This window comes from Lactuca serriola, chromosome 2, assembly GCF_051521515.1.
Source record: "Lactuca serriola cultivar US96UC23 chromosome 2, Lser_US96UC23_V15, whole genome shotgun sequence".
Lineage (NCBI taxonomy): Eukaryota > Viridiplantae > Streptophyta > Magnoliopsida > Asterales > Asteraceae > Lactuca > Lactuca serriola.
In genome coordinates this window covers 73,477,136-73,549,224 of record NC_136409.1, presented here as the reverse complement: position 1 = coordinate 73,549,224, position 72,089 = coordinate 73,477,136, and the positions used below count along the sequence as shown (strand labels likewise).

The window sequence follows — 72,089 nt, the reverse complement described above, 5'->3', positions numbered from 1 at the left end:
AATGGTGAAGGATGTGAATACATCCTTGCCAGTATGCAGAAAAGCCACAATTTTATATGAGCATTGTCCGAAACGCTTGAAACATCCTCTACTGAAAACATTGTGCATTTTATTCGTTGGCTATGGAACATGAATGTGAAAGGGTAGCTTTGTGACAATTCGTGAGAATAAACACAACTCATTTACCTCAAGACTGGCCTTTGTTGCCATTGGGTTAAAAGACGTAGTCTTGTTATTGCCACTATTATCATTTACTTGATAGTTTGTCTAGTACCGGGGTAATAGTTAGCAACTCCATTAGGGTTGGATAGCTAAATAATTACAACATTCATGATTGCATCCTTGATAAGGACATGTATAGATAGAGTTCCAATGGAAACATCCAAGTCGGGAGGAGATGTTAACTGAACAATGGGAAAAACATCTCATGTTGGAACCTAACGATGAACAGAGCTTCTGTTGTAAGAGTACGAAAGAGATGAATGTTGCAAACAATTCTCATGATGATGCTCTTGTTTATTGTAGTAATGACTCAATAGAGTTCTAACTAATAGGACATGGGGTGTCGCTTCCTTCTAGTCATTATGTTAGTTTCATAAAGAATCCAAAGAACTACAATGGGATAGTTTGAGTAGCACACAATATGAGCTAAGGTATCATTCTCATTGGGGATGTTGTCCCTAAAGCAACCTTTGGTACAAATTTAGAACTTGCAGGAAGTCAAGTTCCTTCCATTCCTTAAGAGAATGTCGATAAAGGTATATAAACTCGACGGTGAGGATCACCAAGCTATTTATGGTGGTTAGCCATGTAAAGCAACATAAATAAATTTAGTGGTTTCTAGAGATCATAAAAGGGTATGCTCTATATGGACGAAGCTTCTAGTTCTGAAGTACGTGCCAATGACAAAGTTGATCTTAATGGATGGAGTAAGAATACTTTACTACATAGAGAGAATGAGTCATAAAGGGTTAATAAGGATGCAAGAACATCAATGGAAGTAAACACTTATAGTTTGACGAGAACAATGCTAGAAATTTCATAAGGAAACTAATTAAGTTATTCTTAAATCGGAAAGTGAATATCTTGAAAATGAACCAAAGTTTGATACTTTGTTTTGCTTGTTACAACGAAAATTGCATCAAGGGAAAGAAACAACAGGCTCGTGTCATGAATTTAAATGTATAATGTCAAAAAAAAAAAATCGTGTTCATCATTCAAAATTTAAGCTTGACTTATAAAGATACTTAGAAAAAGAGATAATATACACTTCATGTGTCAATGAAAAATAGTTAAGAGCATAATGGTAGTAAATCTATGAAAGAAAAGAAAAAAAAATATCAAAGTTTTAATTTTTTTTAGTTTTGGAAATTTTTATGATTTATAATACGAGAAGTGGCATAAATGACTGAAATAAGAGATGTTTTGAAATCGATGTCCTGGTAATGTAATATAAACATATTATGACCGAAAGGTTCTGAAATGACATGCTCAAACTCGAGAAATAATATTTAGGAAAAGTGGAAAACCTAAATGAGAAAATTGTTAAAATGGAAAAGATGATTATTATGCCCTTATTGAGCATATGTGAATATTGAATTGGAAATCCAATGCTAATGGAATGAGCAGGAATGAAGCCAAGGATACGGTTTCGAATAGTGAGTACCTATTAGCAATGCTTGAAGTCTCATTTGTATCAATAGGAGGAGTCAAGTGATTCACTCGAGTCTGAAATCTTCCAATGAGCTATACCGCCTTTGCAATCTACTCATTTCATTTTCCTCATGTTTGAGCATCCTCTTTCTAGGATATGTTGAAGGCCTTTGTGGCCAGTATAGATAGTGCATTTGGTTTCATATAAGTATTGTCTCTAGATTTTAAGGGAAAATACTAACATTCCTAACTCTAGGTCATGTGTGGTATACTTCTACTCGTGTTCCATTGATTTCCTCAAAGTGTACGCAATAACCTCTTCCTTTTGCATCAATGCACAATCGTAGGATTGGTGCGATGTGTCACAATATTTTGTGGCGTTGTAAACGTACTTTGATAAAATCAGGGCCGACGTGTTGTATTACTTGTGTTCTACCAATTTGGATACATCTTCTTATTGTTTTCATCCAAAAGAGCTTCCTAACTTTTGTGTCATTGCATTTAGGGGTTGGGTGATCCTAGAGAAGTACGAGCATTTTCTAATTAGTCAAACAGATCGTTGATTTGGGGAGGAGATTATCATTGTTTGATCGTTAACTTATTCTGTTCTTTATAACCAATGTACAATCGATCGATCCATCTTTCTCTTTAACGGATAACGTCATTGCATCCCATGAAGAATTTAGACGAATGAAACCTTTTTCGAGGGGTTTCTGGAGTTGACCAGACAACTTTTATTTTGGAAGGGTGCTAAGTGGTATGACGCTTTAGTTATAGGTGTGTCTCCATAAATTAGGTCAATTCTGAATTCAACCTGTCTAGGCACGGAAAGTCTAGATAAATCCTCTGGAATTATTTTTGGGTCAAAGGCAAGATATCTAACATGTTGCTTTTTGGGTCTACATGTTGGGAATTAACAGGTTGGAAAAAAAAGTTCTCTAGATTGGTTAAGGAGAAAGACCTAAGGATTTCTATGAAAATATTAGGAACGGGCATAGAGAGAAATATAGTTGATGTTATTCTAAATGTCGCTCGAAAGAAGTATGTCTGAAAATTCCTAAGAAGTTCTTATGGATAGGAGCGCCCAGACATATACGTTTAAGAAGTCACTTATGACTTTTAAAGAATCAATATCTAAATAGAGAGAACGACCTAGGAGGAGTGACCAAGGCCTTTTTCAAATTATTAGTTGGCAACAGAATGTATACGACAATATGTACTAGGCCAAACATTCCCCTTACATTGGGAGTAGCGGGTCACTTTATGTATAATCCAAGGAGACAACATTGGGATGGTGTTGATTAGCTGCCATGGTACATGAAGGCTATTTCTAAGGTTGTTTAGAATAACAAATCATACTGGTCATACATGTTCCAAATGTGGTTGTATAGGTGTCAAGCGAATTTCAGATATGTCCCTAAAATGGGATAAGAAGACTATGCCATGGTGGTACCTTCCAACGTAACGTAGTTCTCATTAATGACGTTCGAGAGGTAAAATATCTTCCAGATCTCAAATGATGTCGTATTGGGTCGATTTCCCTCCACATTACACCCTTTGAACTGGAACACTGTTGGAAGGGATCCGACCTTAGGGGTTGAGGTAAAAGCTCGTGGAAATAAGAGATGTTCTTGTATGTCAATTTAAATATATATATATATATATATATATATATATATATATATATATATCGTATTTAGCTCCGGAAGCTCACAAGGCGTTTTCATGGTATGCATTACGTTATATTCCACGTATCTCGAGGGGTTTCTAAATTTAGGAGATACTTATTCTTATGCTAGCAGCGCACTACAAGACAACTGGAGCTACGTCCTTATAGCATCCTAGGGAGACTTATGATTTTACCTAGCTCGTCGGTCAGGTATGCGGTATAGGACGATGAAGATGTCGACCTAAGAAGTAGATGACATAGCTGACTAGTGCACAGGTCTCCTACGTAGGTTACTGACTACTAACCTCCTCTCAGGACTCCGATCCCATAGAGGGTTCCTTTTACGGCTCAATACTGGATGGGTTACTAATGGGCATCCGGTAATGTATCCTCATGCGTCGCCCGATCCGTGAGCACGAGACATAGAGTTCAACCTAACTAAACTTCACGTAAGGAATCCTTCTGTTTAGAAGCATCTCAGTAGCCTAATGTAACTTGATGGATACGTATACTAAGGGTTTTTATTTTTGTTAAGTGTCTAAGAAGATCTTAGATTATTCATACCACTCACTGTAACCACTTCCGGTTTGTACTTGCTCTTCCTTAACTATACATAGGTAATCAGTCTATGTGTAATTAGGGTCCAGTAGTACACTGCCCGATTTAGTTATAGTAGATGATATGATTATTAACTCGTTGGTTATAGTTTAGGCTTTTCCAAGGGAAGGGAAAACCAGTATTCTCTATAACCTTTGGCTCTGAGACCAAACCTGTCACACCCCGTTAACGCGGAAACACGAAAGGTGACAGGCTAAGGTCTCATAAGTAAAGGTACATAGGATTACCGACCATAATTATTAAGAATTTTAAGTTTACATCATGTTCGAAGCAAAATTACATTTTAGTTCCCTAGTACAAAGTTAATATACATAACAAAAGAAACATCAGGTGCAAATTCTTGTTGATGTCTAATTTAGATCACTGACCGTTCCCTGAAAAGCATGCAAAAACGAGGGTCAACTATAAAATAGTTTGTGAGTTCACAGGTTTATATATGTACATCATTTCAGTAAGAAAATATAGATTTGTTCACAAAAGTTCAAACCTTAAATGAGTGTTGAATGCCAAATCACTCTGTTCACAACCAATCCTAACGACTGTTCTTGCCCCCATTCCATCATGTCCATGGTTGCCATGATGTCAGTTCACGGAAATATGCACTCACGGTTCTTGGTGAGTGGGGGTTGTCTACCCCAAATAGCGCTATCCATAGGACCATCGGCTCGAAATACGAGTTAATAGGTTGTAGTTCGGTTCTCGGGGACTTAACATACAAAGTTCATAACAAATTCATATCACAAAGTTCATATCAAGAGTTCATCATATAAAGTTCATAGCACAAGTTCCAAACAGAAAGTTCATAAAACAATATCATTCCAAGTTCATCAAGTTCATATAACAATATCGTTCCAAATTCATTAAGTTCATAAAACCATACCGTTCCAAGTTCATTAAGTTCATAAGACAAGATCATTTCAAGTTCATTAAGTTCATAAAACAAGATCATTCCAAGTTCATTAAGTTCATAAAACAAGATCATTCCAAGTTCATTAATATAGTACAGATAGCTCATAAAATAGTAGCATGTTTTCCACCCCAAAACATGAAAACAGTAAAAAGGGGGCTGGAATACTCACTGGGGAGAGTTTGCGGTTCGAGCTTTGCAGTTCGGTGTTGTAGAGATTGATTTCTACTAGTTCCTTATGGAACAAATAGTTTCTGATAAGATACAATTCACTAATCCATTATCAAATTACTACCTATCCAACTAGTGGTGCCGTAAAAGTGCCCAAAGTGTGTACGATTCATTATCGGTATTATCGAATTCATGGTGCCTTGTGTTCAAAAATCTATAAAGGCATGAAAATGAACTCCAAAAATTGTAACAAATTATTTCTAGTTCTAACAGAGGTTATGAGCGTCTTGAAAATTTATAGGAAATTTTGAAGCCCATTTGTTATTTATTTGCAATTTAGGTCTAAATAATAGGAAAAATTTTAAATAAATAGAAAACAGTTGCAAAAATTCGCAATTTAATTTTCACAGGTTCATACAATGTTTCCCAAGCAGAGAAAAATATTGGTTTTAGCTCTTGAGCCCTAAGATCCGGTTTCGTAAATTTATGCCCTAATTAAAAGAAAAATATGAATAAAATACCAAACAGTGACCAAACTGTATGAAAATTTATGTGGCATCAAAATTTTGTACTTGAATAAGTTCTGTAATTTTTCAGATTTTTGTCTCATCTGTAAGTATTTATTTTGAATTTTTGGCTATTGAATTTTTCAGAACAAACTTTTTCTAGAAGATCTTTTATCTGCGTTGAAAATGGTGGTTTGGACAGAAACAATCATTTCTCCAATAATTCCTTCTTGGGTTATATTGGTACCCGAAATTTGTTTTTCTTTAGAACCCTTTTTATGGGTTTCAAGAAAACATGGTTTTCCTTTACTAAAAGCTTCAATAACCTTTTTTACAATTACCATATAGTTGTTAAGATGAAAGGCAATTCTATCTATCCATTGCATGAATGGTCCATAGACTTAATAGAAGTTGTTGCCAATTACAACATAAATTCCCGAGTCTTGTTGATAAATAGTGGGAACGTTGAAATGTTCACCTGCAAGTTCGAGATTAATGTTTCTGCAAACTTTATTAATTTTTATGGTGTCACCATTTGCAATAGTAGCGATAATTTCTTTGGGAGCATTTTCCCATAGTGAGTTGGAATGATGAACTTGCTTGCACGACATAAGGATGCACCTGTGTCTACAAAGCAGTGTACACTAAATTTATTATATCTTTTGAAGTTAAGGAAAGCATAAACATAAATAGAGTTTGGATTAGTGAGATTCATGAGAGAATCATTATTTTTCTAGAGGTTTGCAAAAAAAATGGTTAACCTCTCCCTTGTTAACTGGTATCAGAGCCTTGTTAAAAATGGCATTACATTATAATAAAACACTTTACAGTGAAGTTTTTGAAGGAATTCGTAATATCAAGGTTGAAATTTCTCATCATAAAGAAATAATCTTCAATAATAAGAAAAATTTAATGCATATAAATTTCAGAATTCTACAAGCACAAAATAAACATACTCACGAATATATACCAACCATGGTTACTATACGTAAGTATCTCCTTCACACCTTGATAGAGCTTTAAACTCAGTTTCAGAACTCAGAAAAAGGATTTTAACTTGTTAACAATTCTTAAAATGAATAAAGAAATTTTCAACAATTCTGAAGAAAATAATTCAGAAGAAAAACAAATCTTAACTTATGTTGAAGATGAAGATGACTTTCATGCAAACCTTTTAATAAAACAATACCTTCTCTCTCGAGTTAAGAAAACAGATTTAAAAATAAAGAAAGAAAACATTTTCAAAAATGTTCCTTCTAAACTTAGTATTTTAAACCCTCTTAAGAGGAAAAATGAAATTTTCTACTTTGTTAGTACTAAAGAAATGTCTTTAGACATAAAAGACACAATAGGAGCTGTTTTTCTACCCCTTTTGACTAAGGAGCAAATAAACAATAACTTGAAAAGTATTTCATTTGAGATTAGATCAAAAATTAGAATGGTCCATATCGAAGCTGTAAACATTTTGATAAAATCCCAATTCCAAGCAGGAATAAATTCTCACATAAAAATGGCCTTAATTGACAACAGAATCACTGACCGACAGGACTACATCTTAGGTACTGCTAAAGGAAACCTTGCTTATCAAAAGTTTATGTTTTGCAGTCTATCCAAAGTTTGCTCTGGATTTGAAATATGCAAATATAGATAAAACCTTATCTTTTATACATCACTTTGAGAGAAGTGACCTTATGAGTCTAGGTGATAAACCATTTACTATAACCTATCTCATAGGATATGCCCTGACCAATAGTCACCATAACATAGACTACAAGAAAGACGAGTACGTCGAACTTGACGACGTCTTCTCAGAAATAGGCCATGTTAAAGATAAGCAATGTTGCGACATAAATTCTCAAGAAAACTCTTAGGTTTTAAACATAGCTAGAAATAAAAAGCTCTAGGAGAAACTCTCAGACCAAGAATTTCTATGGATTCACTCCACGTAGGAGAAAGCTCAGAAAGAAAAGATAGTAACTTAATAAGAAACATGTCTTTAAAAATTGATAGTCTACGTCAGAATATCAAACAAATCACTGTGCTCATAAATGAGTAATAAAATAGATTTTCCTCATGTTTATAAAAAAAGGCAAAGCAGTCAAAATTAAAACTCTTGACGACAATACTGCAAAGAAAGAATACGTTTTCTCTACTTCTGGAAAAGCTGGTATTCAAACAATTGTAAATCATTACAATAATCTCAACCAGATCATTGCAAGATGTCTTTTAAAGACTTCAAAAATAAGCCATTACCTTGGTGTTTCAAAAGATATTTCTACAGATATTTCAAAAAATAAAAAACCTTTTAATCAATTTAAAAGTGATTTAGCTTCCCTTAAAAATGATTTTGCCAAAAAAGATTTTGAAAAATTATCCGAAACAATCGAAAAACAAAATAGGTTAATTATTAAATTAACCCAATCTATTGATAAACATTCTATCCTCCTAGAAAACTTTTTAAAAAATAATCAGTTTGTGGAAGAAGTTGCCAAAAGGGCAAATATTGAAGGCACTCTTAAGGAAACCAACCTTAAGATCACTAATATACAATACCAGTTAAAACAACTGATAGGATGACCTCTCTAGCCGAGCTCAATAGATCGATCAACCTCCTTGAAGAAAAAATAGTTGGGTTGATCATAAACTTTGACTTAACAGACAATAAATACGTAACCACTACCCAGTTAGAAGTTGCATTCGCAAAAATTATTGCAGACATTACTGAAGAGTTATCTGAAAAGATTGATTCTTGCCCTTGTAATAAAGACATTCTTGAACACATCAAGAATATTTCCATCATAGAGCAAAAAACCAAACCTAGAAAATATTCAGGTCTTAAGAAATACTCACCTCCCAATCCTAGTCTTGGAAATCCAGACTTAGGTAGCTCAAAAGACTCCCAGAAGATTGATATCTTTAGGAAGGAGAAAAAATGAAAGAAAAAGTCTCCGAGAAAATCGAGAAATATTTCTTTAATCTTCAGTATGAAGACTATGATAAACCTAACCAAAAACTCATTCAGCTTTTATCCTTGGAACTGAAGAATGCGAAGAACTATATCAAAAAGAGCCACAACTTTTTTTATCAATACTTTAAAATAGCCAAAGTAAATGAACCTGATACCGAATCAGAACAGGAAGATAATCCTAACATAAACGCTGTCAAGTTCGAATACTCAGATAGCAACGAAGAAATGGAAGCAAAATCTTCATATATGGCTACAAACAGAGGCGAGAGAAAGAAGAAAAAGAAGTATGAGTTCAAAATGCCTGTCCACAATGGTATTCCAAATAGTGGTAAAGGACCTAATATGATGAATGTACTCAATATTGATTGTATCCAAGACTTAAAACTCAGAGAAAGAGTTATAGAAAAATGGGTTACTGAGATTTCACTAATCTTACAAACAAACCCAGATGAATTTGGAAATGAAAAAAATGTTCTCCTACTTTTAGAACATAAGACTGATGGAATTGTGCAAAAATTCCTTAGAAATAATAATTTAAGTGAGGAATTACATGGATTAGACCTTTTTGCTAGTCTTATAAATGTCATTTACACTACCTTATTAGGACTAGATTATGTATCCAATAAAGACTTCACTATAAATAAGAAAGTCGACATAGCAAGAGTCTCAATGACAAAACTCCAGTTACATGATATTTGTCTCCTTGACAAATACACATGTAGATATGAATCATATCTTTATGATATTCCACAGAGAAGTGAATATTCACAATGGATATCTGCTTATCTTATGAAAATACCAATCATTGGATAAATCTGTACTGAAAGATGGAAAAAAGAAACCATTGGAGAAATTTAGCAAACCAGTTTTTCTTATGCAACAAAAATTGCAAAAGAAGAAATTGACAGAATATGTCAAGATAGATATAAACAACAAAAACTTAAAACTATAAGCAAAAATTGTTGTAACATTCTGTCTGATTTCAAAAATTTTGATATCGGAAGGAAAACGTATACTAAGAAGAAGTATAAAGATAAAAAGAAATACAAATCTTTTTCGAAGAAGAAAAAGAGAAGATTTTCTCCAGGAAAATACTTCAAAAAATCTTCGAAAGAAACACCTAAAAAGAATACTTCCTGTCCACAAGGAAAGAAAAAAAATGCAAATGTTGGATCTGCAACGAAGGACATTACGCTAATGAATGTCCAAATAGAAAAAAGTACCCTGACAAGGTCAAGGTATTACAAACTGCTAATAACGGAGGCTATGAAGCTCCTGAAGAAGAATACGATGGTATACAACATGTTTTCATTTTACATGTTGATACTAATTCCTCGTCATCCTCAGAAGAAGATGAATCAACTATTGATGACTCAAAATAGCCTTAAACAGACTCCACCTTTTAAGAAGGGAGAGGTTAACCATTTTTTTGCAAACCTCCAGAAAAATAATGATTCTCTCATGAATCTCACTAATCCAAACTCTATTTATGTTTCCGCTTTCCTTAACTTCAAAGGATATAAGAAATTTAGGGTACACTGCTTTGTAGACACAGGTGCATCCTTATGTCGTGCAAGCAAGTTCATCATTCTAGACAAACTATGGGAAAATGCTCCCAAAGAAATTATCGCTACTATTACAAATAGTGACACCATAAAAATTAATAAAGTTTCCAGAAACATTAATCTCGAACTTGCAGGTGAACATTTCAACGTTCCCATTATTTATCAACAAGACTCAGGAACTGATGTTGTAATTGTCAACAACTTCTGTCAAGTCTATGGACCATTCATACAATGGATAAATAGAATTGTATATTAACAACGATATGGTAATTGTAAAAAAGGTTACTGAAGCTTTTTGTAAAGGAAAACAAGGTTTTCTTGAAACCCAGAAAAAGGGTTCTAAATAAAAACAAATTACGGGTACCAATATAACCTAAGAAGGAATTATTGGAGAAAGGATTGTTTCTGTTCAAACCACCATTTTCAAACAGATAGAAGATCTTATTGAAATGTTTGTTCTGAAAATCCTATTGATCCAAAAAAAACCAAAGGATGGATGAAGGCTTCAATCAAGCTCATTAATCCTAAAACAATTGTCAGAGAAAAACCTATGGTTTATTCTATTCAAGATAGAGAAGAACTCTCCAAACAAATCAAAGAATTACTTGATATGAGATTAATCAAAGAATCAAAATCTCCTCATATGTCCCCTGCTTTTCTTGTTAACAAAGGCGCAGAGAAAAGAAGAGGAAAGAAACACATGGTTGTCAACTACAAGTCAATCAATGATGCAACCATTGGAGATTCCCATAATCTCCCTAATATGCATGAAATCTGAACTCTACTATGGGGAAAAATATTTATTCAAGTTTTGACTGCAAATCTGGGTTCTGGAGAGTCCTACTTGATGAAGAATAGCAGCTACTCACTGATTTTACATGTCCTGATGGGCTCTTTCAATGGAAGGTACTACCCTTTGGGCTTAAACAAGCTCCTAGTATTTTTCAAAGACACATGCAGTACACCCTTCGAGGTCTTGAAAGTTTATGTACTGTATACGTTGATGATATCATGGTCTTCAGCAAAAATGAACAAGAACACTATGCTCATGTTACCCGGGTTCTCAGAACCATTTTAAAATACTGAATAATACTTTCACAAAAGAAAGCTCATCTTTTCAAAACAAAAATCAATTTTTTGGGTTTAGAAATAAATGAAGGCACTCATTGTCCTTAAAAACATATTCTTGCACATTTACATGATTTTCCAAATGTTTTAGAAGATAAAAAACAATTGCAAAGATTTCTTGGTGTCTTAACTTATGTTGAAACATATATTGAAAAACTTACAGCCTTGAGAAAGCCCTAACAGGTAAAATTAAAAAAAAAAATGTCATTTGGAATTGGTCAAACACTAATACAGATTGCATCAAAAAGATAAAGAAAATTTTAACAATTTTCCAAAGCTTTATCTTCCGAACATTGAAGATAGTTTAATTATTGAAACTGATGCTTCTGATGAATTTTGAGGAGGAGTTTTAAAAGCCAAAAATTCCAAAAACGAAGAACAAATTTGCAGGTACACCTCTAGCAGTTTTAAAGCTGCCGAGAAAAACTATCATAGCAATGAAAAAGAATTACTCGCTGTAAAAAGAGTTATTACAAAATTCTCTGTATATTTAACACCGGTAAAATTCCTAGTCTGTACAAATAATAAAAATTTTACTTATTTTCTCCTAACTAAGATTGTAGGAGTCAACAAATTAGGCCGACTAATACGTTGGCAAGAGTGGTTCTCTCGATATACTTTTACTGTAGAATATCTTGCAGGAGATAAAAATGTGCTGGTAGACTGTCTCACCCGTGACTTCAGGTATGTCTTACATCATCCATGATCTTACTTTCTTCTCTCGAGCCCTATAAAAAGGATATGATCCCCACGACATATTCCTTACAAACTTCACTCACAAAAAAAAGAGGGGGAGGATAAAAGAGTTTAAAATTTTACAAAATGGAAGACCTCAAATCCTTGAGGATGAAGAAACAAATGCTCCTCATAGAGCTATCAACAATCGAACAAAAAATCAACTTGTATGAACAAGTAACAACGGTCACCGATGTACCGGAAAGCGAAAGCTTTGAAACAATGGATATTTCAGTGCAAACAGCACCTGGTAAAGAAACAACAAATCCGTTGAAAGATGATGCTTTGCTAAAAAGCATAATAAAGGAGACAGCTACTCCTCTTTCACATGGAAAAACTAGCTTGTTGGTTAATTCCAACCCTTGTACTGAAGGAATCAGTAAATTGACTATTTTGTCACCTACTAACAAATCTGTGCAAGAGCTCAAACCAGATTACAAAAAGGCTCATAACAAAGACGCTGAAAGATTCTATGTAATCTACAAAGGACCACACGCCGGAATACATATAGACTGGGGAATTACAGAGACCTTCTGCAAAGTCGATAAAGTAACATGCAAGAAGTTTAGAAATGAAACAAGTGCACGACTTAGTTTTGCCACCTTAAATGACGAAGCCAATCAAACTGAAAAACCTCTTCTAAAGCCAAAAGTCCATAAGATCAAAGAAGAGCACATAGATCAAAGATTTGACATCCCAAATGACGTTGAATATGAAGTCAACAACCCTGCAATCTCCTTTGAAGATTTCAGAACAATATGGAGTAAAGCTAGAGCGGCATGCCCAGAAGATCTTATCCACGAAATATTTTTCACAACAGATAAGAAAACCAAAAGTTTGTACAACTTCCTAGAAGGAGAAGATCCAAGATTAATCCAACAAGCCTTTTCGGCAGGATTAATAGACAATATCTATCCAAGCTGCAATTTGCAAGAACTAAAATTCTTCCCAACCAGTATGATAGAAACCATTAAGAATTTTCGAAAGAAAGTTCTCGAAGCAAAAGATGATCCAATTTACATCAGAGTCATCTCCTCTCTTCCAGAATGGATTCAAGAAGCAACACTTGCCCCTTATCACTATCTAGAAATTGGCTTAGCAAAAGCTAAAAAACACATCGAACAATCTTGACCCACAGAAAACAAAGATCTCCCGTTCGAAGAAATCCTTCATCAAAATCGTATCAACGGCCTTAGAAGAATTTCTGAAAAGATCATTGAGATAATCTCAGGATCAAAGAAAAAAGTTAATTATACAAATTCACACTGTATAATCACCAGCTGGAGCTATGGCAACACCAGTAACGAAGACCTTGAATGAGCATCCAAATTCGGAGAACAGTTCATGAACAACAACTTTTAATGCATCTACCACTACAAGACAAATCTTTTGTAGGCATGCGGAACAGTTGTTTGAAGACCATCATTGCAACTACAGCAAAAGCAGTGATTCCACGAAAAAGGAGGGTCCATCCTCTGAAGATGACAAATCTTCATCATCTTAAAGAAAGATGCTTCACGCAGCCCCAACCACTCAAGAAAATAATGCCTCCTACATTATTAAAACAGATGCTCTGACATCAAAACGAAATCTTCGATCTAAAAGCAGCTAGCTTTTCCAGCTATCCACAATAATGTAATCGTAAGTGGATAGAAACATCCTGCCTGGCGTAATAAGCAATTATCAGACCCTCTCAATGTGTTTATAAATTAAGGGTTATGTTTTCATTAGGGGACATCACAACTACGAGTGCAAAAAAAACACTCCCTAGAAGGGAGAAGATGTAAAATATTGTAAGAGTACTCCCTTATTGGGAACTCTTTTATCAATAAATCGTTGTTTTGTTATACTTCAGTGTTCATACAAAAATAGAGTCATGAAACCTGTAAGTTACAGAGTGTCAGGTCGACAATGGTCAACAGTACCGCAAGCATGAAACCAACAGGGAAAGCAACCACACACACCAAAGGTTGCTTTCCCTATTGGTTTCATGCTTGCGGTACTGTTGACCATCGTCGACCTGACACTCTGTCACTTACAGCTTTCATGACTCTATTTTTGTATGAACACTCAAGTATAACAAAACATCGATTTATTGATAAAAGATTTCCCAAAAAGGGAGTACTCTTACAATATTTTACATCTTCTCCCTTCTTAGGGAGATTTTACTCACAAGACATTAATCTGAAAATTTACAGGATAGAGAGTGTTATTCTTGCACTCGTAGTTGTGATGTCCCCTAATGAAAACATAACTCTTAATTTATAAACACATTGAGAGGGTCTGATAATTGCTTATTACGCCAGGCATGACGTTTCTATCCACTTACGATTACATTATTGTGGACAGCTGGAAAAGCTAGCTGCTTTTAGATCGAAGATTTTATCATCGTTTTGATGTAGAGCATCTTTTTTAATAATGTAGGAGGCATTATTTTCTTGAGTGGTTAGAGCCGCGTGAAGCATCTTTCTTTAAGATGATGAAAATTTGTCATCTTCAGAGGATGGACCCTCCTTTGTCGTGGAATCACTGCTTTTGCAGTAGTTGCAATGATGGTCTTCAAACAACTGCTCCGCATGCCTACAAAAGATTTGTCTTGTAGTGGTAGATGCATCAAAGTTGTTGTTTATGAACTGTTCTCCGAATTTGGATTCTCATTCAAGGTCTTCGTTACTGGTGTTGACATAGCTCCAGCTGGTGATTATACAGTGTGAATTTGTATAATTAACTTTCTTCTTTGATCCTGAGATTATCTCAATGATCTTTTCAGAAATTCTTCTAAGGCCGTTGATACGATTTTGATGAAGGATTTCTTCGAACGGGAGATCTTTGTTTTCCGTGGGTCGAGATTGTTCGATGTATTTTTTAGCTTTTGCTAAGCCAATTTCTAGATAGTGATAAGGGGAAAGTGTTGCTTCTTGAATCCATTCTGGAAGAGAGGAGATGACTCTGATGTAAATTGGATCATCTTTTGCTTCGAGAACTTTCTTTTGGAAATTCTTAATGGTTTCTATCATACTGGTTGGGAAGAATTTTAGTTCTTGTAAATTGCAGCTTGGATAGATATTGTCTATTAATCCTGCTGAAAAGGCTTGTTGGATTAATCTTGGATCTGCTCCTTCTAGGAAGTTGTACAAACTTTTGGGTTTCTTATCTATTGTGAAAAATCTTTCGTGGATAAGATCTTCTGGGCATGCCGCTCTAGCTTTACTCCATATTGTTCTGAAATCTTCAAAGGAGATTGCAGGGTTGTTGACTTCATATTCGACGTCATTTGGGATGCCAAATCTTTGATCTCTATGCTCTTCTTTGATCTTGTGGACTTTCGGCTTTAGAAGAGGTTTTTTAGTTTGGTTGGCTTCGTAATTGAAGGTGGCAAAACTAAGTTGTGCACTTGTTTCATTTCTGAACTTCTTGCATGTTACTTTATCGACTTTGCAGAAGGTCTCTGTAATTCCCCAGTCTATATGTATTCTGGCATGTGGCCCTTTGTAGATTACATACAATCTTTCAGCTTCTTTGTTATGAGCCTTTTTGTAATCTGGTTTGAGCTCTTGCACAGATTTGTTAGTAGGTGACAAAATTGTCATTTTACTGATTTCTTCAATACAAGGGTTGGAATTAACCAACAAGCTAGTTTTTCCACGTGGAAGAGGAGTAGTTGTCTCCTTTGTTATGCTTTTTAGCAAAGCATCAGCTTTCAACGGATTTGTTGTTTCTTTACCAGGTGTCGTTTGCACTGGAATAGCCTTTGTTTCAAAGCTTTCGCTTTCCGGTACATCGGTGACCGTTGTTACTTGTTCATACAAGTTGATTTTTTGTTCGATTGTTGATAGCTCTATGAGGAGCATTTGTTTCTTCATCCTCAAGGATTTGAGGTCTTCCATTTTGTAAAATTTTAAACTCTTTTATCCTCCCTTCTATTTTTGTGAGTGAAGTTTGTAAGGAATATGTCGTGGGGATCATATCCTTTTTATAGGGATCGAGAGAAGAAAGTAAGATCATGGATGATGTAAGACATACCTGAAGTCACGGGTGAGACAGTCTACCATCAGATTTTTATCTCCTGCAAGATATTGTACAGTAAAAGTATATCGAGAGAACCACCTTTGCTAACGTATTAGTCGGCCTAATTTGTTGTCTCCTGCAATCTTAGTTCAGAGAAAATAAGTAAAATTTTTATTATCTGTATGGACCAGGAATTTTACCGGTGTTAAATGTACAGAGAATTTTGTAATAACTCTTTTTACAGCGAGTAATTCTTTTTCATTGCTATGATAGTTTTTCTCGGCTGCTTTGAAACTGCTAGAGGTGTACCTGCAAATTCGTTCTTCGTTTTTGGAATTTTTGGCTTTTAAAACTCCTCCCCAAAATTCATCAGAAACATCAGTTTCAATAATTAAACTATCTTCAATGTTCGGAAGATAAAGCTTTGGAAAATTGATTAAAATTTTCTTATCTTTTTGATGTAATCTGTATCAGTGTTTGACCAATTCCAAATAACATTTTTTTTTTAATTTTGCCTGTAAGGGCTTTCTCAAGGCTGCAAGTTTTTCAATATATGTTTCAGCATAAGTTAAGACACCAAGAAATCTTTGCAATTGTTTTTTATCTTCTAAAACATTTGGAAAATCATGTAAATGTTCAAGAATATGTTTTTGAGGACAATAAGTGCCTTCATTTATTTCTAAACCCAAAAAAATTGATTTTTGTTTTGAAAAGATGAGCTTTCTTTTGTGAAAGTATTATTCAGTATTTTAAAATGGTTCTGAGAACCCGGGTAACATGAGCATAGTGTTATTGTTCATTTTTGCTGAAGACCATGATGTCATCAACGTATACAGTATAGAAACCTTCAAGACCTCGAAGGATGTTCTGCATGTGTCTTTGAAAAATACTAGGAGCTTGTTTAAGCCCGAAGGGTAGTACCTTCCATTGAAAGAGCCCATCAGGACATGTAAAAGCAGTGAGTAGCTGCGATTCTTCATCAAGTAGGACTTGACAGAACCCAGATTTGCAGTCGAAACTTGAATAAATATGTTTTAGTAAGGTTAGAACTAGAATCGTATGGGCTTCTAATCAAGCCACTAGAGAAATTACAACACCATCAGAAAAAATTTATCATATTGGCTCTTATATAGAGGCATTCAAGAATATTCCACACACCCAGAATTATGATTGTAACAAAATGCATGTGTCAAACCTAAAGAGTTGTTGTCATCTTAAAGTTAGTCACCCATGGTCAAAACCAACATCGGTTGAACAACGTTAATGCTAGGGAAACTGAAGGATCTCTCCTCGTTGTATATGTAACTAATATTATAACGGTTAACTAGGGTATTTATTTAATTGTAACACATTCAGAAATAACCGAATCATGAGTTTTCGACTAATTAGGCTTTGTGAGTTCAGTTCCCAAATCAAAACAAAGGCACCAACAAGTAAGTTTCACAAATGCCCCATTGTGAGATCATAATCAAGTTTTATATGTAGTGTCAAAATGTTTGGTTGATGATTAAAACTCGCCACATAATCCTTTGGTCGGTTTTGTTTACAACCCGCAAGTAATCATAATCTCCGAAAGTTTCACTAACTTTTGACATGTTGCCGCCTCTTTCAATTCTTATATTGGTAAGGTACATGAATAATCTCCTCGTTGCAGTCATGATTAACTCTCCTATATAGACGTGCAGGGAGAGGGCATGGTCACCAAAGGTCGAAATAATGGGTGTTTTGGATTCACTACCCATATCTTTCTAGATTACACGTCTTTCAATGTACTAAATTCCTACATATTTGCTACTTTCACAATAAGAAAACCCCAATGTTAAATGTTAAATAGAAAAGGGGGGAAATTACTTTAGTTGATTTCGCTAAATTGAATAGTGGATAAAGCCATGGCAAATTGTTATTGTATAGTTGGATAGTATACGACACATAAAATGCTCGTCAATCTTGGTGTAGTAATTTCTCGAACATGCCGATTCGAACACATATTTTAATTGGCATGAAGAGTTTGAAATCAGTGTGCAAAAGTTTTTACATCCTTCTCCCAACTCAAAGTAAGCTTTAACGGACAACACTGAATCATCACTGCAACCCGTCTTTGGACAACTATGTGGGCTAGAACCTATCGTCGTCTCCATAAGCATTGGATAGTTCAAGCCCATAGAGAGGTCGACATAATAGTATTGCTAGCCCCTTAGTGATTATATTGATATTTGAGAACAATATTCGTAGCGGGTTGTTTATAGGATTTGTCATGGCACTCCATTTCACCACTGATGTAATCACATGTGTCACCACCAATTATCGTACCCATTGAAACCACAACCACCTTTATCCTATAAAAGACCCTCAACTCTAGTTGGTAATACAAGAGAACGTGAAATGCCTTTTGTAAAGGCGAAACCGGGGATGTTCTTAAAAGCATAATTGTCTGCAATTGTCAGCCAAACAATGTCTAGACAATTGTCTGCAAAAGTAATTATTACCCAAACAAATATGTCATTCGAATAAAAGAAGAAAGAAATAATGCTTAAGGTTTAAAGAAAGGTTAGCATTTTTTAATCTAATAAGTAATTTGTGAGGGTTTACTAACTCTCTTTTAATTTAGACTTAGTGAGTGGTTACTGAGTAGGTGCGAGACACATATATGACTTACAATTTTGCTCTCTAATTTTGACTTTCTTTATTTTTCTCCCTATAGAAATCAGGTTGTAACTTTAATCCCTATATCGAATTTTTTCATGTTTTGGTCCCTTCATCGTCTAATAGCATACACAATATGAGATTTTGTAAGATCTTATTATGTCAAATAAGATCTTGAAAGTCAAGAAAGCTATGTTGTCACCGCTACTATTATCCAACAATTTAAAATAGCAATTCAAATTCTTTTAAGAGTCTATAGTTTTGGCTTTTCCCTATGAATCTTCACCATTACAGTTTGGAACATTGAATCTGTTTTTCTATGGCTGTAAACAACCGGAACATTTAATTTCACAATTCGTGAACGGTTCGGCGGGAAGTTCGTTTATATTTGTTTTTTTAATAAACGAACAAACATGAACAAGATATCTCATTCATTTAGTTAAACGAACGACACAAACAATGCTCTCGTTCGTTTGTTTATGTACATGAACGTTTGTTCTTTTATGTTCATTTATGTTCATTCGTTTGTTTCTATTTGTTCATTTATTTTATTATACATATATTATACTACACGTGTTTGTATGTGTTAGTTCGTTTAAGTTTATTTGTGCTGGTTTTAGTTTGTTTGTTTATGGTCGTTTAAGTTTGTTTGTTTATTTGTTTATGTTCTTTAATATTCAATTGTGTTCTTCTAAGTTCATTCATTTTTGTGTTTGTTTATGTTCATTTATGATCGTTTATCAACTAAACAAACATAAACAAACACAAACCCACTACTCATTCGATTTGTTTACAACCCTATTTTTTTCCATTCATTTTTCTTGATATGCTTGTGAAGCCTACGCGCCTGAAAACCAATCATTATTATTGTATTTAAATTCATTTTCTAGAATTGTTAATGAACTTCACTTCACACATTTTTCATCAAGGATTCCCCATCAGTGAAGGAAAATTGTATGCATGTCAATCTCTAGACCTTTTGCAACCATATCTCCATGTCAGTGATTGTTAATAAGACAACTACAATTTTATGTCCGGAAAGGGGTGGTACCTGTCTCTGGAAAAGACGTGGATGCCCTCCTCATCCTAATTATCAAAAAAACCAATTTATGCAAGGTGATGCTTAATATGTTTTATTTTGCAAGGATTAGAGATTACATTTAATTTATGTGGAAGTTTGGTCACCGCGTGGCATTTTAGAAGTTATATATAGGCGGCAAGTCAATCTGCAGGTATGTTGCATGTAGCTTCAAGAAAGCCCATGTTTGTACCAAATTATAGAAAACCCCCTGTTATTTTGCTTCTCAGACACCATATAATTGTTTTATCTTTAATCCCCCAAAAAAACAAATAAATATGAAAACAAAATAGACTTTCTGTGTTAGATGTTTCGAAAATAACATGAGATACAAGTTTTTTATGCTGATTACTATGGTGTAAAACAAAAGAGCAAATGTTACATGGGACTTTGATTTAGGTCTCCCTTTGTTCTTTCTTCAACTTATAAGATGATAGGAGAAAGTGAATTTATCCTTTATTAGTTTTAACTTTTAACATGCAATACGAAATCCTTTTTCTATGCTTTTGTATTCTATTAATCACCATCTTCCTTTTTATTTCTACATAATAGGTCTCAAGGCCACAACCATGGGTCATGCCTTTAAAATGGTTTTGGTCATATAAATAAAAGATTTACTATATTGTAAATTGTAGGGCTCTTTAGAGGTAAGTAAAATGGGAATAAGTACAGAAACTGAGAATAAACATAATGTAAATGATGCATCTTAAAAGACTCACCTGTCAACAGCCTTATCAGCATCATGTTCTTGATCAAAATGAAATAGGATTCTTCATTGATTGAAATGCTAAAAACATAAAAGAGAGGGCAAAACACCATTAAAGAGTGAGAATGCTTACCCTTTCAAGCTGCTAAAGAAGGGCAGTTTTGAAGTCGGATCCAAATTATGAGCTTTCTCAAATGCATAAGTCGAACTGTAGAAAAAGTGAAAAACCATGATTATGGCATCATTTGTCTAAAAGACTATAATGGTTGAAAAAAATATTACAACTTTTGGCAAAATAATAAACTGTTTTTCATCTCATTTCCACTACAGTTAACCCACATTGATCAAACACCCATCAGATTATGCATAAACCTATCAAGAGCTAGCAATATTTGGTGATTCATCCTAAGAGGCTAAATCGAACAAGTTTTCATATAAAAAAGGGTTGTGTTATTAAAACTCAAAAAATACATTCCAACGTTGCATTGAAATGCACTATATAATAAGATCTGTGAACAGTTTCAGTAGGTGCCAAAGTTTACGAGTGAAACTTACAAATAACAAACAACCAACAATCAAACCAAAAACGGGGAAGATGAACTTGTTTTCCTAGATTCGATCAAAATACAATCAAAATTACTTGTGTGCGAGTGTAACGATAGATTGATAAATTCAAAACAAACATCATTCAATAGGATATGTAGAACTTAAGTTTAGATCAAGAGAATAAAGAGTAGCGAACCCGATACTTACCTGATGGAAAACCGAGAAGATGAAGGGAGATGAGATACGATCATAGAAGCGAAGAATAAAGAAAGGTTTAAGGTTGAAGGAGGACTGATGGTGGAATGGGAGTTGGATTTTTTCCTCATTTCTTTATTCTGATGAGTAGAAAGAGTCGCTAATTAGCAGCCGGAAATAGCCTCTACAGTGTTGCAACAAACGTCGGAGATAGGTGGTGATGCTTGAAAGGAGGTATCGAAGGGTAACGTGGTTAAAGACATCGATTAAATTGACAAAGAAAACTTATATAGCAGATTCGGATCTCCTGCGTGTGGGTTAATAATGGAGGTGGACATGGATATGATGAGTGGAAAGAAATGATGGAAACACATGGGGATGTCTTGAATTCTTTGTTTTTGTTCGCTTTAGTATATTTATTTATATATGTAATAAAAATATACATCTAAATTATGTTTTAACTTTTTCATATACAAATATACATTATAATTATTAATATTTTATATGTGATGTCTATTTATTTACAATTATTTTATGATAACAAAAAATTAATGCAAACTTCAAGGGTAATTTGATAATTTTAACATTTTGTTCAATCGTTATTCTAATCGTATTAAACATCAGTTCAGTTTTGTTTAATCTAGTTATTCCAAACAAACACTATCTAAGCTACTTAGAAATGAGAGTGCCTAGGAGTCTTTGTATCTCTCACACACCAAACGTGAAAAATATAAGTGAGAGTTTAGAGAAAGGGAACAATTACGAGAAAGTAATGGATATATGTTTTACCCTGTTATTGGCTTATTTTAATTAAAAAAAAAAAACAAACAAAACAATGCATGATTTAGTTATGAAAATATTAGGATAATGGTTAATTATTTAGAAACGAAATGAAGTTTGCCCATTTTATTGATCATAAGCAGTGTTGTAAAAATCTTAATTAGGTCCCAATTAATTTCCAATTAATCTTTAGGCGCTACTTGACCGATTAGAGAGCACCTAACGATTAATTTATACATACAAAATGATTGAAATAGTAGAACCCGATAAAAATTTAACACTTTGAAGAGTTATATCTCAATAAAAACTATTTGATGTATGATTAGTGTTGTATTTATCATATTAACCTATTTTGTTATGATATTAGTGGTATTTATGAACTTTTATATGATATTAGTCATATTTAATTTTTAAAAATCTAACAAATTAGCAATTAATGGTCCCCGATTAATCACCGCCTAGCCGATTAATCCTTTAACGTCAATACACCGACTAGCTAACGTCAAACGATTTTTACAATTTTGATCATAAACAATAAATATAAATAAAAGATTGTATTATATCTGATTTTATCATTTTTCACCTTCTAAATACGCCATATAAGACCATAAGTTATTGCTACATTATTCTTGTGTTAATTTGGGAAATTGCCCAAGATAGTACAATCTCATACTATTGTGGTGTAAACTCGTTGCTGTACACTTGGTGCAAGGATAGGGGAAAGTATCATGTACGTGGAGTGATTTGTGTTGTTCTCATTTCCTTATTTTGTAAAATTCTTTTGGTAAACCTTGTTGTTTGCCTCATCTAGCTCCTTGCTACATGTGGCTCTTTTTATATATTATATTATTCATCCTTTCCAAAAAAAATTAATTTTAAGTTTTTTATTACAAAAGAGCATGTCAACATCCTTTGCAGACAAGATGGGCGACTTTGAGTATTTCTGTGGTAGTTTTTTTAAGCTTTTTACTATTTTAAAAAGTTTTTGAAAATATTTTTACCATTAGAGAATTAGTTTTTTTTCTTCCTAAAATCGCTCCAAACATTTATTATCTATTAACTGTTTGATACTTTTCATTTGTTTGTCACATTTGATCCACTATATTAAAAAACATTAAATTTTATATCTCAATGATGTTTAGATATTATTTATTATTTATTAACCAATTTATTTAATAAAAAATAATAAATATACTTTATAAAAAAAAGTTATATAATTTAAAAATAGTTGTCAAAACTGTGAAAATTAAAAAATATCAAATATTATAAAACATTGTGGTTACATAATATTTTATCGTTTTTATAACTTTATAAACTTTTTATAGTTTCGGAAAAACAACAATGATAAATTATAAGCTATACAAACGGAAAAACAACAATGATAAAATGGGAAAAAAAAAACTTTTTAAGATGTCAAAGACAATGTATTTACTAAAACTTTTTTATTAAATAAAAGTTACTGAAAAAAATTTATGGTAAATAATGAGATTAATCATTAAAATATGTTCTTAAATGATGTGGAGATATGTCTTCAAAATGTCAAAGTAACAATAGTTAAGAGACTGAAGTTGTAAATGTGTTAGTGGATTATGAATTGACATTATTTGATGGGACAGGTACGATCATTATCACACAAAACATTCAATCATAACTGTCGACAACTTTAATGAGATGAATTGATCGTAAACTACTTTTTGTTAAGATGTTTGGTAAATGCTTTTCAATCAATACAAAGAGAAAAATGATTCGATTTGAAGAAATAATTGTGATATCAAATTGACGAAAGTCGATGATTCGATTTGAAAAGATAATTGTTATAGGGTCCTCCTATATGCACGAATTGTTTCGTGTATTACATCCAAAATAGTAAACTAATATTAAAATACAATCATATGATTATGGTGCGCATTTGCATCAAATTCTATATTTTACATTTTTGCCTTATATATTTGGATTGATTTTCAAAATATACATACCTAATGTTTTTATTTTATATTAAGTCTCTTTTTATTTTAGTAATTTTGAAATAATAACAAATAAAAGTTGTATGCTAACCTAAAAAATCACGATCTATTACATACGTTAAAAAAATATATTATTGATTAAATTATTGGCTGAAAATGATTCTTACTTTCAAAATATTTTTTGTTTCAATAGAACATATATATTTCTCTCTCTCTCTCTCTCTCTCTCTCTCTCTCTCTCTCTCTCTATATATATATATATATATATATATATATATATATATATATATATATATATATATATATATATACACTAAAATTTTAAAAAGAATAAAGTTAGATTTGAAAATTGATAAAAATATAAGGGCGTTTAATGTAAATTGACAATTAATATCTTCAAATTTTAGATAAAAACAAATTTATTTTAGTAGATTAAAAATAGTCAAATTTGTTAACTGACATATATCAAACTCAATCAATTGTTTGTGTATTTGGAAGCAAAATAACAATTTTAAAATATTAAATTTGTCAATATAAGTTAATTTATATTTCTTAAAGTAGATGTCGATAATAATTAATTTACATCAAATGTATAAAAATACAATATAAATATAAATTCTAAACATAAATATTTTAATTAAAAGTGGTAATTTTTCTTATTACATAATAAATGAATATCCTTCCTATTCTAATAAATGATTAAGTTTATTTTCCTATTGACAATATTAAAAATTCTCATTAATATTATATATCATCTATCATGCCACATGTCAACCTATTAATTCTCTATTTTAAATTTTAAATTTCACACTTTAATTAAATTTAATTAATAATTGATTTTTCATTTCAAAATTGAATTTTAAATTTCATACTCTAATTACATTAAATAAATAATATTCGAATAAAAAATAAAATAAAATTAATATATATTATAAGGTGATATAATTTTATATATTTATTTATATCAACGATTACAATTTTATATAACTGAATAAATATATCTTAATTAATAATTTATTTCAAATAATTGATTAATAATTTTGAGTTTTTTTTATGAAAGTTTAATAAATTTTATAACTGTAGTTTTCACGAATTATATATATATATATATATATATATATATATATATATATATATATATATATATATATATATATATGGGTAAAGTGAATATACCTAACAACCTTATATAAGCTTAGGTACCTAACCACATTATACTACATTGTTTTGCATTATATTTCCATTGCAATCGTCTAAGATTCTTAAACTTCAATCCTTAACTTGATTTTACTTCCAAGATTTTCAGATATTCACCATTATATTCTTCCTACACCATTTGATTTGTAACGGTAGTATATGAAGCCCACCAGGGGGTCTTCGATAGAAAGACGTCATTTGAAGGAAGATAATGGTGAAAGTCCAAAGATTTTGAAAGCAATCAAGTTATGAGATTGAATTTTAATCACTTTGGGTGATTACAATGCAAATATGATACAAAATTACATAGTATGATGTGGTTAGGTACCTAAGCTTATATAAGGTTGTTAGGTATATTCACTTTACCCTATATATATATATATATATATATATATATATATATATATATATATAATAAGTATAAGGTTTGATTTGAAAATTTAATATAAATGTAAGGGCAGTAAATTAAAAAGTAGCCGTTGTGAATTGGAACCGCAAGAGAAATTTAATACAGTATAATATATTTAAAATGGTCAAATTTAGTAACAGAGTATGTCAATCAATCAATTCATTCGTGTATTTGGAAATTGATTCGTGTATTTAGAAAGACCCTTGTTATATCAAATTGACGAAAAAAGAAAAAATATGAGTTGACATCTATATAACATAAGACGGAGTGCAGTGGCACCCCTCCAGCCTAATAAAGTCTTTCTAGGTGTTATTTTTTTTATTTTAGGGTATAGATCATTTTTGGTCATTTAACTTTTGGTTTTGTGGTTATTTGGTCACTTAATTATTTTTAAGTTTTAAAAGGTCATCAAATTTTTGACTTTGTGCTAATTTAGTCACTTAACTTTTGGTTTGGTCACATTTAGTCACTTAACTTTTAGATTTGTGCTCATTTGGTCACCTAACTTTTAAAATTTTTGCTCATTTAGTCACCAAACTTTTAAAGAAATTTAAAAGTTTAATGATTAAATAAGCACAATTTTAAAAGTTAGGTGACTAAATGTGACCAAACTAAAAGTTAAGTGGCTAATTGAGCACAAAGGCAAAAGTTTGATGACCTTTCAAAACTTAAAAAGAGTTAAGTGACCAAATGAGCACAAAACCAAAAGTTAAGTGACCAAAAATGACCTAAACTCTTTATTTTACCTTTTCTGAAAGTAATTAAAATATTTTTATTATATTTTTTATTAATAACTATAAAGTTTATACAATAAATACGTTATTTAGAATAATAATTTATTTAAGTAATTTAGATTCCAATTCTTAATTTATTGGAATTATTATTCCTTCTAAAATCCTTTTAGATTCCAATTCTTAATTTCTAAAATTTAACATAAACTACTAAAAGGATGAAATCAACATTTTAAAAAATATAAGACTACAATTGTAATTAGGGGTGAGCATAATAACCGAAAAACCGAACCAAAACCATATTAACCGATATAACCGAACCATTTTAAAAACCGTAGGTTCGGTTTCTAATTTTTGTTAACCGATAACTAACGGTTCGGTGATGGTTTTATAAGTTAACCGAACCATTAACTTTATATTTTAATATATAAAAATTATAGATTATATATAAAATAATATAGTCAAACTTATTTAAGACCCATTAAAATTTCAAAATATAATTCTTTAACTCTCATTTATCAGGAGTCGAACGAGCAATTAAACCATCAAAAGTTGATCACGCAACACACAAAATCTTCCAATCATGCATTGAATTAGATTATTGATTAATGTTGTAATTCATAATCGGCTGATTCTACAATTTGTAAACATTATTCACAATTAGTTTAATCTTCACACTCATAATCTTAATTGAAGGCTTCCAACAATATTAATCCTAATCAAAGATTGTTTTCACTTTATAGTCTTATTCGAAGGATCTTTTGACTTTATAATCAAGACTTCTAAGTAAGTCAAGTTTTTTGTTCTTCTCTACTCTGTGATATATTAAGAATGTATTTTTTTTTTTTTTTGAATTTTTCAGTTTTTTTATTTATTGTTTTTGATTTAATCACATTGACTGTATATGAGTGACTAGCTTTTTTATCCAAATAACACATATTATGAATGTTTGTCTCTTTTATTTTATAGTTTTTGATTTAATCGCATTAAATGTGTATGAATGTTTGACTTTATTTTAATATTAATATAAATTATCAATATATGAAATTATTAATGTCAATTTTGTTAATGTTTTATATTTTTATTGAATGTTTTTTATTTTGAATGTGACTATATGTTATCTCACTCTAAGTATTAAAGGTATACATTTTATTCTATTACTATAAGCTAGGTTACAAACAATGGCGTCGATGACTTTTTGGTATTCTATTTTCATTTTCTATGCCGACATACTTTCACTATTTATATTATTTTGAACATTATGGTTAACCAATAGTAACCATCAACCAAAATCGTTAACCGATAAAAACCATTAACCAGAACCAATATTAACCATACTCAATGGCTATTAAAATGCATTAACCAATCATAATGGTTATGGTTCGGTTTTAACCAATAACCGAACCAAACCGTCTCATACACTCCCCTAATTGTAATAGACCAAACTTGCAAGAAATTAAAAAAAAATAGAAAAAATAAAATTTGTGAACATATCAATACAGCTGGACCATTTTGTATTTTGTAATTTACTTTTTAAATAGATTAAAGGAATATGAATCATCTTAACGTTTTTGTAGGTTGAAGAAGAAATCTTCATGCGTGCCTTTTATGATCTCATGTAGGGGAGAGAATGGTACAGTTTTTCACCAAAATCAAAATTGAACCAAAAAGTTGGGTTTTTTATTTTGGAAAACCCAAATCTCCGGTTTCTTTCGGTTTTGGTTTTTTCAATTTTTTGGTTTTATTATTGGTTTTTTGGTTTTTTTTATGTTTTGCGTTAATTCTTGTTTTTAGGTTTTTTCATGAACAAATTATTAAACTCGGTTCATTAGACATTAAAAGTTCATACTTATTAATATATATTCCAATACAAATATGCAAAATTTCTTGTCCATTTAAACAAAATGGCACTTACTGTAAATAAATAAATAACTGGTGCCTATTTTTTATATGTATTTCATTTATAAAATAAGCATCATGGGATTGTAGAGTTAACTATTTTCCTTAGTTTTATAGTATCAAAAATATATTTACTTTTGACTCTCACTATCAATATAAGATGTATATGATTTGAACCTTTTTAGACATTTAACCTTCTAATCTCTCCTATCATATATTATCATATATGAGCTTCACATACACCATAAAATATTAAATTATTATTATTATTATTATTATTATTATTTTATAGATTACTTTAATAATGGTGTGATATATATATATATATATATATATATATATATATATATATATATATATATATATATATTGGTTCAGGTTCATTTGAAATCATACTAATTTTGTGAGACCGTGAGACCAAATCTAAAAATAATTTTAAAATGCAAAATAAAAGGAAAAATCTAAAAATTCTTTTTTTAATTATTATTTTTGGAACTTTAATTACCTAAAAAAATAAAAAATAAAAATTACTGTTTTTTTTAAAACACGTGAAATATTCTAATAGAATATTACACTGTAAATATTTTAATGTGATTTTTAGAATGTTAGAATATTGTATTAGATTTGTCAGATATGTAGAATATTTTAATATTCTACTAGAATATGTAAAAAAATGTATTTATTATTATTTTTTTTTATTTATTTTTTTTTGGAAAATATAAATTCCGAAAATAATATTTGAAAAAAAAATCAAAAATTTTTAATTATTTTGCATTTTAAAAATGTTTTTTTATCTACTAAATGAGTGGCTAGGATTGCGTCTCACGGTCTCACAAAATTAGGCCGTCTCACATGAACCATACCCTATATATATATATATATATATATATATATATATATATATATATATATATATATATATATATATAAACCTTATTTTTATCATCCCGCCAACATCACATTTTGAGAGTTCCTAAGGCGCCACGTCACTTATCCTCTAAACGACGCCAAAAGTCGATTCCCACCGCCTCATGTTCTCTTACAACGGTTATTGTGTTTAATTTCACCCAAAACACCATATAACCACTCCCTTTTCTGTGTTTCCGTGTCGCTTCTCCATTGTCGAGACCTCTACTTTCTCACCCCAAAGTTGGAACGCGTCTTCTTCCAATCATTGAAATGGATGTGGCTTTTAGTTTGGAACCTATATATAGACATCAAGATATCTCGTAGTGTAGTTTGATATCGTGGTGTTTATATGATTTTCAAGAAGCCTGAGATCTGAAAAGGAACCCTATAATCAGTGAATTTTAGATTTGATTTTTGATAGTCATCTTCCCAATTTCCGGCCGCAAAACTTGCCAGGCCAAACAAAGGTCAGTAAGAACATTTCATTTCTTTTCAACAATGATCGGTAGGGGTGAGCAAAAACCGAACCCATAAAATATAAACCGCCTCCGAAAAACCGAAACCGACGCAAAAGCCGATGGTGCGGATTTTATTTTTTTGATAAACCGAATTTATTGGTGCGATGTGGTTTTTATCTAGAAACCGGACCACCAAAACCGAACCGCACCACATGCTTATTAACAATAAAATAAATCACTAATATATATTATACAATTATAAATATTATTTAGAAAACTAATAAATTATAATGTATACATATATTATATATTGAACTTGAAGGTAATTAATAATTAGGTATTAGGTTTCATATATGAGTTTGTCACTTTGTGTTTGTGACTTAATGATTATGTGTAAAGTGTAAACACTATAAAAACTGCAACTTGCAAGCTTGAAACTTCTAAGCACAATTGAATAAAAAATGAGCTTGTGAATATGGGTTGCAAATGAAGTGATCAGGTAAACAACATAAAAAAACTCAAAATTACAGCTTCTAAATGTGAGGAAACGAAATGACACCATGTCATACAATCATAAATTTTCACATGAACACCACGGTTAAAAAAATCATACCAGTGAACATAAAAAACCGCACCATATGTTTGACTCGGTTTCAAACCGACACCGAACCGGTACAAACTGAAACCGCACTCAAAAACCGCAAAACCGAACCATTGAAAAACCTCACCCAACGGTTTCTAGAATTCAAAAACCGCACCTTGCGGTTTGCGGTTTGGTTTGGCCCTAAAACCGAACCAAATGCTCACCCCTAATGATCGGTGGTTGTACTGTCTCTTCTTTTTCAACCTTTTTATACTATTAAAATCATGTTATTTAATTTTTACGTTTTTCTTTTGATTTTTAGTTGCAGGTTTTGAAAAAACTAGGGTTTTGGTGGTTAATGTTCTCTGGAATACTTGATATCGGTCAAAGTGGGTTCAAAATGATGTTGGAATAGTGTCTAAGGCTACAACTATATTAGGCAAGTATTTGACCCGGTTGTGCATGGTCCTTTTGGGTTGCCTTCACCATAGCAACTTGACAGGATGATTTATAATGAGAGAATGAATATTATTAATATATTATAAGAATAATATAAGGAATAATAATATTGTTATTTGATTAATATAAGTCATAAATTAATTAGGAATTAATTTGGTGACTTAAGGAGATTAATTGAATAAAGGGGCATAAACTGTCAAATGTGTGATAGTTATACTTTGGTCTATAAATCCCTTATGGATAAAGGGTGGCCGGTTTCAAGGACTTTGGATAGGCCTTGAAATCGTCCAAAGGCTTATCATGAAGGGATTAGGATTGCTTAGGGCCTAAGTTATCCAATTAGGGTTTAAAGGTGAAACCCTAGCAGCCTAACTAGTATAAATAGACCCTAGGGGTCAAGAGAAATCGGTACTTGTGCTTTAGAAAGAAACCCTGGCCGATTTGATCCCCTCTCCTCTCTCCTAAATCATCTTCTTGCTAGTTGGTGTTTGTAAGCCATTAGAGGAGTGACAATTGTGACTCTAAAGCCTCAAGGACAAGAAAATCAAGCAAGTGATTCAAGGTAAACTTCTAATCTCTGATTTCATATTGTTATTATACTTTATTAGCCATTAGAAGTCTTGGATTCAATGTATGTTCAATTAGAGAAACCTAGATCCAAGCATTAGGGTTTTGTATGTGCACATAGGAATGTTCATATGGCTAAAACCCATCAAATGAATCCCTACTTCTTTCATTGTCAATAGAGCATGTATTTTTTCCCTCCATTTGGTCTTCCCCTCCCCTTTTTTAGCTATTTGCCCATACAACAACACGTATCTATTCTTTTCCTCTTTCTCCACAATCGCCGCTAGCAAATTTCCTTCGAATGATCTCCCTTACGAACTGTTCCATCTTCCCTCCCGTTAGTGGTAGACCATGAACAAATGAGGCTTTCAGTACTCTCATTGCACATCTTTCCCCATGTTTCATAGCACCCCCGTTTGGGAAGAAAAAGATTGATTTCAAGATCTTGAGAAAGATACACAGGTACTATAATCCTCTTATATTAGCTAACATGCGTTTTGATATATTATATTTTCATTAATGGTGCTTCATCGTACCCTTTCATAATGGGTTTGATCTACATGTTTATAGTTTTGGATATAGGTTGGGAGTTGGGACAATCTATTGAAAGTATGATGATTTTTTCGTGTTCCCTAAAGGTAGTCGACGAAATGCGGTTACATGATAGTAGTTGTCTGAGTCAAATTTATGTCAATTAATGTTGTCATATCTACCTGAAAAACATGAGTTGTTTGCACCTAGCAATTCCAATTAAGCACCAAGTTCATGATTATTTTGTATACATGTGTTTGCATATGGTTTGGAAATTATCCTGGCTTGCATTCAAGATGTTACAACTTCATGTTTTCTTGGTGATGTTTGTCAACATAGTAACATGCAGTTCTGTATTGTATTGGAATCAAATATGATTGTGTTTGGTTTGGGGAAGATGTATATATCTGTGTTTATAAGATTGGAAAAAATCTATCTGTTAAAATCTTTGTTGGGTATGAGAAGGGAAGAAATATACAAGAAGTTTAAGAAAATATATGGTTTAGAAATGGAACTAATTGATGGTTTTTGTTTGGAATATGTCTTATTGTTAATTTAGAAATATCATCATATAATTATTTGTGAGAATTTGTAATTTCGGTGGATTATGGGTAAGTTTTTATATTAATCCATCACATTCATAAGTTTTTTTTAAAAAGATGATATATAAAACTTGATTGTTTATATTTATTGGATAATTTGTAATCATAGCATAAAATATGTGGATAATAATAATAATAATAATAATAATAATAATAATAATAATAATAATAATAATAATCTCATATGTATAAATTGAGATTTGAATTGTAAAAGTTAATTTCATTTATGGTAAAATGTGATAACTCATAACCACATACACATGATTATATTTTTGAGTTTATAAAGAGATTTTCAAGAAATATATAAGATTTGCAAAGGCATAAATGTGTTTTTCAACTAAATAAACTTAAAATATGTTTATATTATTTTATCTTTATGGATTTACCGTTTGTGCTAATTATTTCATTTTGTTTTATATGAAATTTTAAGATATTAAATAAGTTTATACTTTATGTAGTATGCTAACAGGAAGCGTGCTCAATAACAGTGCAACGAAAATGGTGACATAACTTGTGAGATACGTTATTAGGTATGCTTTTGTTAAGGGAACAAGTATATATAAGATCCTCATTGTTTTATAAGTTTTTATAATGACTGAAATATGCATTATTTCAAATACCAATGACTTTAAAAATTTAAGTTTTTTACTTTATGATGCGTTACAAACTTGGCTAATGGCTATGCTGCCCCTCCTCAACAACCTTACTTGGAAGAGACAATTATAGATGTTGAGTAATCTGTTCTTCCGTATTTTTCTGTATTTTTAAATTTTTTTTCATTAGTATAAAGTATAAATATTTTGTGGTTGACTTTGAATGGGCATAATGCAACAAAGTAGAAACAAACTTTTATTTATATTTTTATTATAGAAACTTATTTTAATTTCTTTCTATTACCACATTCTACTTCTTTTCTTATTAATAAATCGCACTTTGAGAACCCAATTACATTATACTTATCATTTATTTACTTAGGAAATTGTATTATGAAATTCTAATAAGATATAGCAGTGCATGTATTGATTTTTTTTTAAATACAATGTTTTTATAGGAAAAAATAAAAAATATGATGCTATAATAAGTAATGAAATGCAAGCATTTTGCTATTTCCTACATTTAACCCTTAGCAAAATCAAGTGCATCTTATCTTGTGGGACTGATGTTACGAGTAGTTTTTTCCAACGCAGTGTCATTTCATTAAAAATGAAGACATACCTATATACCAGAGATAATCTATTTTAAACCTGTTTTAGAAAGGGTATTTCACATATAATCCAATGGCCATTAGGTGAACATTTATGTGTTCCACTTTATATGCGATTTTCATATCAAAGGAATGCCACTAAAGAATTTTACTTTGTTTCATTTTCTTGAGTGTTAAATTTAATATTTTATTTGTTGAAGTAACATGTTGGTCCATTATTTTTTTTTACTATATTAGGCATCCAGGAGCACATCTCCCCTTTTGTACTTCATCAAGAGAGCTTCCAATAATATCATTGTTTCCTTATTTTTTTTTATCAAAATAATAAGTATGAAAAACTATCAATGGAAGTTCATTGCTATTTGTTGCATTTAACATTGCAATGTTTTTGTCCGAGTATGGTTTATCAGTGTAATCTTATGTTTTTTCTAGGAAATACTGAAAATTCCATTCATGGGTCGTGCTTAGCATGAGCCTCAAACTTTTCTAGTATATATATATAGGTTGATGCGAAAATATAAATGATATGCAAAAATGAAAAGAACTTATAGGAGCACACCACCTAATATTATTTAATTTTATTAATTAATACTATTATTTTGCAATGCATTCAAACAGTTATGGGCTTTTCAGTAATTTTAGTTTTCCATACAGTTGTAACCTTGATTCGATTAAACTGATTGTTTTTTTTTTCAGGCACTCTATCAAATGGAGTTTTTTAAAACAGGAGAATAAGCTACCGTTTGCACCACATCCTTCGCTAACATCACAACCATTAACACTCGAGCCGCCACAACGTTTCCATCACCGCCTCCGATGATCGTTTTCTCCTCCCAGCACTGTTGGCACCCCTATCCACGGACACTAACACCGCCACCATTAAGAACCAGACAACCACAGACTCATCACAACTGCAACTAGACCTCATGACCATCGAAGAACAACATTAGTAACGCCGATCATCCATTATTCCCGGTCTAGTTTCTCTATCTAAAACCCTCATCAATGATCATTTTGTGTCTTTTTCTCTCTTTGTTCTCTACACCATCATCGATTGCCACCATTGTCTAAGCCACCGTCGTGCATGCCTCCACAGGTTCTCTTTACAGGTTTGATTCATTCCTTCCAGATGTTCTCTCGATTACTGATTAAAAGAATTACTTCCATATAAAAACTGCTCCCTTCTTGACTATATTGTTCAAGGTTATCACAGTTTTAATCCGAAATAATCATTATTGGAAGTTCTAATCGTGGTGAAGTTAAAGTTTATTTGATGTTCCTTATAGCAATTTCATATAACTACAAGTGATACCGTCCAATTTGAATTTTTTCCTTCCTGCACACCTTGTGTTCGATAATATGCCAAGTAGAACATATTAGTTTGTTTCCATTGGTGACATTTGTGTTTATGGCAGAATTTGGAAAAAAAAATGCAATTTTAATTGTAATATTATTAATTTGTTTCCACTAGTGAAATTTCTATGAGTTTTTGGAGACAGTGGATGTGATTTAAAGTACCAGTAGCATGAATAGTTTAATTTATTTACAAAATTCAAAATACCAGCTGTCAATTTCCTGAAATATGTTAGAATCAATTTATTGAAATCTGAAATTTTAGTTCAGAGGTGTCTTAATATGTTATAATAGTTTATAAAATTTTACAATCTTTATGGTGCTAACAGTTTTTGTTGTTGCTTTTGACTTTGAGCAGGATCATGCTCATTTCAACTTTGGACCATTGTATGCATATCTATCAATCAACTACTTGGATATATTTCTTGTTATCTATGAATTCACTGTAAGCTTATTGCTTACTATTTATTTTATCATGGTTTATAGCTTAATACTAAGTTATTTAATTAACAAAAAGACAAAGCTTGAATGATGCAATTGTAGATTTGCAGGTCCGACTTGTTTTCATGATAAAGATGTTGACTTCTTTTTTGTGGTGTCATTTTAAAATGGATTTTGATGTTGAGTATTTGAATGAATTTATAGGTGTGTGAATCCAGATTTGTATTTGAAGAAAAAACCATTAAAAAAATGGAGCTTCTTATGTTGATTGAATTGAAATGTGCTACGCAAATTGCAAACAATGACTCCATTTTCTTTCATTGGGAAACTTAAGTATGATCAACCTATTTCAATATATTTAATGTTGAGATCAACCCAACTCATATTATGCTTAACTAATGGTAATCATAAGTTGCATTTTGTCTAATATGTTATGTCGTGTGTTGTGACATGATTAAGTATTTGAGTTGATGAAAAATGGGGCTAAAATGGTAATTTATCATGTAGGGATTGACTTGTAACATTTCTCATTTTTCTTTCTCTTATAACATATGTGAGAGAGAGCCCCTTGGGAGTTTTGATGAGAGTGATATCTCCGATATAGAAAGTTTTTGATGTATATTCATAAAAAGAGTTTTTGATGTATAAATCGATATGGTCAACACTAGGTACCTTATCATCTTCAGTTTTGAATCTATTTATTGTTAGATATTCGATACATAACCAAGAAAACATGCATTTTTTGTAAACTAGAAGCTACTTTATGGCATTTAATTAATCATGATTTATTTCCAAATATCAACATCAACTACCAGTGTTGTTAAAGATTTTGCATGTTGGCGTTGATGCTGTTTTTCATTATATTTGAATGGAAATTACATATTTAATAGCTAATCAGTTATTTTAATTGAATTCTATGACATTGGTATTTAAATGTATTATATTAGGAAAAGATATCGATTAGAAATTGATTCAGTTATTTGTTGAATTCATGAAGATGTCGTTCAAAAGTTATTGATTGTTGTTTATGAAGAAGTTATTCTTGTACAGTTAGTTAATATATGAAAACCAATTAAAGATGGGATACCAGTTTTCTTGTAAATTACATATATAACTTTTTTACATAATTAATATGATTTATAATTAAAAGAAATGAGCAATGATGTGTAATCTCCTCATTGGTTCTTTTCATTTTTCTATATTCTTTGTATTTTCGCATGAGTCTTCCCCTATATATATATATATATATATATATATATATATATATATATATATATATATATATATATATATATATAGAGAGAGAGAGAGAGAGAGAGAGAGAATGACGTCATTTTGTATACTTCGGTTCAGTTCTGTTTTTAGATATAGAAAAACTAAACCGAACCTAAAAAAATAGGTTTTTCTAAACCAAAAACCAAACCATCGGTTTTTCAAATGGTTGGGTTTTTTGGTTTTTTTGGTTTTTGGTTTGGTTTCGGTTTTTTGCACACCCCTAATCTCATGGCTGCTCAAGGGCCTACAAAGGTAATGTTAAATTTGTAATTAAAAACGTTTAATTTAGATATATCCTTCTTGGAATTATTTAATAGTCAAAAGTTAATTTGTTTATTAGAGATAAATTGGTACAAGTGTTTTGGAAGATATTGAGTCACCACATTTAAAAGGTTGGTCAATGTGAATAAATAAGTCGAACCTTATTATAGCCTTTTTGAGGTTTAAATTTTGGGTACAAACTAAATATTTTTTTTATGAGCATGTGTGTAACGAGTATTGTTACAAATGTTGCTGTGGTTTATAATCTATGAGATACGAGTGTGTACACTAAAACACTAACGACTTATTTGATATGCTTTTTATTGCTTGTTTAATTTAAAGGTTGTTTGATAGTTGTTGGTTATTCAATTAGATCAAATTCAATCAGCAACTATCAAATATCTTCCAAATTGAAATTTGAAAATTAAGATCATGTTATCACACTAAATTTAGTATAATTAATAGTAACTTGTCAAATTACACTAAAATTGTTAATGGATTACTTTTTATATCTTTGAGAAACTATAATTTGGTTCAAGGGTTAAAATTGATCATTTTCATAAAAGTTAACATCTCAGAGTTATATCTAACACTCCAAGTACTAAAATTTGAGCACAGGAGCTTAAAAAAAGATAAAGTCAAGAACCAAAAATAAAGTTTTTTTTTCTTATTTAATTGAAGTGAATAATTAGAATTTAACAAATACAACTTTTTCGTTTAGTCTATTTTCATTTACTGGAGATGTGTTTATCTACTTTTGGAAAATAGAATGATTGATATGATCTTTCTTATGCTTGATAAGGTAACAGAGGAGATTGAATACTTAAAATTGAAGTGTGCTAAACTTGAAAATAATGATGTGTTGTATTTTCTATCTACAACTAGTAATAACAAATTATATAAAATGCTAAACATATACGTCTAAATGACAAAAGTAGATTTTACATAACAAATTGATAAAGAAAAGTAATACCACTCTATCCAACAAAATCCTTTTTTATAGAATATCAAAGGTGATAAATATATAACAAATTTAATATATTAGTTTAATGTCCATCAAAAACTCAATCCACGTTGAAATTAATACTCTCATGGGTAAAAGGGTAAAACATGGCTTTATAATTTTGTAGCTTTTGCACAAAGGATTGAAAGAAAATATTGTCACCTAATAATTATAATTTTTGTTTCATTGAGTACTATCTAGCATAAGAGACGAGGCCTAAAACTATATCAAAACTTTTTGTAGCATATTTGAAACTACCACAGAAAAGAAGCATAAATAATATAATACAAAGTGATGGGTGCTCACTCACTAGGAACCACAAATCATAATTGATACAAAATGGTACAAATTAAAACATATAAAAATAAAAAAATAACAAAAATGTTTTCTCCTTAATTAGAAATGGTATCTATGATGTGGCATTATATGCCGCATCAGCTGAAGATGTGTCCATATCGTTCAAACCCAACTCCTCATTTTGCTCCCAACTCCTCTCATATTCCTCAACTGCATAACATAAAACACCAACAAAAGGTAAATTACATGATAAAATAAGAAAAGAAAAACAAATGAATTTTACACCCACAAGGAAAATTAGTACAATCTATAGGAATATTATTATATAAAAGACTTAACATTTTGTCTTTTACGAAAATAGCCCTTTTTTCTTATTGTATGATGTTTTCTTATCCTATAATAATAAATAAATAAATAAAAACTTACTTGTTAATTGATGGTCATCTTTAATATCATCAGAAGCCGGAGCAATGAAAGAATTTGACAAGGCATCATCCATGATTAAGGTCCACGGCTCTTCCAAACTTAAAAGCTAGACAACACAACATACAAATTACAAAATAAATAAATATATAAATAAAAATTCAAATTTTAAACAATATGGAAAATCTATACTTGATAAAGCATCTACAGTTCTTTTGGGTCCCACTTGTTATGCATGATATGACATAACATTACAGAACATGTTGTAGATGCATTTGATTGGAACAAAGATAGATGTCTATTTTTGTCTCATGAGAAGGGTATTTACGTCTTTTTGCACAAACAAGAGATGCCCACATTTATTTAAGTAGACAATATAAAGAAGCTTGGAATTGTGTGAATGGATACCTTAATAAGCCTTGCTCTGAAATCCTGCCATTTGTCTTTTCTACCCTCCTCCAAACTATCTCCAAATGTAAACCCATGCACTCTCTCTAAAGCTGCAATACACAAACACATTTCGGTCAATTTAGGGTTTAGGGTTTAGCCATTGAACTATTATTATTTTATGATTATTATGATAATAATAGTTCAGTGGCTTATATAAAAAGTAAAATGGTGAGAGAGAGAGAGAGAGAGAGAGAGAGAGAGAGAGAGAAATTAATTATAAATTACCTTCACTTATTTTTGTAATTAAACCTTCAATAGTTGTCACAATACCTCCCAATGTGCCACTTGTCAACTCCAAATCAATTTCTGGAATTTCTACACTTGCAGTATCCGACTGACACACCAAAATTAAAATTATAACGTTTTATAATTAGTAAATTTATGAATGTAATTTGTGTTAATAAGAAAAATATAAAAAGTAGATTGATGGAATAGAAAGAAATGAAAGTAAGATGCTATAAATATAATACACAAATAAATGAAAGTAGGTTGCTATTTCTTGCATTTATCCGTATGTTGAAAAGTGGACATACCTTTATGACATCACGGCTCAAGTCGACTATGTTTTTCACAGTAACAGAAATTTTCTTTCCTTTAGGAGGAATAGCACCACCAGGTTTCAACTATTAGAAAATGGAAAAATTATGTGATGTGAGAATATATATATATATATATATATATATATATATATATATAGGGTTAGGTTCATGTGAGACGGCCTAATTTTGTGAGACCGTTAGACACATTTTTTTATTTTTTTTTTAGTTAATTCAAGTTCCGAAAATAATATTTATTTTTGATTTTTCCATTTATTTTGCATTTTAAAATTATTTTTAGAATATGTACAGTGTAATATTCTATTTAGAATATTTCACGTATTTTTCAAGAAAAATAGAATTTTTTTTATATTTTTTTAGTTAATTCAAGTTCCGAAAATAGTATTTAAAAAAAGAATTTTTAGATTTTTCCATTTATTTTGCATTTTAAAATTATTTTTTAGAATATGTCAGTGTAATATTCTATTTAGAATATTTCACGTATTTTTCAAAAAAAAACGGGATTTTTTTTAATTTTTTTATTTACGTTTTTTAGTTAATTCAAGTTCTAAAAATAATATTTAAAAAAAAGAATTTTTGGATTTTTCCATTTATTTTGCATTTTAAAATTATTTTTAGATTTGGTCTCACGGTCTCACAAAATTAGAATGGTCTCAAATGAACCTGAACCTCTATATATATATATATATATATATATATATATATATATATATATATATATATATATATATATATAACGTTGAAATTTAATGCACAAATTCTTTTACTATAAATCAAAAAAAGGGAGGGGTGAGAGAAAGAAGTATAAAAAATGAAATGAAATGAAATGTGTACAAAACAAACCTCAGAATTCCGATAGCCACAACCATCACAAGTAGATGCCATGACAATAACTTCTTGAAAATAAGGGATTTCTAAATAAAAGTCAAGTGGAACAAAATTTTGAAAGAAATATGCTTGAAAAAGAGTATTTCAACTTTCAATTTATGGTCCATTGTTGTGAAAATTTATACCTTTTGTTCCCCACTGTTATATGAAATTTTGTATTGACTGAAAGTACAATGCCTTGATAAGAAAAGAAAAAAAAAATTTGAAAGTATAGTGTTGTAATGTAATAGAAAGAAAAGAAAGTAAGATGCTGTAAAAAACAAATAAATGGAAGTAAAAAAAAAACAAAGGATACTGGTGAGATACATCCGAGTCTCGCAGCTTACAGCACAAGCACCACATGTTGATGGAAAAGTCATCACCTGTCAACAAAATATAAAGTTAAGGTTTAATCCGGAAAAAAAAAAAAAAAAAAAAAAAAAAAAAAAAAAAAAAAATAGAAAATATAAGGTCGTTTATGAGATTAACCCTAATTTATACAAATTAAAGGTTAAAAGAAGTACCTCTTCTGGAGCAGTATATCGAAAGAGAGCTTCAGCAAATTCCACAGTATTGCCCTGGGCAATTGCCCGCCGCCCGGCCACTGCCCCAACTGACCCATGCGGTTCAACAGTTCCTTCAGAAGGAATATTATTTAATGATGTTTGATTGTTAACTTCTGCAGATAGTGAAGGATCAAACAGGTATCCTAATGTTGCTTGTTGCTCATGACTTCTATCATAAAACTCAATTCTTAATGATGGATCTGGAGATGGAGCAAATCTGTTGCCAAAATTAAATAAAAAAAGAAAAAAATAAGTTAAATGAAATAAATACCAATGTACTTTCACTTCTAAAAGAGTTATAGCAATTATCCCAATATAAAGAAACTTTTAATGTTATAATTGGGATACTTTTTTTAAAGGACAGTGCTCTAGTTAGAAAAAACAAAAATTGAAATAATAATAATAATGATTGATTAGTTCTGTAGATTTTTTAAGGGTGATGCGTTAATAAGAAGAAAAAAATATGTAAGTGCAATGTTGTAATAGAAACGTATGGAAGTATGATTTTATATAAATAGAGGTACAGTTTTGTATGGTTTGTGAATCTATTAAAAGGATTTGGAACGTAAATAATAACAAATGACAGAACTACCCTTTCTTATATTCTTTATAAAACTTAAAGGAATACTTGTAAAAACACGTAAAATTACACTTTTATTAATTTCTTGTTCACAGAAGCTGTCTCTAGGTAAAGATATAAAGTATACAATACATTTATTTTATCCACACACAGATACAAATTCCGAAACAAATAAAAAAACAAACCAACATATGACAATGTTAACAATAGGATTGAAAAAGGGTATTTCAGTCATGTAAAGAAATCAGAAAGAAATGAAACTGAATTCCATGAGTTTATACAAATATTTCTGTAGATTAAAAAGAGAAACTTACGGATTTTCTACAAAACTGTTGCCAGCTGGATCATCAAGAATGAAGGTAAAAGACAAATTTCCTGTTGCACACTCTTTTAATCTCAGTGTAAACTTGTCTATTGCCTCAGCAGTTTCAGGATCCACTTTCTGAAAAAAATAAATAAATAAATAAAATAACATAAGAAAGTCAGACCACATGAAAATACAACATGTGATATCATAAGAAGACTACTTACCTTTCTCTCTTCTTGAAGGGCTTGCAATTCTTCAGAAGCTCTTAGTAATATCCCTTCCACCTGAAACAGATATAAGCCTAAATGTGTCAGTAGCCTCCAACTCCAAGACCCAAAAGACATAAATACCCTTTTGAAAGATGGTGGGACAGGGACTCGTTCCTCATCTCTCTCTCTCATATGTGCAAAAGACGTAAATGCCCTCCAAAAAGGTGGGGGGTGGACTTGTTCTCAATCTCTTGTCAGTGAAAAAGACATGAATGCCCTCTCATGCTCATTATCACAGATACCTCTAGAAAGCTTTCTAGGGCTATTTTAATGGTGAGGGTGAGAAGGGCATTAACGTCTTTTCCACAGAGAAGAGATCGAGGGTGATTCTCTCTGACTCACCTCTTTGAGCAGGTGAAAAATTGCAAATTTTGTCCCATTGACATGATGTGTATCATCCAATTGTTAAGTATCATTAATCATATATTAATAACACTAACAAAAGACCATGTAAATATGAATAACTAATTTTTTTTATGTTTCAAATAAATGTAGTCATGAACACTAGATATATAACATACGGTTGATAAAGATCCACGTTGTGCTTCTGGAGGAATCTCAAACTCCAGCTGAGGAATCTACAAACATAAAAACAGAAAGTCAACATACTTTGGGAAAAGCATAAGTGCAACATTCTTTCATCATTAATCTAAATCAAACTTAAGGGGTAAAAGAATGTAGTTTCCTTTATATATATATTCAACCAGAAGAATATAAAATCAAAGCTGTTTTTTTACTTGCTAAAACCATTAACAATAATGTGTAAACCATTAATCAAGATGCACCTGCATAAAGCTTCATTATTAATGGAGAAATCAGAAAAACACAAATAGTAAATTAGAAAAAAGTCATTTTCATTTGCTATAAGCATTTGCAGTTTTAACAAATAAAATACAAGTTAGTCTCCAAAATAGAAGTTAATTTAACAGAATTGGAAGCATAAGAGTTCCTTACAATAAGATAAAAGTTGTTTTTTTGTGTGGTAATATAATAACACACTATGGCATACCTAATAATAATATCAATAAGAAAAATGATTACAAAGTATATACAAAATTTGAATCTTTCAAGTAAAACTGAACACAGTGAAGTACCTTAATTGTAGCAGTTTCAGACTTCACTACTTGTCGATTAAGCATCTGTATTTGGCCAAAGAAAAACATAAGTATAATTTTATAATAAACGAAATTCCCATGTATGTTTGTGAAAAAAAAAAAGGAAAATTGCAGGGAACATATATTCTTTTTACCAAAAATAGGCAATGTAGTTCACTTTCTTAAGGTCTATTTTAATAAAAAAAAACAAATTTTGAGTGCAAAATAAAATGGATTTGATTCCCTATGCATTCAATTCTACTTCCTCAACCTTTTGATCACCCGATTTAAATTCTACACAGTAACGAGACCCTCGAGGCTGTATTTCACCAGCAAACTGCACTTCATTATTCCTAATGAAAAAAATAAATAAACATTTTAAATTTATTATTGTTACAAGTATCACATGCTTTAAGAGAAAAAGTTGAAACAACTTACCTCTCACCACAATGAGAACACTCAAAGGCTGACAACAAGATCTGCATTGAAAACAAAAACTTAGCTTTAACTTTTTACTAATTTGCCCTCCTTCAGTTTTTCCTTTCGTTTTCCCAAGTGTGTTGTCATTTTCTCAAGTATTTTGAAAAACATCATTTATTCAGACATCACTTAATGGGAAAAAGGAAACAGCGACTAAATTGCATTTTTATAAAATAATTATCAAGAACTTGGTTAACTTTCTACTTTTTCATGCAAATTTGCAGCAAACATATTAATTTAACTGAAGAGTAACTACTTAGGAGTAATCAAAGTTTAAAGTATACCTTTCTAAAGTGTGGAATCAATGTCAACAAAAATCTTGTTGTCCCCTGTTGATTGATATAAACAATGTCAGAGTCTCAATCTTTATGCAAAACCAGACACATATATGCATGAATTAGCCATAAACTGAGAGACAATACAGCTTGTAATATCAAATGCCAGTGAGTTGACTTAGTGTCAACATTGCTATAAATTCTTTCACCCAATTGCCAAATAAAACATATCGACACTAATAGACATTTTTTACAAATGAATTCAACTTTGGGTATTGTTATACCTAATGATCAAACTGTATGCAGTTTTTCCTTTTTTGAAAAGATTTTTTTTTTGCAAATTGAAAAGTTGCTCATAACTGACAACTACTAGACATTTACTAGATTAATTGCATTACAAAAGTTTTATGGATTTTGTGTTATGATGTGGTATTTTAGTTACTGATAACTAAGATATGTGTCAAATTGAATTTTTTTGGGACAGGAGTACAAGAAAGTATTAACTTTATAAATTGTAACAGCCATAAATAACTGAAAAACTGTGTCAAACTGAAACAACTAAAAGTCGTGCATTTGCAACACTTCTCTTTCATAAAAACAAACGACATCAACCTTTGAATACTTTGCATAAAACCTAGCGCCTCCAAATGAAAACCTAACAGGAACATCACACCTATGCCATACGTTTATTCAGGAAGTTTAAATTTCATATAATTCTTAAATTAGAAAAAACATCATATTTCAAGCCCTAATCAGCCTGTAGCTTCTTATTGTCCGAGTTGAGATAATCACATATGTATGTATAAGTGTATGTGTGTGTGTGTGGAGGAGAAGGGGTAGAAGGAGAGAAAGAGTATACATTTTCATGGCAGCGCATACAGAGGCTTTCGACCTGGTACACAGGGGCATTATCGTCATCAGTAGAAATTGCTTCAACCACCGACCTCACGTCCAGTATCGTTGTTGCGTCTTTGGTTGATTCCATTTGCGACTTTGCTTTGGCCTCTGTTTCTCCGGCGCGCTGATTGAAAAACCCTCCTGCAAGTTCTTTAACCTACAGAACGATTAAAAGTTAAAGCCAATTGCTTAGCGGTCCCTAATTTATACAGCTATTACCTGTTGGCCCCTGGAAAATAACTTGCTATCGTTTATTTAACATCAAGAACCACTCTTTACTTTGATATTAACCTTAAAAGCTTTTATTGTATTTTGTATAATATACATAGAAGATATTCATTGGTCGGTCCATTTTTGGTTAATAAATTACTTTTAGTTGGTTGAATTAAAATATGTTTGTCTGTCTGTGAATGTTTTACTTTGATGAATTGTTTAAAACATATCCACAAGGGTTGTATGAGGACATACATATCAACCCAAGGTAATATCACATGTATTGGCAGATCTATGTAGTGCCCGGGCCACCACTCTGATTATGGTCGTTAGTGTAACATTTTTTTTCAATAGGTATAACGTGTTAAAATATAAGTGTCACTACTATTTTATATTTGTTCGAATTTTTTTTTTTTGGTGCCACCACTACTTAAACTTTTTGCATGGATCACTGATCATGGGTCTAATCAAACAATTCAAGCGGAAAAAAAAAAGTGTTTCGAGTTTGGACATTTTCATGATGTAAATCAGCATCAGATAAGCATGGGTTTCTAGGTCATCTTCGGATGAAGGAATGGAACGCAACATTTTTGGGGAGTATTCATTAATTTATGAGACGTTGTGTTCCATGAAAAAACGCTCAAGACATGTTTGAGAGGTCCTAGGATGACGACGATGTTCTGAACACGAAAATCAGTTTTTAACTCCCTTATAGATAAAGACACTCCCTCAGTGATTCCATACTTTTCCCCTACGATTTCTCTGGATTTTGGCAACCTTCAAACACTTAAAAAGCCTTAGGGAATAAGCTTAACCAATTCTTGTTGAAGACTCAAGTATATGTTCTTCGTGATCATCGTTCATCTTCCAAGGCCTTAGGGCAAAGTTTTGCACTACTCGCTTCCGTATTTTCTTCATCTTATCATCCACATCTATGAAGAATTTAATCATGCTCATGCATATTTTGTTGATCCATGCAGTTCAATATATTTGAAATCACAACTTGTGAAGATAATGTGATTTGGTTAAGTGTTTCGATAATAACTTTAAAGATGTTTTGGATATACCCAACGGTTAATGAAGATCCTACAAGACTTGACATTGTAATTGTATTTTTTTTAAGACACTGCAGGACTTGACATTGTAACTCTAGTTTTACTTTATTATAATCTTTTAAAACACATGGTATTACCATAGAACATTTTATTCATTATATAAAAACATTCAAACAACAAAAATAATTTTTAAAAAATACGAAACAAATTGATGTAATATTTAGCGCCTTCTTTCGTTAGGTTATGTTACAATACAATTAAAGACATAGGAACCTTATATAATGTTAGTGGATTTATAGTATGGATCATTAAGTATATTAAATATTAAGAATTGAAATTAGAATCCGAGTAGTTAGCTCCTTCTTTGACTCTCTCTAGGAGGTTAGTCGTATTGTTAGTGATGTAGACAACAAAAAACGAATAACAATCGTAACTAACGCAAGCAAAATATTCATATATAACTGTAATAATTCATGTAACGGCAATTAAATATTAAATATAAAAATTATTAAATAATGAAAAACAAAAAATTCCAGATATCGGATATACGAAATATCTATCTGAATCCGAATCCGAAAAAATAGATATCCGAAATTACAGATATCCAAATTTTTAAATAATTTCGAATCGGATAATTGGATATTCAGATTCAGATGTTCGGATTCGGTTATTTTTGAGCACCCTAATACTCATGCATGCAATAGTCATGTAGAGCACTCAATTTTTTAGTATATATAGGGGTCTCTGGTATCTTGAAAATATATGTTTTGTAATATTGCTGAAACATTCCAAAAATACAGTCTAAAAATTTCGTTTTTAATTCATTATTTAAAACATAAATATCGTCATCAAGTAAACATCATAAACCATGTATCTCCAAAAATGTCATAACAACTGTCAAGTATCAAAATATCTTGTCAAATATCAGAGTAAAATATCCCAGGCTAGAAGCGATGGTGTGTGTCATGCGATCATCCTGAGCCATTCCCTTTGCTAGCAAAAGTACCTGAAACCAAAACTAAAAACTGTAAGCACGAAGCTTAGTGAGCTACCCCAAACTACCACATACCATACAAATAACATGCAATTATGAGATGCGGTCCCCGTACACTCTCATGGATATTTGGGCCCTGCCCACACTCCGCTGTCTAGGAGATTCAGGCCCCGCCCACACTCCGTTGTCTAGGAGATTTTGTCACACCCCAAAACCAAAAACGGTGAAAACGTTCAGGGGTGGAGGACGTCATGTACAGTATCATAACAATGCAAAGTAGTAAACAAGCAACAACATCATCCATTGCATTAAAAGTAAATATTTAATACATGCGTGTTCTTTAAAAGTAATAAGACACCAAAATATGAAATCAAAATAAAAGACGAGTCTTGTCTGTGCTCCGTCTTCTCAAAACCTGGCCATCGTACCTGTCTACGTGTGACCTGAGAATACAAGTTATTTTGAAAGCGAGTATCAGCATAAAGCTGGTGAATTCATAAGTATTTAAGTGTCATTGTCTTATTTTGGAAAGTTGTTATGAATGCCATGTAAATCTTTGAATGAAACAATTGATATAAGTATGAAAAACCCTAGAAAATCCCATATTTCCTATCAGTATAAGAGAAGTCTTCCACGAAGACCCAAATGTTTTGAAAGTAGTCTTCTACCAAGACCTGTACGTTTTGCTGTAACAAAGATGGTTTTCCCTTTTATGACTACTATTAACAATATATAGTCTACCTCCTCGTTTATGTGAATGTAACACAAAATAAAAGTAATAAGGAAAATATAACCATAAAAGTATTATCCTTTTGCATCAGGATAAACGCGACATCGCGACTGCCGAAATGTATAACCTTGAACATCCGTAGATTGTTCATTTTCCTTTGTAGCTAGCAGCAGGTTTAAGGAATGGTTAGTCCCGTAAAGGTACTCCTAATATAAGTATTAACCGTAGGCATATGTAGATGTTCATTACCTCTATTGCTAACAGGTGGGTTCCGGAATGGTTAGTCCCGTCAAGTTATCCTTTTGAACTAGGATAGGCAGAACAATTTACACATAATGTACTAGTAACTCATCATAGTGAATCCAGGTACAAGTACCCATGTAAGTGTATACAAATAAATGTATATATGTAAATGTATTCATGTAAGTGTATCGATGTAGACGTATTCATGTAACATGTAATGTATAGTATAGACTCATGAATGAACTGACTCTGGTGTAATTCCTTGTAATAGGAATAATGTTTTGTATCTCCTAACTATCCCTATAATAGTTAACTGGAAGGTAATTGATTGTCCAAGCAGGTTTATACACCCTTGCTACACAAGAGTGTGGGAAACTGAATGAAGGATGAAAGCTATCATATCAATACGTATATAAGAACATAAGTGTATACATATAGTTTTGTTCAAGAAGATGAAAATGGTTTTGTAAGACATTTAAGAGTTTTGAACAATAATTAACAATGACTTGATGCCATTTTAATAAACATTTCAAAAATAATACATTTGATAACAAAGTATTTTTAAGATAAAAACCATTTCATACATCACATTTTGAAGCATGTGAAATCAGTTGGATGAAAACACAGTTATAAATCACATGTGATTGATTCTATAGCATGTTTGTTTTCTACTTGTATCCCCCCCATTAAAGTATTTATAAACATTTGAAAATATTTAAAAGGTTAATTTAGGGGTATGAACTCACCTGTAGTGAGTGGATTGGATTGAAGTGTCGGATACGATGCTAGGTGACAAGTGGAGACTTGTACACACGCAACGAGCCTAGTTATCATATAATCAATATATATATATATATATATATATATATATATATATATATATATATATATAACTAATTAGTCACTTTATCTCTAATAATATAAGTTAAGACACTCTAGAACATGGTAACACTTTGTTTCAAGTGTTAAAGATCACAAGGGCTGCAACCAAGTGTTGTAGGGAAAGGCTAGTGTGCTTGGGGTTCAAGGAACACTCCTTTAGGGAGTTTACGGTCTTATGGTCACTAGAAAAGGGTTTATGTCATAAACCCTTGGGTTTACAGTCGTAAGCTCACCCCCTTTGTGACCATTTGTTGTTTGAAGCTTTAAGAGTCCTTAGAAGCCTTTCTACTTGATGTATGTGACCATGGAAGGAACTAGGGCACCATTTCACTCCTAAATGGAGTTTATGGTCCCTTTACCAGTTTCCTTTGAGTTTACTACCGTAAACTCATAAGTTTTATGGTATTTGAGGTGTTTTCAAGTCCTTAGCTCAGCATGGTAATAGTCTAGGTTAGATTCTAGGCATAAGGAACAAATATGGGACATTTATACACCTTTTGAGGTGTTTATGGTTTTGGGAGATCCCCAAACCGTAAACACATATAAATGATTGTTTTCTTGTTCTTTTAGGTGATAAACACATCAAGGATGGATCTAGACAAGTCCCTAAGGCATTATGAAGCATCTAGGCACCCTAAGGCACCACTTTGGCCCTATTCTTGGTGTTTACGGTTTTGGGAGCCTCCCAAAACTGTGAACACCTTGTTGTTGGTGTTCTTGGGACTTTTATTTGATATTAATATGTATATCAAGCTTTAAATGACTCTAGGATAGAAGTACTTACTTTGCAGGAGCTTGAAATGAACTAAAAGTCCAAGAACACTAGTGTGTGTTCTTGGTGTTCTTGGTGTTCTTGGTGTTTTGGAAAACTAGTCAAAACACATAAATGGATGGATTAAAGGATGTATAATCACTAGATGTTATGTTATATCAACTAATCAAGTCGAGAAACACTTACGTTTTTGGGAAATCGGGCGAAAACCGGGATGATAGTTGAGAGTGTTTTGGAGTTTACTCTTTAGGTTGAAAGTTAGAAATGAAGTATTTTGGGGAGTAAACTCATGCATAAGCATGATTTTACGGTTTTTGGGAGTAATTTGAGGCCCAAACATAAAAGTTTGGCCGTGAACTTCTAAGCCACGTGGTATTCGCGGTTTTGAAATTTCAAGACTCGAGACGGCACATCCTTTCACCCGTTTGTTTAAAGAATATTTATTATAATAGTCATACGAACTTTAAATTTGTTAAAAACAAATAGAAATGAAATTGACTTATAATATGAAATGATTGACTTTTAGGGTTTGACCGAATGAAAATTTCGGGTTGTCACAGATTTGGTCCCCGCCCACACTCCGCTGTCTAGGAGACTCGGGCCCTACCCACACTCCACTACTAACATGTATACAAGTATCACACATACAACAAGTATATCTAACAAACAGTCACATAACTATACTCAAATAATACTATGAGATTCGGGCCCCGCCCACACTCAACTAATAACATATTACATATACGAGTCGGCCTTGGTGCCTTAGACCCGGTCCAACTGAAGGAAGTCTCACCTCTCAAACTGGATGCTAAACTCGTACGTGAGGAATCACTGTTGGCTGCTCCCACGACTCCCCGGCTAACTCTATACAATAATACTTAGTTAGAAAATCTGATAAGCTTGCATATGGTAAAATGACTATTTTACCCTTGGTCAAAGTCAACATTCTGATTGACTCGAGTCGCCGAGTCAGCCTATCGACTTGCCAAGTCATAAGTCATAATAACCCTGATTCTACGATCCAACTCGTAGAGTTCCCGGGCTACTACTAATCATGATTTAGCAAATCAACTCACCGAGTCACCCTTAGACTCGTCGAGTTCTAGCATGCTCAGAAATGGGACAATATAACTCGACTTGTCGAGTTCCTTTATGGACTCGACGAGTCCCTCTATCTATTTGGCCATCTTAATCGGTTAAGCCCCTGTTCTCTAGCTCTAAAGCCCATACTTCACTTGTTCGCTGGAAATGATCTTTATAAGGGTAAAGTTTCCAACTTTACCCGTTGATAGCCCTTTTTGAAGGGTTTAGCTAAAAATCCTTAATACCCCAAACCAAAGCATATCACTTGGATCAGGGAAATTCATAAGGTTACCAAGAAGCTGGTAATTGATTTTGTTTTATTCAAGTATGTCGTTACCATCGTTTCGATAATTAATTAAGAAGATGATTGTTGTTTCGACCCTAGTGGTCATATCAAATTGAGTCCGACTAAGATGAGTATGTTACGTGGTTTAGAGAACCAAGTTCGATGTAACATCTAACTTAAGCCAGAAGATTGAAGTGAAGGATAATCGAAGCGGTCAATAGAAGTATCTCGCTAGTTAAAGAAGTCGGTAGCTAGAAATGCTACATTTTAAAATGTGATTATATCACATTAGAACATGAAGGAAAGTATATTCCATTCCGGAATTTGACTCTAAGAGACCTAAGCCTGAGCGTTGCAACATACGATGAGAGTTCATTAGAACGTGACCCATCGGTCTATCGTGGAAATCAAATAAACTTATCTTAAGTTTGTTAAGAAGAAAAAGGAGTCTCTGATAAAGAGCGAGTTTGTGATTTGAAGGTCATGATTGAAAGTGTAACAAGACATAGAGAACGGGTGCAAGATCAAGCATCGCTTGCAGTCAAGAAGGCCAGGAGTTAGATACGCATTCGAAGAAACATAGAAGTTATGATTATTATGTAGGATGAAGAGATAACGTATATAGTCATTATACTGCCCTGTTTTGTTGATAATTCCGGGACGTAATCATCATAAGAGTGACATAATTGTAACGCTCGCAGATCCGGGCTAGTCAAGTTAGAGACAATGAGTGTCAAAAACGAGGTTTTAATGGAAGGTTATTTAGAAGGAATAATCTTAACCAAGTGGTAGTATATGTTACAAGGGTTTCATATATATATATATATATATATATATATATATATATATATATATATATATATAAAGAACGCCGAAATCTAAGTTATAACGAAGAAGTTATGTCCCGTCAAAGTTTTACGGCAAAACCGACATGGCACCGGGAGACGTAAATAGTGAATTTACGAAAAAGGCCTTTTAGGCCTTAGTTATCTAAACAAAAGTTGTAGTATACGTTAAACCGAGAGCGTGCATAAAAAGCACGCCCAAATCCGACTTTGTATGAGGAAGTTATGAATTTTCTAAAATTTGACATAACGGTGTACGACCCGAAACTCGAATTTTAGTTCGAGTGGTTTTTGGCCTATGCGACCTAATTGAGAGTTGAAGATCTCAGTAATAGGAACTCAACAATAAAAATACAAACGAAAACGGAGTCCGTATGTAGAAGTTATGAATTTCATGCGGGTATTTAACAGTATATGTGACAACCGTCAATTTCCGGTCAAGTCAAAGTCAACTAAAGTCAACAAGTCAAACCGGTCGACTCAATTAGCCCGTGGGTACTAGGGCTTACGTTAGGTAATTACTTTACAACTCGTTATGCTAATGAGAAATCATCAATTGAAAAGTTCGTATATCTTGATTTCATTAATCTAAAACTGCGTTAAGTAATGAACCAAACCGATATAACAATGTTGCATACTCATCGGGAGTGTGTAAGATCCTTAAACATGGCTTAATGGGATTTACGGACCTTGCATTGCGAAGCCAAACACTCAAAAAGGTCACAAGAGAAATCTCTCCCAAATCTCTCTCCGTATGAGAAATCTCTCCAAGTATGTCAAATCTCTCCCAAATCTCTCCAAGAATGTGGAATCTCTCCCAAATCTATCTTTGTATGAAAAATCTCTCCAAGTATGTCAGATCTCTCCCAAATATCTCTAAGAATGTGAAATCTCTCCCAAATCTCTCTAAAAAGTTCCTTAAACTTTTTGTAGTCTTTCGGGCCATCCCGACCCTTAGCCAGGTCAAAAACCGCTTAAAACGGGGTAAAAACGGATAAAATAGACTTAAGGAGCCAAAACCCCTCTTAAGGAGCCGAAACCCCTCTTAGGGCCGAAAGTCCTCTTAGGGACCAACCCTCTTGGACAGGACCCGAAGGCTGCTGAACCGAAACCAGGAGGACCGAACCCGAAAGGTGCTCTCGGGCCCGAACCTCGCACACGGAACCGAAGCTACCTTCGGCCCATTTCGCCTCTTACCCCCTTTTGCTCCATTTCGCTTCCTGACTCACCCGCGCCTTCGGTCCCAGCCTTCTAAGGACCGAACCTAGCCACCTTCGGCCCCCCTTGCAAGAAGCCTCGCAAAATGAGCAATTCTTCCCGGTTTTCAACCACGATTTCATTTTCAACCCGTTTTTCATCATTTTAACGTGGGATTTTCACCCAAAACTTTATTTTAACATATAAGGTCCCATATTTATTAATAAATCATGTTGTTGGGTATAAACCTTATCCATGAAGAGTGGGTGAAGTACAAAGGTTGAGTGTTGACTTTCTTTGTATTATGACACAAGCAACCACCATACCCACTCCATGACTAACCCACACTCCTCCCCACCATCCCTAGTCACTTCCTTGTACCTCTCCATCAATCATAATCCCTTCCCACGTTCTTAGAGATGGAACCTCCATCCTCTCTCCTCACACTTCATTCATTCTCTCATTTTCCACCAAAAGATCAAACACTTTTCTCTCAAACTTTTTCTCTCAATTTTGAGACTCCAAGGCTGATCATCAAGCTTTATTATACTCTTGGTAATTATAATTCATCCTCCTTGTGATTATTATACTTCATTCTACTCCAATCATCAATTGCTTACACAAACTCCATCACTTTGATGTTAGATTCTCGAAAATCTTCAAGGCATCTTCAAGTGTTCTTGAGTTGAACACTTCCCTTCTCCAACATTCATCTACTGAAATCACATAAGGTGAGTTCATACCCCTGTATTTTCATGTTTTATTAAGTTTTAAGGGGGGGGGGGAATACAAGTTAAAACACCAAGAACATAACTCAACTTTTCCAACAGCTTTCATCAGAAAAGTTGGACTCCATTCACGGACTTTTTTGGGCAACTTAAACATTTTAGTTTTCAAAACTGTTTTAAGTTCAAGTAGTTCCAGTTCTTAGCTTTAAATTGACTACTTTCACATCTCTATACGATTTTTCTACAATTTATGGTGATTTTTACAAAACTGCCTATCATTTCAAACATCAATCCGGACCAGTCTGTGATTATGGACTATTTCACACCAGTTGGAGGTCATTAAAATTCATAATAAAAATGATTAACAAACTAGACTCATTTCCCAAACTCTCAGAATTTACGGATTCTGATTTGGTCCTTTGATGATTTTTCTATTAATTTTCTAATAACATTAAATGAAAATGTTAACAACAAAAAAATGCCATCAATTTCATTTCACCTTGTAACATGTTGAGCAAGGTGTATATCTTTATGTGAAAACATGTTCTTACAAATAGATGACATTTTGTCTTAGTATATAGTCATACATCAGAATACAAATGGATTTTTACCTACAAAAGTGTGGTAATTAATTAGTTGTTATAATGCATGTTGCTTCACTTTAGTAAAAGGTATATATACATATCTGTAAACAAAAGGGTTTTTACCTTCACAAATACAATAGTTAACCATAATAAACAAAGTTATAACTATTACATTTAAACGTTTTGATAAACTATAATAGGTATGTTTATGTTTTCATTAACACAACAAACACATTTCGGAAGGTTTTATTCCCACAGAAAAAGGTTTTACACTCACGCACACCACACGTAAACTTGTTAACTTAAATTGTGAGACATTCTCTTCCCGTACGTCCGAGTGCGGGATCCAAATTCCTGGTAGTTATATGCAGAGTCTCTTGTAGGGAGAACATGATAGTTGTGTATAGATCTATATTGGGTTAGACACCCCACACCTGAGTTGCATGCAACAGCTAGACCGGTAGGTCTGTGGTGACAAATGTCATATCAGTTTCGCGACGCCTGAGAAACGACGTGGCAGGTTCATTCAGTCATAGTATGGTTATAGCGACTCACATAGAAAGTTAACAACTCATAAAGTTTACGGGAATTTTTATAATCAAAAGGGATTTTATGTCAATTTAAAATCACTTTTTATCTCAATAAGTACGGGTATTACTGTACACTTTTGGTCTTGGTATTTAAGACTACACGTCATTCATTACGAGATTTTCCCTCAAATCAAAAAGGGTTTTATGCCGATTTAAAACCACGGTTATATCATTAAGTATGGAAAATACTTGTTTATTCTTGGTCCTGGGATTTAGGACCACATAACTTTTAAAAAGAAATTATTGGATTTTTCTTGGTGACACACAACACATTACAAAGAACGGTTTCCAAACTCCTTATCTCAAAAATTTATGAACTCACCAACCTTTGTGTTGACACTTTTTCAAACAACTTGTATTCTAAGGAAATCAGTGAAACAGGAAAACCAACAACATATTGAGGATGGGAAGTTGAATCGTCAAACAGTTCATTTTATCATCATAATGTAATTGATTTGAAACATGTAAACATATACCTTGGTATAACTTTTTCAATTATATTTATGATGGTTGTATTTACTTTGAGCACTATTATACTCGTTGTTGTGATACTATACATGAAGTCCTCCACCCCCGGACGTTTCCGCCATCCTTGGTTTGGGGGTGTGACAGTATAATCTCCTCCTACTATTAAATTTAAGATCGGTCGAGAGTTAGTATTTGAATCCAAAATTAAATTGTAGATCTGATTTTTACATACGCGTGGATATAAAGAACGTAAAAAATGGAGCTCTTATACAAAAATTACGGATTTTAGAAGTCGGAAGTGTGGTGTGCGAAAATGGGTGACGTGGCACAATCTTGGCCATTGCTTTCTCCCCAAGTCTTGCCACCAGATGGTGACATATGGCACCAAGTTCAGCCATATTTCACCCTATAACTAGAACCTCTCTCACCCTCATTTTCTTCACACCTTTCCCATTCTTTCTTCTCTTTACACTCTCTCTAAACCTCCCAAAACTCCCCTAGCGCTAGAAGAAAGCCTCGAAGCGCTCGATGGCTCCGAGAAGAAGAGATTTTGGCTTGAAAGTTCTGCCCCTGAAGAACCTGGCTTCTATTTAAACCCCCCTCGTAGGTAAGATATGCCTACACTATTTTAAATATAGTTTTTATTTAAATATAGTAATGTTATTAGGACCTTATAATGAATATTTGGGCTATTATTATGAGTTATATAAGTTTCGTTATAATGTCTTTTTAATCACTCGCGGTACGGGGAATCTGGTTTGGAGGGCCGCTTGGGTTGTTGGATTTCATAAGTGCTATATGCCAAAATGATCTTGCCCTCTAGTGTTCCATGTCTGGCCCTTGTCTGTACATAGTGAGTGAAAAGTATTATGTTAACGCCAATATAATAGTAATAATAGTCAGACTATTAATTAGTCTCGTCGAGCATTAGACTAAACTCTAGTGGTAATGATACTTGGTTCTGTCAAAGGAGTTGTTTAAAGTAAACGATGTGCCGTACGAGTACCGAGTCACCACCTTTTCAAGTGAGTGCATGGTCCCCTTCATCTTACACATAAATATGAGGTATTTTATATAAACTACATGCTATGTGTGCATATTATCTGTATACTTGCTATCTATGTTGGATGAACAATTTTATACAAGTTTTATATGATTTAAATTGTATATGTATTTATATCTACATAATATGTTGGGTAAAACATGGGTAGATGAAATATGAGTTGGATGATGAGTTGAGAGGTGATATAGACCATGAGGTAAGGGTAAGAGGTTGACGATGTGAGAAGCCTTGTTCCCAAATGCTGACCTCGTCATCTAGCAGAGTATGAATGACAACCACAGACTATTCTAGACAGTCCAGTGGAACACTAGCAGGCTCGCAACCTGTAGGTGTTGTGAACGATGTGTTCACTGGTGTACTCTAAAAACCCATTGACATGTATTGCGAGTGGAATCTCGAAAACGATGTTGTCAATAAACGAAATAACCCTAGCAGTTGTGCCCGAAGGACAATACCGGCAGTTGCGCCTCATAGAGAATGTCACAATTCTGGAAGCTGCACCTAAGTGATAGTTATAGCAGCTATGCTTGACAGTTGTATCATTGACAACGATAGAATTCGTACATATTCCTTAGGATAATCCTTAGGAATGAATGAATGAGAAGTAGCTGATTCTCAGGGTATTTCCTTAAGAGTAAAGAAAATAATAAGGATGGGTAATTGAGTTAACTGTTTGATGATTAAACATAATAATTATATTATTATGGGTTGAAAACCCTATGTACTCACCAGGTTTCCTAACCTAACCCACTCAGTTTATTTATATCACAGGTGTTGATATGAAGTCACATTACACTGAGAGATTAAGGAGATATAAATCACTAGTGATAATGAATGTAAGTTCTATTTATGCTTATGTTTATGTATTGACGATGACATCCCAAATGTTTTAAAATGAATAAAAATACTTTTTTTCAGAAACGCTTTGATAACGTATTTATCATGTTTTACTAGGAGCAAATTCCGCAACATTTTTATTAAAGGAGGTACTCTGATTTTTATAAAGCATAAACAAAATCGGTCTTTTCTGGCCGTGAAAATAGGGATGTCACACAAACGCCCCGATCATTATTGCCCCAAACTGGAACTTACCATTTGAAATAATGTGCGATGCAAGCGACTTTGCCTTAGGAGATGTACTTGGCCAAAGGGTTGACAAGCACTTTCACCCATTTACTATGCCAACAAGACCTTAAATCCTACCTAAGAAAACTACACCACAACCGAAAGAGTTATTAGTCGTGGTGTATACCTTTGACAAATTTGGTCCCTATTTAATTTTGTCTAACCCTACTATGTATACTGACCATTCTGCTATTAAGTACTTTTTTTGCAAGCAGGATGCAAAGCCAAGGTTGATCCGATGGGTGCTGCTACTTCAAGAATTTGATATCGAGGTCAAGGACAAGAAAGGGATGGGAAATATAGTTGTTGATCATCTGTCCATATTAGAAAATCCTGCAATGGAAGAGATAGATGACAAGGTTATTGAAGATAACTTCCCGGAAGAGTATTTGATGGTTATAATGGGGGAAGAACCATGGTATGCCAACATTGCAAATTTCTTGGCCGATGACTTTCTTCCAAAAGGGATCACTCATCAATAGAAAAAGAAACTATTTTCAGAAATTAAATATTATTTATGGGATGAGCCATACCTTTTTAGGAGTTATGCGGACGGGGTTATTAGAAGGTGTGTATTTGGCAAGGAAATCTGAAACATATTAGAGCATTACCACAATGGGTCGGCAGGAGGACATCATGGTGTGCAATACACTGGTAAGAAAGTTTTTGATGCGGGGTTCTATTGGCCTACTATCTTCAAGGATGCTACTACTTACATGAGGGAATTTGATGCTTGCCAAAGAACAGGTAAAATATCGACAAGGAATGAAATGCCTCAAAGGAATATTCAAGTTTGTGAGATCTTTGATGCGTGGGGAGTGGATTTCATGAGACCATTTCCTTCATCCAAAGGCAAAAAATACATACTTGTAGCGGTGGATTATGTGTCAAATTGGGTAGAAGCGCAAGCATTACCAACCAATGATACAAGGGTTGTGTTGAAGTTCCTAAAATAATTATTCTCTAGATTTGGAGTGCCAACAGCTTTGATAAGTGATAGGGGAACCCAATTTGCTAATGATCAACTAGCAAAAGTGTAGCAAAAATATGGTGTGCCATAGATTTTCGACACCATATCATCCACAAACAAATGGGCGAACCGAAATTACAAATCGAGCACATAAAAGGATTTTGGAGAGATCGGTGGGTGGAAATAGAAAAGATTGGGCTCATAAATTGGATGATACACTTTGGGCTTTCTGAACTGCAATCAAGACACCTATTGGAACCACACCCTATAGGCTAGTATATGGTAAAAATTGTCACTTACCCGTGGAGCTTGAACACGAAGCCTATTGGGCTTTAAAAACATGCAATTTTGAACCAAAGGAGTTACGTGCCAATAGACTCTTGCAAATGAATGCTTTGGAGGAATTGAGGAATGAGTCTTACACTAACTTATTGATTTATAAAGACAATACCAAATGATGGCATGATGCAAGATTTAAGGGTAATAAGGAGTTTGAAGAAGGGCAAACAGTTCTTTTATACAGTTCAAGACTAAAGATCTTTCCAGAAAAATTGCACACTCGTTGGTACGTGCCTTTTAAAATCAAGCATGTCTATCCATATAGGGTGATTGGGTTATGGAGCAAGGATGGGTCGAGCTTTAAAGTTGACGAGCATAGGATCAAGAAATACGAAGAGGGAATGCCAAAAGATGAATGACTAGAAGAAGTGTTGGACTTGGAGAAAGTCGCTGCAACGTAGAGCGGGAAGGAGTCCAACTAAAGACTCCTAAAAAATAAGAGCTTACGGGAGGTAACCCGCTATTTGAGTTTTCTTTCTTTTTACCTTTACCTTTTAGTATTCTTTTAGTTTTATTTTCGTTTGGTGTGTTATTAGGATTTTCAACCTACATCTTCATATTAGCTTAAAATGATTGCTTGAGGACAAGCAAAACTTAAGTGTTGGCTGTGGTGTAATAAATTTAAGGAGAACAAAAATTTTCATAGAGCGTAAACAACTCGATGAGTCAATTACCTTACCCGACGAGTTCATTTGAAAATCCCCGAATTTATGCAAAATTGCGACCTTACTCGGCGAGTCGGTTACCCTACTCGACAAGTCGGTTTTATAACCGGGAAAAAAAATTTAACTCTATAAATTAGGGTTTTTACCCTAATAGGTAAACTTTAGTCATTTTAGCAGCCACCACAGCCCACTCGACAAGCAACTCTCTCTCAAGCAACCATCTTCCAAATTTCATGATTTCTTCCAACTTCCTGCTAAAAGTTAGTACTTTCACCCATAATTATGTTAAAGTTTTGATCTTTAGTAGTATAATGGTCATAATTTATTAGAATCCCGATTCTTGAACTTGACATGAATTTTAGGGTTTCAATTTTTGTCAATTTAGAGTGTTATAGTTGAAATTTTTTGTGAATTAAGACTTGGTGTACAACCCTAGACAAACCCCTGAAATGAATTTTGAGTATACATGGCTTATTTGTTCCAAACCAGATCAGATTTCCGCAAGCAATTCATCGGACTCACCGAGTCTGTTCATGGACTCGACGAGTCCATGTTACTTTCCAAACTTTTAATTTTTAATTTTTCTGTGGTTTGGTGGTTTTTCTCTGTGTTTGATTTTGCATAAAATGTTCAGAATGGGGCAAAGCTCAAGGGGTAGACAAGGGGAATTCCCTTGGTTTAATTTTCCACAAATTATTTCAAAGACAACTTTGGTTAGGTGGAAGAAGAGGCTCGAGACGCTCAAGGGAAAGGATATTTACGTGCCAAATGAACTGAACTGGTAATGGTTGGGTTAAGTGGGTTTGACGGAGGCGTTAAATCCTTATTTAACTAAGTTTTTTTTATTCAAAATGGGATCTCAATTACTTGTAATGGTTGGAGGAGGTTGTTCCAGATTCAGGAACCAGTGTACAAGGAGCATTGCCTAGAGTTCTTTGCCACGATAACATTATTAGGAGGGAATGATTTTTATAATCAAAATGTCTTAACTTTCTGCCTTGGAGGTGAATACCGTGAATGCAATATGGCGGAGTTGGGCTGGAGAGTGGGCATCTATGATGAATCTGAGGTTATGACTGAAGCCTTTAGGATGTTCTTGGAGAATTGTCACAAGGATATTTCGGAGGGAACAAATGGTGCAAATTGGTGGAATACAATTTCAAATAGAGTCTACATTCCTTTTTGTGGCTTAAGAAGGGAGCATACGATCCCCCATTGTGACAACCGTCAATTTCCGGTCAAGTCAAACTCAATTAAAGTCAACAAGTCAAACTGGTCGACTCAATTAATCCGTGGGTACTAGGGCTTACGTTAGGTAATTACTATACAACTCGTGATGCTAATGAGAAATCATCAATCAAAAAGTCCATACATCTAGATTCCCTTAACCTAAAACTGTGGTAAGTAACAAACCAAACCGATAAAACAATGTTGCATACTCATCGGGAGTGTATAAGGTCCTTAAACATGGCTTAACGAGGTTTCGGACCTTGCGTTACGGAGCCAAACACTCACAAATGTCACACACGAAACCTCTCTCAATCGTTTTCACTCTATCTCTCTTTATCAAGAATCTCTCCCAAATCTCTCCAAGAATGAGGAATCTCTCCCAAATCTCTCTCCAAGAATGTGAAATCTCTCTCCCAAATCTCTCTCCATATGAGAAATCTCTCCACGTATGTTAAATCTCTCCCAAATCTCTCCAAGGATGTGAAATCTCTCCCAAATCTCTCTCAAAAGTTCTCCTAACTTTTTATAGTCATTCGGGTCATCCCAACCCTTAACCGGGTCAAAAACGGCTTGAAACGGGGTAAAAGCGCGAAAATCAGCCTTGAGGAGCCGAAACTCCTCTTAGAGGCCGAAACCTCTTAGGAGTCGAGCCACTTTATTGGAACCGAGACTAGGAGGAACCGAAGCTGAGAAGAGCCGAGAGTAGGAGACCGAGCCTCGCTTCCAAGCCAAAGCCGAGACCGAGCCTTGCTTCCCAGCCAAAGTCGAGACCGAGCCTCACCTCTTCTCTTATTTTTCCTACTTTCGGTCCTTTCCTCCTTCCCCTTTCGGTCCTTCTCTCACTTTCGGTTCTAATGAATAGGATCGAACCTCCGGTCCTAAACTTTGGATTTTGACACTTTTCACCCATTTTCAATATTTTTAACATTTTAAGCCCGTTTTTCGAGATTTTAACGCGGGATTTTCACCCAAAACTTTATTTTAACATATAAGGCCCCATATTTATTAATTAATCACGTTTTGGGGGATAAACCTTATCCAAGAAGAGTGGGTGAAGTACAAGAGGTGGAGTGTTGACTTTTCTTTATTCTATGACACAAGCAACCACTCCCATACCCACTCCATGTCACTATTCACCATTAGCCCATACCCAGTCATTTCATGGTACTTTTCCCACCATTTTTCAGCCACACACTTGGTCAAGGGTTAGAAAACCCTCATCTCTCCTCACATTTCTTTCATTTCCTCTCATTCTTCCATCAAGAACAAACTTCATTTTCTCTCATTTTCTCTCTCTAAAATTCGAGATTCAAGGCTATACTCCAAGCTTTTCTTCTACTTTTGGTAAGTATTAACATCCTCCATATGATTATTTCACTTCTTTCTACTAAAATCATAGATATCTTACACAAACTCCATCCTAATGGTGTTAGATCTTCGAATCTTCAAGCAATCTCCCAAAGTGTTCTTGAGTTGAACACTTCTTTTCTGTGACAACCCGATATTTCGAGACAATGTAATGTAAAACCAATCAAAGTTAGGTCAAAATATAACGTTCCTAAAATCTTATTTAGGTTAAATAAAGTAGTAGGAATCGTATCAAGGTTTCCAAGCATATAAAGAACACTAAAATTCGAGTTATAACGAAGAAGTTATGACCAACCGAAGATTCTAGGCAAAAACCGACAACACTGATAGAAGTAAAACGCGAAGTTTCAATACAATAGTTTTTGGCCTTAGATATCTAAATGAAATTTTTAGATATCATCAAACCGTAAACGTACATAAAAAGAACGTCCAAATCTGACTTCGTATGACGAAGTTGTGATTTTTCTAACTTACAGATATAACAGTAGACAGCTAAAAACTCGAATCGGAGATCGAGCGACTTTTGGCCGAAATGACCTAAACGAGAATTGAAGGTCTCGTTAATGGTATTTCAGCGGTAAAAAGTCTGGCAAAAACCGACGTCAGATAAAGAAGTTATGAATTTTTAAAGAAATTCCTTAATCACGTCATTTTAATAAATAAATAATAAAAATAATTTCGGAATTTGCCAACGGAATCTAAATGAAAGTTGTAGATCGTAGTCTCACCTTCGCGGGGATATAAAGAACGTCGAAAACGGAGTTCGTATGAAGGAGATATGAATTTTAGAAGTTTATTTAAAATAAATATAAAAATAATTAAAAATTATTGGTAATATCCGAAGGGGAGTCAGCAGATAGGGCTGAAGTACGCCCCACGTACTCGAATGAAGGGCCTCGGATCGTCCACGTCGCCCTATGCGAAGCTATCCGACCCATCCGACCCGACCGTCCCATCCGACCCGTCCCGTCCGAAGTGCGTAAGCGATGACGTACGGGTACGCGCTGCGTACGCCCGTACGCCCCGCGTACGGAGGCGGTTCAGCACCCCTATAAAAGGGATGCGAGGGCTTCCGAAAATTTTGCTCATTTTCTCTCTTTCTCTCACGATCTTGCCTCGATTTCCATGCCCGTTCAAACCCGAAGCTCTGGTCTTTTTGCTCAAGTCCCGAGGGTCGATTTTACTCCTGAGATTCCCGAGAATCCCGAGAAAAATCCGTTTCCCGAGACGAAACTCTGCCCGGTTTTCGATCTCGCTATCTTCAGACTTCCAAGTGAGTTCATACCCCTTAACTAATGTTTTAAACTACTTTTAAATGTTTTATGGGGGGGGGGGAATACAAGTAGAATCATGCTAGGATTATATCAATCGCATGCGATTAATAAGTAGAACTACGCTAGTTATTACATCAATCACATGTGATTAACATACAACATTCAAAAGATTTGGCTACTCATGAGCCGTCTTACCAAACAGTTTCCTTCAAATGATTTTTATAAACATTTTATATGTTTTAAACTATTTATTACACTGTACATCTTACTCGGTACATTACCTTTCAAACTTATTTACAACTGTGTTTCAATCAAATGGTTCCTTATACTCAAAACTGTTTTATCATACTTATGCTTTCAAATTGTTTTATAGATCGACATCAAGTCGATCTTTTCTTAAAATAATATTTATGTTTCAAATGTCTTACAAAATTCATTTATGCTTTTATATTATAAATTGCATGCCTCTATATGTATAGTTATATAAGAAATGTTTAAAAGACTTAGGAAGGCTATCCACCCTATTTCCTTTTCGCGCCTTGAGATGTGGTCTGGTGGGATTTTGGGTATTCGTCCGAAAGTCGTTTAAATATTAATTATATATCATGTGTACATATATAGTCATAAAAGGTCTTTCCAGTTCATCCCATGCCCTTAGTTAGTAAGGGTATACATCCATGACCATACGTACCAGTTAGACTGATAGTAAACTACCATATGGGTAGTTTAGGAAGATACTAGAACCGTTACTAGAACGCGATATCACACAATGAGTCAGTTCATTCATGAGTCAACACTTTCTAGAACATTACATATACAACTATACTAGAATAAGAAACATTACCCTTACATTAATACGTTAACAATTGTGATCCACTGTATCGGAGCATGCCTTAAATGTCATGGCCCGAGTTGTAGCCAGAATTCTCTTGGAGGGAGAGCGTTGAGTTTGCGTATAGATCTATACTGGATTGACTATCCTACACCTCGCTGCTAGCTACAGTGGGACCGACAGGTCTGCGGGTGCCAAACGTCATACCTTATTTTTCGACTATACGTTGTCGTTGTTACCGGTCGATAGTACGGTGCAATTTATCACATGATACCTTAATATAAACCCGGTTCACGGTAGTTAGTACAGTAGTAGTTCTTATAATACAAAACTACAGTACTACAATGATTTACCCATTACATTTTAGTGATAACCTCACTTAAACTTTAATGTACAAACTATATTTTGTTAAAAGATAGTTACACTTGGGAAATTACACACTTTTACATCAAACGAGCATACAAAACAGTTAAGCCTTGGTAGAAGGCTACTTTAACAGAAAATATAGGTTTTTCTGAGAGATTCAAACTTTTACAAACACTTACATACATTTACAACTCATATTTGCGAAAGGTTCAAACGTTTTGATAACAAACATCGACACTAAAACACTTATGAACTCACCAGCTTAATGCTGACAAACTCTTTCAAAATAACTTGTATTCTCATGTCATCAGTAGACAGGTACCGAGGCCAGCTTTTGAGAAGATGGAGCGTATTCAAGACTCATCTTATTATTTTGATTTACGTTATTTTTGGTGTCTATAATGTACAGAACACGCTTGTATTAAAATTATATATTTAATGCAATTGATGATGTTGTTTGCTTATTTACATTTACTGTGTTGTGATACGTTATATGACGTCCTCCGCCCCAGAACGTTTCCGCCGTTCTTGGTTTTGGGGTGTGACAGATTGGTATCAGAGCATTGTTTATAGTGAATTGAGTATATCAACCCATAAAATATATACTAACTATAAATACAATGGGATTAAAAATACTCTGATTTAGAGTTTATACTTTAAATAATAAAATATTGAAGTAAGTATACATGCCTGCATTCATACTAAAATCAGTGTCACTAGGGCAGTACAAAAGAATTACGGTTGTTGGGCAACACAAGTGGGCTTAGAGACATATGGTCAAAACTGGGAAGGTATAGCCTGATCACCTATATTATCCGAGGGTTGACTAGCATGTGCCTAAGTTAAATTGTGTGGTTGCAACAATGTTAAACTCTTACCAACCCTACCACAATGAGAACAATAGAACATAACATTAAAAATTTAAAATACTATAGGAGTATTTGGTGTTACTATAAGTACTTTATAGTTGAGAACTAAAACGGGATCTTCATTATTAAGTTGATAGTTGCTAAGTGGATACACTGAGGCTATATGTAATTAGGATGTTATAGACTTAGAATCTGTGATAATGTTGCCTTGCCCCTATTCTGTGTGAATTTGGAATTAAGGTCACTTATTCGAAGGTATATCCTGTTTAGATTACACATAGTTGGTATGCACTTCACAAATAGCGATGTAACTAATGAAGGTTTTCTAAATAATTATCTAGATAGTTCGTCAAATAATATTCCTCTTACCCTAAATTCTCGCTTAGAAATCATAGCTGGTTGGCTTGAAGAAGAACCAGTGAATGATCATCCTATCCCCTTGAACGATCACCATGATGAAGACTTTTCGTATGATGCTAACTCCGAACCAGAAGTTGAGAACCTACCCCGAGCAACTCCCGTTCCAACTCTTAACCCTCGTCCGGTTTTCATGACCCGACCCTGAGTGAGTGGAATGCTTGGAAATAGGGAGCCAAAGACAAGATCAGTCTATGCTATTTGATGGCGACCGAAGCTTTTACGACTTGAGCAATGAGGGATTAGCAGATATAGTCTTGCCAATCTTGGTCCGTAGAGAGACCCAAGATGAGATTCAAGGCAGGACAGCCCTACATCAGATTTCAGAAATAGTCGCCTATGCTAGAATGCATACCCTCCACACCATTCATCTAGAATATGCTCATGAGAGATCAGAGAGAAACCATGAAACTCTACTGCAAGCACTGACTGAATCACGAGCCGAAGTCATAGGGCTCCAAGTATGACAGATGGTGTGCGAAAGACACCTACGCGACGTGGAACGTCAATTGGCTGAACTAAGCGTTCACCAGAGGGAGGACTGTCGCCAGTAGTAGACGCTTTACTTTATTTCCTTATAAAGAGGAATCGTATTTTTCTGTCTATGCCTGATGTGGCATTTTCTATGAAATTATCTTGTACCGTAAGTACTTTAGTTAGGTCTTTATGCTGTCAGGAACTACCTCCTGTGGATATGATGTAAGACCTTTACAAGGTCATTTTCCTGAACCTTTATGTCGTAAATATCCAAGATATTGACAGCCGACTAACTTTTGTGTCATTCTTCATTCAAGTACTCTTATCATACTTTCATTGGAGTCTATATGAAACATGCTTTAGTCAAGTCATTGGACTATAGCGATTTATCTCCGGAGACACTTCCAAGTCTCTAATATGAAGGCGAGGATCTCGACGAGTGGACTTACAAGAGTCCTAACGGAAAGGTATGGTTTCACGATCGAGACGCTAAGAGTAGAATGTACGCTACTGAGTTCGAGGGGTAGGTCTAGTTTGTGCGAGGCACATGAACGATTCTTATAAGAATCTCGGAGGTCCTTACTATATTGGATTTAGCTTTCCACGCGCTACGAAGCGTATTAAGCCATTCCCAGAGTGAGTTCTCCTAAAGAACTTGGTCACTCACTTGGAATCTCCATGGTTTCTTTTTCTTGATTAACTTCCCAGTCAAGGGCCACCCTTTGCTGGGTCCGAGTCGTAAAGGTTTCTGTAATTTGTGAGGGGTTCTGAATGAACTATGACAGCAGGTCGGTAAGACCTAGAATTTGGCGAATTTAGGTCGGTGTCTCCGGTGTCAACAAATTCTTAACAGTTTTGACAAATTGCAAGAGTACTCAAAAATTTCCACATCACTAATAGTGTGTCTTAGGAAATTTTGACTCTTCAATTCCAAAACTCAGGTCCAGAGAACTTCGCGAAAAGTACCTCTGAAGGAAATGTTTCCATGGGTTTCTTCATACTACGAGGGTAGATAAGTAAGTCATTACATGGAGAAATGACGAACTGATCCAAGTAAGAAAGACGCACCCTACTCATATAACTCATGAAAACTATGGGTGTATTGGTCCTATCCGAAGGGTATCACTACGGACTTGAAGTGTCCGCATCGAGTTTGGAAGATAGTCTTACGGACATCCTTCCCCAACACTCGAACTGGAGATATTCGGATCTCAGATCCATTTCTGAAAGTAATTCTTTCCTTGCGTTTGCTCAACTATTTCATCTATGTGAGGCAGTGATAACGATTTCTTATGAAAAATCTTGACGGAGTCCTCGATAGCCGAGGAACATACGATGCGATCCATCTATCTCTTGAAAAATATGATCGGGGTTCTCCAGGGTGAGAAGCCTAGTCTTCTAATTCTATTTCTGTGTAGTTCGTTAAGTTGTCCGGGCTGTTCTTGTGTCTCCGTAGGTGTTTAAGTTGTAGGGCGATCCGTTTATGGGAGTCATACTGGATTCTACGTTTGTTCACATGACGATGTGATTACTCGTAGTCTTGTGCAGTTCTCCGTCCTGAAGTTCATCTTAGAATTCATACATGGTTTCACAATCACAATTTCGTGTATATGAGTCGTATATAATTAAGATTGAAAAGGTAGTCGAATAACTAATTCTTCTTTAAGCTCACATCCCATCGGGGAAAGAGAAGTTAAAGTGGAATCATCAATTCTAAACCTGTAGAACCTTGATTATATATCACTCTTATGCATACATTCCTCAGTGATAGATCAACCACATGAATCCCTGGATTAAACTTGACGTATTGCACGAGTGGTACTTCGGGGGTTTCTTCGGAAGGAAGGAACTATGAGGTACTCCTAGCATGAGTACTTCGGTGTTCTGATATGACGGTTTTGCTAAAAAGACGTTTACTGATAAGGAGACGTACGTATGAAGCTTTTTTTGTGAGGATCAAATTGAATCGAGTCGTATGATAATGTCGAAATCATACAGAGACTTACGGACATTAGATTTGAACATAAAACGTTTACAGACAAAAACAACCGTGCAACCATGAACAGAGTTACAGTACTTTAGATTTACTACAAGACTATTGCTGCAAATAAGATATACTACAAAAGACAAGTATACACAGCATGATCATCCCTATACCGACAGGATCCCACAAAAGATAAGACTCTAGTTGCACTAGTCCTGGATAGTTTATAAGTCTATTACAACAACACTCCTGAATTACATTAACGTGGTTTCGGAGCAGGTTCTCCTGCAGCTGTGATCCTGAGAATTTTTCCATCTGCGCCAGATTTCTTTGTTATAGGTCAATCTTTCTTTAAGTGCCCTATCTCACCGCATTGGTGGCATGCCTGGCTAGTACTAGCATTAGTGACGGGAATGCGGTGCTTAGCCAGTGTTATGTGGACACGAGTGCCTTCCTCATTATTCCACCTTGGAAACTGCTTTTTAAAGCGTTCTGCAGGAGTTACCACTTGTGGCTGTGGCATGGCAAGTCTTTGGGCTCTTTTGTGCTCTTTTAGGGCTTTACGATATCGTCTCTTCCTTTCGGTCTTACGGCTTCGCAAGTCCATGACTGTTGCCATTTGTGGGTTTCCCAGTTTGGTATTACCATCGTGACTCTTGAATCCTTTGTCAGTCTTGTTTGTGTTGCCTGAGTCAATGTGCGTAAGGAAGGTTGTCACAGCAGCTGCTACAACAGCTTGTAATGTAGCAGCGTCGATATGGAGGATAGGGGTTTCGTTGTTCGAATGATTGTTTCCGAATGACGACATGATTCTGTAACACAAAAGATAAGGGTTTTGTGAGCGATTCTGGTCGACCCTAGATGTACTTTGATTTGTTCGATTAAAGAGCAAGACTATGTTCTCGTAAGTTTGACCTACATCCCTATGATGCAGTCCTAGCACGAATTGGAAGTATGTTCACGAAGGTTTGACCTACATCTCTATGATGCAGTCCTAGTACTGAATGGAGGTGTGTTCATGAAGGATTGACCTACATCCCTATGATGCAGTCCTAGTAATGGAATGGAAGTGAGTTTGTAGAATGGTCTTAAGACGTTTGTCGTTCAAGCCGAGGTATCGTGGGTTGGTGAATAACAAGATCCAACCACTGAAAGAGACTTGGAATGTCTCCGGAGCTAAATTACTATAGTCCAATGACTTGACTAAAGCATGAATTCAGATAGACTCCAATGAAAGTATGATAAAAGTACTTGAATGAAAAATGACACTGAAGTTAGCCGACTGTCAAAATCTTTGATATTCATGACGTAAAAGTTCGGGAAAATGACCTTGTAAAAGGTCTTACATCATATCCAAAGAAGATAGTTCTTGACAGTATAAAGACCTAACCAAAGTACTTACGGTATAAGATAATTTCATAGAAAATACCACATCGGGCATAGACAGAAAAACATTCCTTTTTAACAAGGAAAATAAAGTAAAACATTTATTACTGGTGACGGTAATCCCTCTGGTGAACTCTTAGTTCAGTCAGTTGACGTTCTACATCGAGTAGGTGTCTTTTGTACACCCTCTGTCGTACTCGGAGTTCTATGACTTCAGCTCGGGATTCAGCTAGTACCTGTAGCAGGGTTTCATGGTTTCTCTCAGATCTATCACGAGCATCTTCTAGACGAATGGTGCGGAGGATATGCATTCTAGCATCGGTGACAACTTCGGTAATCTGATACAGGGCTGTCCTGCCTTCAATCTCATTTTGGGCCACTCTGCGGACCAAGATTGGCAAGATTCTATCTGCTGAGCCCCCATTGCTCAGGTCATAAAAGGTTCAGTCGCCATTAAATGGTATGGGCTGATTTTGTCCTTGGCTCCATGTTTCCAAGCATTCCACTCACTCAGGGGTCGGGCCATGAAAAGCCTGAAGAGGGTTAGGAATTAGAACGGGAGCTGCCTGGGGTAGGTTCTCAACCTCTAATTCGAAATTAGCACCGTCCGAAGGGTTTTCATCATGGTGATCATTCAAAGGGATCGGATGATCATTCTCTGGTTCTTCTCCAAACCAGCCAGCAATGACCTCATTCAGGAGGTACTGGTTGTCGTGGGGATGGAGTCTAGCCATGTTATTTATGCGAGAATTGGGGTAAGAAAATAATTATTAGATGAACTATCTAGATAATTATTTAGAGAATCTTCATCAGTTACATCGCTATTTGTGAAGTGCATACCAGTTATATGTAATCGAAACAGGATAGGCCTTCGAATAAGTGATCTTAACTCCAAATTCACACAGAATCGGGGTGAAGTAAAATTTCACAGATTCTAAGTCTATAACATCCTAATTACATATATCCTTAGTGTATCCACTTAGCAACTATCAACTTAGTAATGAAGATCCCGTTTTAGTTCTCAAGTATAACATACTTATAGTAACACCAAATACTCCTATAATATTTTAAGTTTAATGTTATGTTCTACTGTTCTCATTGTGTTAGGGTTGGTAAGATTTTAGCATTGTTGCAACCATACAATTAAACTTAGGCACATGCTAGTCAACCCTCGGATAATATAGGTGATCAGGCTATATCTTCCCAGTTTTGACCATATGTCTCTAAGCCCACTTGCGTTGTCCAACAATCGTAATTCTTTTGTACTGTCCTGGTGACACTGATTTTAGTATGAATGCACACTAGTATACATAAGTAAATATTTTAATATTTAAGGTATAGACTCTTTGTCAGAGTGTTTTAATCCCTTATGTATTTATAGTTAGTATATCGTTTATGGGTTGATATACTTAATTCACTATAAGCAATGCTCTGATACCAATCTGTCACACCCCAAAAACCAAGAACGGTGGAAACGTTCTGGGGCGGAGGACGTCATGTACAGTATCACAACAATGAAAAGTAGTAAACAAGCAACAACATCATCCATTGCATTAATAATATAATTTTAATACAAGTGTGTTCTGTCAAATTATAATAGACACTAAAACATAAATCAAAATGAGAGATGAGTCTTGAGCGAGCTCCATCTTCTCTAAACCTTGCATCGGTACCTGTTTATAGATGACCTGAGGATACAAGTAATTTTGAAAGCGAGTATCAGCATTGAAGCTGGTGAGATCCTAAGTATTTTAGTGTCTTAATTTGTATGTAAGAAATTGTTTGTAAATGAACTGTAAGTATGGAAAAATGTCGATGAACTGTAAGTATAAAAATGTTTGTAAAACAACTGTAAACGTTTGAAAAACCCTAGAAATCCCTATGATTCCTACTTTATATAAAGGTATCTTCTACCAAGACTTAACTATTCTCAATGTAGTCTTCTACCAAGACTTAATTGTTCTAAATGTTCGTTTCATGTAAAAGTGTGTAATTTTCCCAAGTGTAACTTGTTGGATTAGTGTCTAAGTCCATAACTATTTTGGTATGTACTTGACCCGATGGTGCATGGTCCTTTTGGGTTGCCTTCACCAAAGCAACTTGATTGGAGAAATAAATAAAGAGAGAGAGGTTATTATGATTCATTAATATGTTATAAGAATAATATATTAAAGGAGAAATCATATTTGTTTAATTAATATTGGTCAACAATTAATTAGGAATTAATTTTGTGATCAAGTGTAATTAATTAAACTAGAGGGGCTGATTTG

At 33.5% G+C, this 72,089-nt stretch overlaps 2 protein-coding genes and 1 long non-coding RNA gene across 8 annotated transcripts; 1 reads left to right on the top strand and 2 right to left on the bottom strand.

Annotated features, from left to right (window-relative positions):
- Positions 1 to 4,044: 4,044 nt before the first annotated feature.
- LOC145086394 (uncharacterized) lies at positions 4,045 to 21,479 on the bottom strand. 6 transcript variants are annotated; one of them, XR_013700421.1, is made up of 4 exons: positions 21,109 to 21,479; positions 20,369 to 20,563; positions 4,428 to 4,646; positions 4,045 to 4,314 (listed from the first exon to the last, which is right to left on the bottom strand). XR_013700421.1 is itself a non-coding variant. In XM_079024146.1 (4 exons), the coding sequence occupies exon 4, from the start codon at positions 15,805 to 15,807 to the stop codon at positions 14,575 to 14,577; it is 1,233 nt and encodes a 410-aa protein (XP_078880272.1). In that variant the 5' UTR covers positions 15,808 to 19,547; positions 19,623 to 19,657; positions 19,730 to 20,563; positions 21,109 to 21,479; the 3' UTR covers positions 13,899 to 14,574. The 6 variants fall into 6 exon arrangements, 4 of the variants coding, with proteins under 4 accessions (XP_078880272.1, XP_078880273.1, XP_078880274.1 ...); XR_013700420.1 differs by having other exon boundaries at positions 4,428 to 6,151; positions 20,489 to 20,563; XM_079024146.1 differs by lacking the exons at positions 4,045 to 4,314; positions 4,428 to 4,646 and adding exons at positions 13,899 to 19,547; positions 19,623 to 19,657 and having other exon boundaries at positions 19,730 to 20,563.
- A 12,599-nt stretch (positions 21,480 to 34,078) lies between these two features.
- On the top strand, positions 34,079 to 35,530 carry LOC145090340 (uncharacterized). The gene is made up of 2 exons (XR_013701500.1): positions 34,079 to 34,498; positions 35,101 to 35,530. It is a non-coding gene; the product is annotated as an uncharacterized LOC145090340 (long non-coding RNA).
- Positions 35,531 to 38,004: 2,474 nt separating this feature from the next.
- Positions 38,005 to 44,934, bottom strand: LOC145086393 (uncharacterized). The gene is made up of 16 exons (XM_079024144.1): positions 44,747 to 44,934; positions 43,897 to 43,941; positions 43,571 to 43,611; positions 43,404 to 43,485; positions 43,133 to 43,177; positions 42,560 to 42,616; positions 41,994 to 42,053; positions 41,777 to 41,904; positions 40,841 to 41,099; positions 40,633 to 40,699; positions 40,293 to 40,363; positions 39,426 to 39,515; positions 39,118 to 39,226; positions 38,851 to 38,942; positions 38,446 to 38,551; positions 38,005 to 38,229 (listed from the first exon to the last, which is right to left on the bottom strand). Exons 1-16 carry the CDS (start codon positions 44,870 to 44,872, stop codon positions 38,132 to 38,134), a joined length of 1,476 nt encoding a protein of 491 aa, XP_078880270.1. The 5' UTR covers positions 44,873 to 44,934; the 3' UTR covers positions 38,005 to 38,131.
- Between the last annotated feature and the right edge of the window lie 27,155 nt (positions 44,935 to 72,089).

Excerpts from the sequence above, each read along its gene's own strand:
- LOC145086394 (XM_079024145.1), bottom strand. The coding sequence starts at position 15,807 with ATGGAAGACCTCAAATCCTTGAGGATGAAGAAACAAATGCTCCTCATA.
- LOC145086393 (XM_079024144.1), bottom strand. The coding sequence starts at position 44,872 with ATGGAATCAACCAAAGACGCAACAACGATACTGGACGTGAGGTCGGTG. Across the intron at positions 42,617-43,132 it reads CTGAAACTGCTACAATTAAG|ATTCCTCAGCTGGAGTTTGA; the intron begins GTACTTCACTGT and ends TTATGTTTGTAG. Across the intron at positions 39,516-40,292 it reads GTGGCTATCGGAATTCTGAG|TTGAAACCTGGTGGTGCTAT; the intron begins GTTTGTTTTGTA and ends ATTTTCTAATAG.